This window comes from Leguminivora glycinivorella, chromosome 11 (genome assembly GCF_023078275.1).
Source record: "Leguminivora glycinivorella isolate SPB_JAAS2020 chromosome 11, LegGlyc_1.1, whole genome shotgun sequence".
Classification (NCBI taxonomy): Eukaryota; Metazoa; Arthropoda; class Insecta; order Lepidoptera; family Tortricidae; genus Leguminivora; species Leguminivora glycinivorella.
This window is the reverse complement of record NC_062981.1, coordinates 5,735,721-5,807,809: the sequence shown is the minus strand read 5'-3', so window position 1 is coordinate 5,807,809 and position 72,089 is coordinate 5,735,721. Positions and strand designations below refer to the sequence as shown.

General features: G+C 38.0%; 3 protein-coding genes across 3 annotated transcripts; all 3 read right to left on the bottom strand.

Moving 5' to 3' along the window:
* Positions 1-21,695: 21,695 nt before the first annotated feature.
* LOC125231316 (beta-1,4-galactosyltransferase 4-like) lies at positions 21,696-38,324 on the bottom strand. The gene is made up of 13 exons (XM_048136757.1): positions 38,199-38,324; positions 37,051-37,254; positions 36,247-36,282; positions 35,963-36,013; positions 34,209-34,253; positions 33,509-33,547; positions 32,643-32,702; positions 32,132-32,267; positions 31,588-31,685; positions 29,532-29,706; positions 24,962-25,087; positions 22,134-22,229; positions 21,696-21,849 (listed from the first exon to the last, which is right to left on the bottom strand). Exons 1-13 carry the CDS (start codon positions 38,281-38,283, stop codon positions 21,696-21,698), a joined length of 1,305 nt encoding a protein of 434 aa, XP_047992714.1. The 5' UTR covers positions 38,284-38,324.
* A 1,081-nt stretch (positions 38,325-39,405) lies between these two features.
* On the bottom strand, positions 39,406-45,394 carry LOC125231194 (sperm flagellar protein 2-like). The gene is made up of 2 exons (XM_048136566.1): positions 42,084-45,394; positions 39,406-41,629 (listed from the first exon to the last, which is right to left on the bottom strand). The coding sequence occupies exons 1-2, from the start codon at positions 45,392-45,394 to the stop codon at positions 39,568-39,570; spliced, it is 5,373 nt and encodes a 1,790-aa protein (XP_047992523.1). The 3' UTR covers positions 39,406-39,567.
* A 10,096-nt stretch (positions 45,395-55,490) lies between these two features.
* Positions 55,491-71,861, bottom strand: LOC125231218 (PAT complex subunit CCDC47). Its single transcript, XM_048136596.1, has 11 exons — positions 71,747-71,861; positions 70,757-70,914; positions 70,086-70,189; positions 68,066-68,170; positions 66,534-66,708; positions 64,089-64,222; positions 62,529-62,687; positions 61,354-61,544; positions 60,745-60,898; positions 59,126-59,260; positions 55,491-57,316 (listed from the first exon to the last, which is right to left on the bottom strand). Exons 2-11 carry the CDS (start codon positions 70,905-70,907, stop codon positions 57,212-57,214), a joined length of 1,413 nt encoding a protein of 470 aa, XP_047992553.1. The 5' UTR covers positions 70,908-70,914; positions 71,747-71,861; the 3' UTR covers positions 55,491-57,211.
* Positions 71,862-72,089: the final 228 nt, after the last annotated feature.

Below are 72,089 nucleotides of genomic sequence, written 5' to 3'. Positions count from 1 at the left end.
CAAAAAAAAAAACTTGTTTTTTTGTTGTTTTTCGTTGCAGACCTCGCTACGCTCGGATTCCTAAGGGATTAAATTTTTATATCCTCAGCGAAAATCATTTATTATGATGTCTTCTATCAATGCATATTCTTAGCTGTAAGAAAAATATATTATTTCTGACTTTTTGGCTGAATAATTTAAAAGCGACCATATAAACAAACTAAGCCAACTTTGGCAACTTGTCTCTTAAAAACTACTGATCCGATTTCGATTCGGTTTTCAGTTTATAATTATGAATTTATTTGTCTTTGATTTTAAAAACTCATGTATCGACATTGTATATCTTATCTGTCGTTCTTAGCAGTTATTCAGCGTGATACGAAAATTTAAGTTTTTTTTAATTTTTTCTTACACGTTTTTAGCAATTTTTTTTTAATTTTTTTTTCGATTACATTAAACAATACCTTTCAATTGACACATTTTTTGTCAAAATCGGACAAAGCACAAAAAAAATTAAAAAAATTTTTTTAACAGTTTTTTAGTCCTCACTACGCTCGTCCTTCTAAGGGCTTAAATTATGATATCCTCGAGAAAAAAACTTTTATTTTGATGTGTACTGTCACTGTGTACTTTTATGTCTAAGAAAAATAGATTATTTCTGACTTTCTGGCAAAGGAATTGCAAAGTGATCATATAAACTAAACTTTTCCAACTTTGGCAACATGTACCTTAAAAACTACTGATCCGATTTCGATGCAGTTTTTAGTTTTCAATTATGAATTTATCTGTCTTTGATATAAAAAAACTCGTATATCGATATTCTACATTTTGTCATTCATTCATTGAAGTTGTTTAATGCGATACGTAAATTTACATTTTTCAATTTTTTTGTTACTTTTTCTGAACAATATTTTTTTTTTTTTAATTTTTTTTAAGTTGCACTAATCAATATCTTTCATTTGAGATACGATTTGTCAAAATCGGACCATATGATAAAAAGATAGAATTTTTTTCATTTTCATAAAACACCTCGCTGCGCTCGGCTTCCTAAGGGATGAAATTTCGATATCCTCGGAAAAAATCGTTTACTATGATGTCTACTATCACCATGCAAAGCGGCTTGCTTCCATCTAAAAGTGCAGCTTTTTTTTCATAACTAGTATGACTACTGGAGATGCTGGGATTAACTAAATATGCCGAATACTGAATATTTACCGAATATTCGGCCCATCTCTAATGTGGACGAAGGACGAAAGGACAGCCTTATAGACAGCAGGCAGGCAATTATGGTCGCGCGATAAATGATAAAAATATCAGGCCGTCCCTATCGCACTATTTGTAAGTGCGATAGGGACGGCCCGATGTTTTATCATTTATCACGCGATCATGATTGCCCTGCAGCTTCTTATTGCTATCGGTGTCGAGTACTTATCTAAGTTAGGTATCTATTTTAAATATGATGGTGTAATTGTGTGCAGTATAGTACCTACAAAAAAAATGGTACAGAAATTAATAGTATTTTATGCAACTGGTGGTTAAAAGAGGTCAAAAAAGGTGAGTGGCGTGGGTAACAATTTGAGGCGAAGCCGAAAATTGTTAATAAAGACGCCACGAGCATTTTTTGACTCAGTTAAACACCGTTGCATACAATACTTTTTCTACGACCAAGCACTTATTTTGAAAGAAAATTATAAATCAACAAATACCTACTTTCAGTCATCTTAGTTATCTAGTGGACCGCCTACCATTTTGAATATGCAGTTTGAGTGCAAACATGAAAATAAAACTGTCTATGGTATGGTTCTTTGAAGCCTGGCCACTAAGACGAATCGAGCAGAGTTGAATCGAGTTCTCATACATTTGAATGCGATTCGACGCGTCGCCAATGAACGCAGCAGAAAACGAAGGAGTCTCGACTCTGCGAATTGGTTTGTTAAGTTGGTAGCAATGTATTTACTGAACTGTAACAGCTATATCGTGCTACTGCTACTAAATGTTTTCAGGGTATAGACTAGATAGACTTGTCCTGACATCTTTTATGTAGGGTTTTAAAGTTCTATGCACGACCTTGTAACTCACGAATAACAGTACGGGAGTAGAAAAAAATAATTACAGTACGCTGAACCAAAATAATATATTACTTACAATACTATATATCTTATCATTTTCCTCAGAGCATTTTTCCTGTCTTTGTGTATACTACCTACGGTTGGCAACCCTACACCGCTCAATGTGGCATTTGCACGATACGGCAACGTGCCGCGACGGCCGGCCGTGTCGCAGTTGTTAGCTAAGCTACCCTTGTGTGCGTGCGTGATGACACGATGCGCTGGTTGTTCTTTTAGGTATTTAAGTACTTTTAGGTGTTTAAGTACTTTTAGGTATTTAAGACGCTACAGGAGCGAAAATGGAAAGGAAAGGGAGCCCTTTCAATTTGGGAATTTTAGTTAAATATATACTAGTGTTATTAACTAGATTTATCGAAAAAAATTGTCCATTCAGAACAACTCAGTTAAAAGATATTGCGAAAAAATCTTTAAAATCGAGGTTCCGCTCTCGACTGTTTCCTCCTTCAAAACTTAATGAATCGTAAGTGCGTTTTCACATTATCCGATCCGATATCGGATGTAGGACCGATATCCCATACATTACAGGCGCCATCTTGTATTTTTTCCATTGAAATCCTTACGACATCCGATATCGGATCGGATAATGTGAAAACGGCCTAACGGAATTTAATTACTAACAAAAATAATTGATTAGTCTATAATTTGGATGTTTAGATTATTGCAATACATTAAGACGCTACGGGAGCGAAAATGCTAAAATGGAAAGGAGTCCCCTTTTCAATTTGGGAATTTTAGTTAAATATACTAGTTTTATTAACTAGATTTATCGAAAAAAAAATTTCCATTAAAAGATATTGCGATTGCGAAAAATAAAAATATCAAAACGTTCCAACACAGATAAGATTAATAATTAATAACAATCTGACTGGGAACAAATCAAATTATTTTATTGAATATTTTTTTGATTTGTTATTTAATAACCTAACAACAAAATTAAAATTTTGAAAAAACTCCCGACCGCGACATATTGGACCGATTTTCATGAAACATGGCTAAGAACACTCCCGACTAACTCAGCTTTCAGACAAAAAAACTAAATTTAAATCGGTTCATCCGTTCGGGAACTACGATGTCACAGACACACACACACACACAGACAGACAAACAGACAAATAGACAGACAGACACGTCAAACTTATAACACCCCTTCGTTTTTGCATCGTGGGTTAAAAATAGTCTTTCGCTATATCGTAATGCTGCAAAGGAGATAGGAGGTGCAAGCACTAATTGTTGCCTTGGGCCTTGTCGTTTTTTCTTTCGTGTAAGTATGATGTATATTTCAATTTATAGAATAATCTGTGTTGAAAAAATCAGTCTACCTTCAAAAACCAGGGGGGAAATAGTCGAGAGCGTTGGTATGGAAATTGAACCGTCCTGTGTCGTCTTAAAAATATAATCGATTGTCGATTTAGCCCCGCTCCCCAGCTGCCAGCTTGCAGACCTGAGGTTGACTATGATAAGAGAAGCATCTTAGCAGGTTGCCTCAAGGGCCTACTCCAAAATCCTGCCAGATTTCCGTCCATAGTCCATAATAGTGCGTAATTTTATTTTCACGAATTTATCGGATTCGGATCAGACGTAGTTCGAAAGCGCTCTATTTTTAACGTAGGTACCTATCGTCATATTCAGATAGAACGAATATTTTCTTTTCCTATGTATTTACAAATTGTCAAATCTTTTGGGAATTACATAAAAGTCATAAAGTTATTTATTTATTAAATTTTGAAAAAACCCCCGACCCCGACATGGTGGACCGATTTTCATGAAACATGGCTAAGAACACTCCCGACTAACTCAGCTTTCAGACAAAAAAAAATCAATCTAAATCGGTTCATCCGTTTGGGAACTACGATGCCACAGACAGACACACACACAGACAGACAGACAGACAAACAGACAGACAGACAGACAGACAGACAGACAGACGGACAGACACGTCAAACTTATAACACCTCTTCGTTTTTTGCGTCGGGGGTTAAAAATGTTATTATTTAAATCTACCCATCGATGTACCCATTGCGGAAATATAAATTAGAGAGGCACTCCATAAATCTGATAAATGTCAATAAACCCTTAATTGCATGATTTTACTTTTTTTAACAATTTACAGATATATGACACCATGGTGGTATATATGCTGAGCACTGGAAAAATAATGAAAAAAATCTATCACCATTTTTTTTAATATGAAACAACGTAACTAAAAAAAGATGATTTTTAATAGCATATTGAAAAATTCGAATATTGCTTAGTATTTTATCGTGAAAAACTGTACTAAATCTACCATTGATTCAATGTTTGTGATGCTTGGAAAAAAATCCATCACCAAGTAAAGAAGGGTTAAATATAAACGACACGAAGTTTAATTAGAACACAACAGTTCACAATTGCGAGCAGCGGTGACGCACCGCCAGTTTTGGCGGCGCGGCGACGCGCCGCAAAAATTCTGCGTTGCGGTGCCGCGCCGCGAGTTTTTGCGGTGCGTCGACGCACCGCGAGTTCTTGCGTCGCGGTGCCGCGCCGCAGATTTCCTGCCGCAAAAACTGGCGGCGCGGCAACGCAACGCAGAATTTTTGCGGTGCGTCGCCGCAACGCGCCCATGTGGCCAGGCCCTTACGGTGCGTAAATTTGATAGGCGTTATGTTATCGCATGTTTTAGCGTAATAATGTATAATATAATTAAAACAAATGAATCAGCAACGCCAAATGCCACAGATAATTAGATAACGTCCAAGGTCACACACAAATAGAGAAAAAAATACGCTTAGTTTCGCCGGCCTTTGTTTTTTAACAGTTCTTATTCAGCACGTGACAATGATGGCGTTTCCATTCAACCAGTGTCGTCATCAAGTCGTTAGTCTGTGGTTTGAAGAGGCACTTGGTTAGGATATGCTTGTTCTAGAAGGGCCTAAGTGACGTGCCTTTCTCTATGGTCACGTTATATTTTTAAAGTGATGTTGGCTGCGTCAGTTGTTTCTAGAAATGTAGACGTTGACAAAGTGAGGTGGACATCACAAGTCATAATTAGGTATACAGTCATACTTAGTACCTATACTACCTATTGTACCTACTTTGATCGTACATTTTCATCAATCAAAAACATGAGTGATGGTGATGTGACTGATTGCCTGACAGTACTCGACAGCGAAAAAAAGAATACTAGAAATATAAATTAAGCACAGGATAACGACAATCACCATAGCCTATGATACATTTCATTGATGCGATGAAGTCATGCGAAATGCCTAGAATAAATCTATCAACGTAATCATTTCTTCCTGTCAGAACCCAGTTGGCTCCGTAAAAAATGTTCCACGATAGACATTCATTTATTGCAGAAGTCCCGAATGAAATAAGGGCAATAAGACAACGTTCCCATATATCGCGAAAACTAGTTCAGGGAAGTATTATTGGCTTCAATTTATTTGTGTGGCCTAGCGCGTAGTGACCCTGCCTGCTACGCCGCGGTAGCGGGTTCGAATCCCGGTAAGGGAATTTATTTGTGTGATGAGCACAGATATTTGGTCCTGAGTCATGGATATTTTCTATATAAGTATTTGTAGATTATATATTATATCGTTGTCTGAGTTCTCACAACACAAGCCTTCTTGAGCTTATCGTGGGACTCAGGCAGTCTGTGTAAGAATGTCCTTATAATATTTATTTATGTTGGTTTTAATTTGGGTTATGTATATTTATGCCTAATAACTACAAAATGGGTACAACAGCAGTTAAAGCAATTACATACCAATAACATTTTGTGTCATTATGTTCATGTGTTCGTACAATGGCCATCAGATATGTTGTACTCATACGTATCACCACGGTGCTCATAAGTATCTGAACACCTATTGCCAAAATAACGCCAAGGCATGACATTTAAAAAAAACATACAATTTAATTGTTGCGACTGTAATCTGTATTAGATACTATTTTTTTATAATCTTGTGTAATAGTAAATTGTACAGCAGTTGTGCAATACATGAAAGAACTGGCACTGGAACTGGCAGAATGTACGTTTAATAAGTAACATGTATGTATAACATTAGATAATTACCAATTTACTTTATGTCGCACGCAGTGTAGAAGGCGGAACATCAGGTGCCGTAGCCGAATGGCATTTCTACGACGCAAAACGAAAACGAAACACCGCGAAAGGTAGTCTGGCTCTGTCGCGCCAATACGCAAGAGCGATAGTGATAGATATCTACGAGCGTTTCGTTTCGTGAGCGTTTTGTGCCATTCGTCTACGTACCCTGATGACAATAGAGTTGTGCAACGCTTTCAAGACTGCAATTATAATGGCTCGTCCTGTACATGTGTCTAATAGAGTTGTGCCTGCTCGTTCACTAAAAAGATCGCTCCCAACTAGTACGATCTCCGATGAGTACTAGTTCGTTCTTTTAGGACAGTAGTACACCGAGAAAGCGAGAGACAAATTGTGCATAAAAATCAAACGGATCGCTTTGCTGTCATTGTCACTTCTCGGCTCTTCGCTCCTTTCGCTCCCATTCTGTTGCGCGTGTGTGTGTGCTAAATGTACTAGAGAGCAGAATCATTTGGGAGTAGTTCGGTCTAGTACAGTGCAGGGAATCGAGTCTTTTGTACTATTAGTACATGTACTACACAAGCCTAGTGTCTAATTTGCAACCATTTATGTAGCATTTCCACACTTTTCATGTCAAAGTCCATACAGTCAGTTGAGACGTTTTAGTCACATCTGAAATCCACAAGAACACCTCGTGCCAGTAACATCGCGTGCCAAGGTAAGTGAATTAAGTAGGTGAGTAAAACAAGGTTCAGTTCTTCAGTTAGGGTTACCACTGTTACTAGACGTTAGAATTCGTGTAACAGTCGTAATTCAACAATCAATGCAGTAGTATTTACTAGTAGTATTTCCTATGGTATGCCTACACGCGTATTTGTTTTGTAAACATAAATGTTTATACCTACCTACTCACGTATTTATTTTCTAAACAAAATGCGGCTAATACTTTTGGTGCAACTTTTAATTCCATAGGTATTATCAAAGTATTATTAATAAAAAATCGAAAATAAGATGTCATATATTAAAGAAAAAATCAAAATATGTGTTAAAAATAATTTGATTTGTTCCCATAGTTGCGTATTATTAATAAATTAAAAAAGTCTAGTAGGGCCATTTTTTCAAAGTTGTCCACCCAACTCTTTTTGGAACATGGGTATTTTTTACGCGATTCATATTAAGAATGGCGAGGTCTTTCGATCCTGATAGGAGAAACAAAATGTCCCAAGATTTCCATACATTTTTCAAACCTTCCATTCCGTTACCGGCATACAAAATGTATGAAACCTTGGAACACTTTTTTTTTCCTATTAGTATTGAAAGATCTCGCGATTCTGAGTGAAAACCACATAAAAATTTCCAAATCCAAAAAAAAAGTGGGGTGGAAAACTTTAAAAAAAATGGCCCAGTAATGACAAAAAAATCGCTATAGTAAATTATGATCACACAAATTTTACTTAATTTATTATCAGCACATCTAGAAATAGAGAGGACTATTTTTCGCAATCTCATGATTCTCATTCATTTCAAGAAAAGTGTCAGAAAATCTTGTCTGCAATATCTGACAACCCTACTGGTATATTAAGCCCAAGGATGGCAGCCCCAATATTGACGAAACGTGCAAACTGCCCTTAATTAGTCTGTACGTGATTCCGGCTAACGCACCGATTAGTTCTGCGTTTATTTGAGTCCAATTGAAGTATCATAATAGGTTATTTATAATAAAGGATACAAACGAGCTGCATGACACATCGCCTGACAATATTAGGTACCGGCCACATCAGAGCGTCGCGTGTCTCGGGGCGCGCAACGGACGTCCGCGCCACGCCACCTGAGTGTAATTCAAAAAGCGTCTCCTCAGTACATTTTGTATAGGAAGGACGTAAGGCGCGCCGCCAAGCGCTCGCCGCGACGCTCTGATGTGGCCGGTCACCTATAGGTATGGAAGTAGAAACGTATGCTTGTGTTTTCTGCACCATTCAAGAATCTCAAGCTATTAAAAGCTAGGATTTCTGGGAATTAATGGACAACCCTGCATTAACGAAATGTGCAAACCGCTGTCAATTAGTCTGTACGTGGTTCTGGCTAACGTACCGATTATTTCAGGGCTATCAAACGCAGCTTCAAAGGAAACGTTTGCAGCGTTTGCCACACACACATTTGAAATCAGATAATCTAATGGCCGGACCGTAAGCAGTAGATCGTTCCCAGGTCGTCACAGGGACATTAGGTACGTGAAAAATGTATTCATCTTCAATACTTCTTTCTAGTATTATATAGTTTTGTATAGTAACAAAACGGGCTAGGCCCATATTTTGGCTAAGATGCAGAGTTTGTGAGGCTTGTAGAGTTTGAAGTTAAGCAAGATATTGCTCGAGTTCACTCACCGTGTTAATAGGCCCTTAAACTACGTACGATGCCACAAAGTCACCTGAGTTTCACTATAGAATTCGTTAAAATGAGATTGAGAATTGAAAGACCAGGTACGGAGTTACGAACTCGTCAAAGGACAAGTCGATCGAGCGATCCAGCCGCCAGGATTTATGCGAAAACTTCGAGAAGCTGACGGAAGCTTTGCAAACTAGCAAGTTCTTAGTTCGTGTCCAACATTCGCTAGCAGTTTCACTTGCATAATAAAGTTTAGCTTGCATATCGACACCGGGGCTAGTTGCCGTCATGATAGAAGATATTCCAAGTTTTAAATGTGCTATTGATAATGTAATATTCTGATGTGTCATTTAGTTCATGCAACCGCGATCTGACCGCAAGATTCAGGGGAAAACCAATGATGTCTATAATATTGTCTTCGGTTACCGCGATAGTTACTCAGGAAATAAAACTATGGAAACGGATTAAATCGCGTATAATGAATTTAAAATACATCCCGACGTTTCGAACTCTTTACAGCGTTCGTGGTCAACGGGTGACTGAGGAAAAAAATTAAAATGTGCAAAAGCTACCCACTTACAAGAAATATTAACGAACCATGACCACAAATAATATAGATTTCTAAGGCAGGTTCACACACTATTAATAAAGCTAGTTATACAATATTCAAAAAATTTACCATTACTCTGTTAAAAAATAATTAACCAATTAATCTACACAAAATTGACAAAGAAACAAACTGCAAATGTCCAACACCATACAACACAAATGCCTCACAGCCTTCGTCGTGCTTGTTCCATTATCAGATGTACTACTGGATCCCAAGCCGGTGGTAAAGTAAAGCCATCCTCTCTATTAAAGTTTGGATATTTCTTGATCTCAATGGCCTCTCGCAACATTCTGGGTATATATCGCTTCTCCTTAGCGAGAACCAGAGGCTTGTCAAACTTTATAGCATGATTGACTTTATCCATGACATGTTCAGAGACTGCAGACCTTTGCCGACGGTGCTTGACATCCGCTATGTGTTCCTTCACCCGTGTGGAAATGCTTCGTTTCGTCTGTCCCACATATAGGGGTCACAGATAGGATCAGCCACATCTTGAAACGGGCTTCTATTAAAACTTATTTCAAGCCTATGAAGAAGATGTCCCAATTCCTGAGGCCTGTGAAATGTCAAACTCCTCTACAAAGCGCGGGAGTGTACAGGCTAGACTGTGAGTGCGGCCTGTCATATGTGGGACAGACGAAACGAAGCATTTCCACACGGGTGAAGGAACACATAGCGGATGTCAAGCACCGTCGGCAAAGGTCTGCAGTCTCTGAACATGTCATGGATAAAGTCAATCATGCTATAAAGTTTGACAAGCCTCTAGTTCTCGCTAAGGAGAAGCGATATATACCCAGAATGTTGCGAGAGGCCATTGAGATCAAGAAATATCCAAACTTTAATAGAGAGGATGGCTTTACTTTACCACCGGCTTGGGATCCAGTAGTACATCTGATAATGGAACAAGCACGACGAAGGCTGTGAGGCATTTGTGTTGTATGGTGTTGGACATTTGCAGTTTGTTTCTTTGTCAATTTTGTGTAGATTAATTGGTTAATTATTTTTTAACAGAGTAATGGTAAATTTTTTGAATATTGTATAACTAGCTTTATTAATAGTGTGTGAACCTGCCTTAGAAATCTATATTATTTGTGGTCATGGTTCGTTAATATTTCTTGTAAGTGGGTAGCTTTTGCACATTTTAATTTTTTTCCTCAGTCACCCGTTGACCACGAACGCTGTAAAGAGTTCGAAACGTCGGGATGTATTTTAAATTCATTATACGCGATTTAATCCGTTTCCATAGTTTTATTTCATCAATGATGTCTAAATTAGATCAAAATGATATTGAGTTTAATGCGACCCTTTAGTTTTATATAAGTAATACTAACAAAGTTGCTTGGTTTATATTGTTATTTTAAAATAAAAATATTAATAGGTACCACATTGTTTAAAATAATATGAAATAAACAATGTTTAAACAGTCTCATAACTTTTATTTTCTAAAACAGACACGTACCTAATTTTTGGCTACTAATACAAAGAAGTTAAACATTTTTCATTGTCCAAGATAACAAAACAAACACTAAATCGGTAGGCTAATGCAAGGTAAACAAACCTAACTTGAAAACCTTGTATTTTTTATCTAATCTCTCAAACACATAGATGTAGGTGTAGGACATTATAAAGGCTAGTATGAAAAGCAGGAAAAAGGACAGGACTTTCCATTTGACGGCCATAGCTGGAGAGAAGGGAGCAGAATCAGGATGTTTTCATGAAAAGCTGGAAAAAGGATAAAAAGGTTAGTATAAAGGTATTCAAAAGATACATTCAAGCTAGAGTCGCCATACGTACCGATAGGGATGTATTCGGTGTCCAAACCATAGCTTTCCGCCAAGTCCTTAAGACAGGAGCGAAAATGCTAAAATGGAAAGGAGCCCCCCTTCCAATTTAGGAATTTTTACTAACCAGATTTATCGAAAAAAAATTGTCAATTCAGAACAACTCAGTTAAAAGATATTGCGAAAAAATCTTCAAAATCGAAGTTCCGCTCTCGACTGTTTCCTCCTTCAAAATTTAATCAATCTTAACCAAGTTAGAGAATCTGAGTAAAAATGAAATTATCTGTGTCGGACTATTTAGTTTTTTTGGCTAATTGTTACCAATTTTGCACCATAATCAATAAGGCCGTTTAGGACACTTTTGATGGGACTTTAAAAATATGAATATCGAAAAAAACAAAACGGTCCGACATAGATAAAAATAATAATAATCTGTGTTGAAAAAATCATAGCTCTATCTTCAAAAACCAGGGAGGAAATAGTCGAGAGCGTTTGTATGGAGAATTGACCCCTCCTGTATCGTCTTAAGAGCCCCACAGACTTACCAGTTCGCCAAAAGTTATCGGACTTTCAACTTTTCTAAACTGTCACTTTTTGCGAATACGAGTAACCGACAAAACCAATTCTCTCCAGCAAACAAGTAATTTGTGGGCCCCTTTACATAGTAGGTCGCAGTCGATTAAAATTCATAGCTATTGACATGTTTCTTTGAACTTCGGTCGACGTCCCCATTGGCATTTATGGCGACCCCAATTTAAAATATGTTGTTTTCCATTAAGGTACAGCGGAGCAAATCTCGACTGGTGGGCATATGTAACTGGTCCATTTTTTCCATGTTTTACAGTGTCCACCGGTTATACAGGTGTATATGGCAGGCGTGTTCAGTGGATGCATGTAGAACTCAACATCATAGTGTAATTAATAATGGCAAAAATGGATTAGTTACAATTGCCCCCCAGTCGAGATTTGCGCCACTGTACCTTAGATAAAGTTCCATATGCTTTATGAGGAATAAGGAAACCAAAAACTAGATGGAAGGACGTAGGGCTACAAGATATGATTGAGTGCAAAGTATCCAATAACGACGTCAAGGATAGGGCGAAGTGGAAACGAAAGATACGGAAAACAGACCTTGGTAAAGAGAGAGGGAAAAAGGAACTTCATAATTATTAGAATTTATGTTGAAATCTCGGATGGAAAGGACCTTATTGCACGGAAAGTATAAGAAATCTGCTGAACCTATGAACTCTGATGGAAAATCACACACAATGGAAAATAGTTGTTCATTCAGCGTCAAAAGTAGCGCAGGTCTGACTATTTATGCGTCAAATGATTACGAATTAGGTACCTATCATTTTAGTAGCGGTAAATAAATATGTCTCCAACAATAATTATGTTTCCTGCGTATCCTGTGTTTTTTGCAATAAAACAGGTTGTTGTTAGACAAGAATTCGATGGTAGCAGATTCCTACTTTCAGCTCGCTATTTAATTTTCATGAAACAGCAGATAAACAGCATATCAGAGTTTAATTTACACCTAAAGTACAACAAAAGTTGATTAATTTTGAATTACGAGTATCACCGTAATTAAAAATTCCATTATTCCATGACATAATTAGCTTTCGCTTGAGGCAATAAAATGAATAGTACTTTGCTTCATACAAACAAGTTCTGAAATGTTCTACGATTGTCGCGAGCGTGACGCTCTGTCTACCTCTTTTGGGAATATAGGAGGGAGTTTACGTATATTCTATGTAAAAAAATATATATGGAATTAGGAGTCCTTCACTTAAAACAAAATGTTAATTTCGGTTCGTCCATTAACGTGTTAGCAAAGTCTTAAAAATCTAACCCCCTTATTAATAGACGTACTCTAAAGTTATCAAGCCGATAAAGTTCGTTTGTCCTTTTCCTTCACACCAATACGTCGGAAAAACGAACTATATCGACTTGATAACTTTAGAGTACGTTTATGAATAAGGGGGTTAAATTATGTATTTCCAAAACCGTACTGAAATAGAAATCCGACCAAAACTGAATTTAATAAAAGTTTACGCAAAAGGTACCCATTAATCACTTTGTAGACATTACAATTTACATACATTATTGGATAAACAGCCCATTGACTTCAACTGTATGTATGGAAATCACTGCAACTCTGTTTTTGTTTAAAGATTCCTTTACCTTCCATTCCATCCATTCGAAGTTACGACTCAAACAATGACCAATGCAAGTGTCACTCAAGACAACAGCTGGTTTGTGAACAATGGATATCTTTTGCCAATGTAATAAAGTATAAATTGCTTTGAGATTAGAGGTCAGCTGATTTTGAGTCAATTAAAACAAACTTAGTTCCAAAATATGGTAGGTACAGTACCCTATGTTTTTTGCAACTCCACATTCGCTATAGTCAAATTTAAATCTCGGGGCACACAGAAGATGCTGTTTTAAAAGTTTGTTGATCACATTATTAATTTATTAGAAGCCTGGTTCATTCTGAAGGTTCTGTTTTCACAGAGAAACTCTGAACTATATTTCATTTTAATTCAAATTACAATATTTCAGTCACAATGTCACAATATGTGATAAGGATGTGTAAATTGTGTCATTCAGTTACTGTGTATCTGCTAACAGTGCTAAATACATGAATACATAGTTTCATTAGCTATGCAGGTTCACAATCCTTTTCAATAGATTATGCTATGAATCATGGGTTAGCACAATTGTCAAAGAAACATAAAGAGCTGAATAGATAGTATATCTTCTTAACAAACGCCATTGATGCCTCTAGCAATCTTGCAGTGAGAATAATAAATATGACCGTGTATTTGTAAGGTCTTTTTTGTGTGATTTACTTCAAAACTCAAAATGTTCTGTCAATGTTCTAAACTTTTGCAGATTTATCTAAATACATCTCACTTAGATTCCTCTTCTCATGTAACAAAAATAAATAAGATTTTAACCATGTGAGTTTACTCAGCAAACAGTACAAAAATGAGGCAAAAGAAAACTTATAATGATCTGTAAAAATAAAACTTCTAGATTGTTGCATTAAAAACCATTATCCCAATGCAAAATGTTCAATATAACAAAAAATGTATACATAACTACATAGATTGTAATATGCATAAATATTTGAAAAAACAAGAAATTGGTCGACTATAACATTATAAAAGACTTAGTTATAAATAAAAAAGTTGCTGTAGGTGACCTGATTTTTTTGTAAGGGTAGGATAGGTTTTGCATACTTATAAATATTTGCAGAAAGGTTTAGAAAAAAACAATTTATAAAATAATTATAAATAATTCACAATTAGATTCTCTTTACAATCTCAGGCAGGTTATCCCAAACAAATAACAATCAACAAATATCAGCATAATGATCAAAGAAACCAGTGTAACTATGTGTAGATAAGATAAACAGTATTGACACTACATGGTTTGTTTACACAGATAAGACTATTGACATATCGGCAGTGATTGTGTAGTGTGGAAGGTTAGTGCACCTATTGATAGACTGTCCGCTACATACCATACAAATGTGTATGCAAGGGGGTCTACTTTTCTCTGCAGCTGTCTGTACTATCACTTTAAGTTGCAATTAACCCTTCAATGCATACTGTAGGCACATGGCATATCAGTCAATGTCAATTAATTCAATTATAGACTGTGACACATCAACTCAAAGTCTCTAATGCAATGTTTATTTTATGCACAGTTGACATTTCAGAACTCAAATAAAGGGTACCATATGCATTTTAGGGTCAAATTGCAACAGTTATAAAATAAATATCTTAAAAAATATTCCTGATTTAGGACTTATTTGTGATGTTAATATTATTTCTTTCCATTTAAGAAACTCTTACTGATGATGAAATTAATAGTATAAATTTTTCCACAAATCTTCTACTAGCCTAAATGAATGTACTTAAAAAGACCAATAATAATAATAAAAGCTGCAAAATAACATATTAGAAATAACCGAACAAATTAGAAAATTGACAACTAGGCACTCTGCTTAGTTTTGCTTGTTGCATAACTTATAGCAAGAAAGAGATCTGTATTGTAATAATGTATTCTATTTTTTTTTAATATGTATTGACTGTGGTCAGTTTCACTATGATGTAATAGGAAAACTGGCCAGATATTGTTAAGTGCATAATTGGGTTTCAGCGGAGACCATCTAATGGTATGCATCCTTATAGTGTCTATTGGATGGAGAGGTCATTTCAATACAAACACTGGCTGACTGTAATCAGTTCTAGACTGAAAAGTTCCATTAAGAAACTGGGCAAACTATCAGGTCCAGCAAGACTCAAGAAATATTTAAAAAAATGATTAGTTTACTGACTGCCTGTTTAATTATTTGCATAATCATGAAGCAAAATTTAATTTAATTGTAAAATACAACTTGTTATCTTACAACAATGTCTTTGAACTCGATTGGAATTTGCGAGATTGTAAATAATACTAAACACATAATGTTTTTACACACTTCTTAACATGTATGACATAACAGATAAACAAACAGGTTCATTCAAGAATACCCTTTCATTGATTTTTATAAAACGACCTTGGATTCAACATCCCGAATCTAAGAAGACATGTAAACAAAATGCCATTCGCACATGGTAATTGTAAATGTACTTATTCTAAAATTAGCACGAACCTTTTCTTATTAGACTTTCAGCTTGCTGACAAAGAACTAATCGAGTTATCCAATATTGTTACTCACCTTATTATTGCGATGTAATTTTCCTCTCAACTTGCGCCAAAATGGGAATAAATTTGCACACAAAAACTTGTCTTGTCTAAAAAACAGCACTAGCGCATTTTAGAGACTTTCCCTCGCGCTATTTCTAAATTTTCGCATTAATTTTCACACTCCACGAGTAGTAATTACACAATCGGAACACAAGAAACTGGGGAAACGTAAGAATTACGAACTGCAGTGGAATTACAAATCCGTAAAAGCCACTACACTGCGATCATTTGCCGCAAACCGCAGTGTCCATTCAACTGACGTGACGTATATGTCAGATGGCGAAAATCAAAAACCAAATAATGTTGCCAGGTTGTTTTCGTATATCCCGCTATTTTTTTATTAACAAAAAGAATCGTTTACGTATGTAAAATATGTGAGTGTGTTTAGTAAAACCTCCCACTGTCGATTACCACTAAGGCGAGATTTACTTGTATCTTTATAAATATAAATATATAAATATAAATGTATGTATCATAACTAAAATCATACAACAAATTAAATATTTTAAGTCAATCGTGACGTTGCATTCATTACTTGCACTTTTTTGCCTTGCGTACAATATGTGCAGTTATTAGTTTATTACAAAATCTCTCCGAACCGGAGAAGTTCCGTAGAAATTATGTATACCTACGTGCCCTGCTTGTCATATCACCAATATACATGTATACGTAGTAAAATAAACTGAGAAATATTTTATACGTCCATAGATGCCTTAACCATAATGCCTTATTGCATAATTTTATAGTGCCAGTAAAGTAAATAAAAGTACCTGGTCTACAAGTGCTCGGCAGTGTCCTAGTAGATACTAGGGTATGCAAAAACCGGTTAATAACCGAGACTTTTCCTTCAAAACCGGTTAACCGGTTATTAACCGGTTTTGAGGATTTTCAGTAAATGGCGATGGCGGTACTACGCAATAATTACCATTACCTTTAAGAATTCTGATGTAGATGATATTGTAGCAGGTATTACTTGCACGATGAAGATCATTTTTATCCAGTTTTTGGAAATTTGGTAAATGCGGAAATTGCTAAAAAAGGCTTGTGTGGTTTGAATGTGATTCGTCAGTTTTGCGTTTTCTAGGCATGTCGCGATTGTCGCGAAGGTCTACAGCTCCCAGAGCCCCTAGTAATACAAGCAATTGATGTAAGAAAACCAAGATATCCATTTTACCTTTCTTTAAAAAAAATATAGTTTGAAATATACGGTAGACTCCGGTTACAACGACGCTCCAGGGACCGCTGATATTACGTCGTACTAACCGGATGTCGTACAAAACGAATTTCATTTCTTTTAATTAAAAGTAATATCTACATCTCTATTACTAAAACATTTCAATCAATAGGTTTATTTACAGGGTATTATTATCATAGTATTAATACCTTATTTTATTGTGACTTGTTTAGTTAGAAAAGTCCTTTTTAGTATGCGTGCTTGCTCATCATTTGTAAGTAAAGCTAGTTTATACGCAATCGAAAAATACAAATTGGGTTCTATTTAGCTTATAAGATTAGACCCGAGGCGAACAAATTGTTAAAATTTTAAAAGCAATACTCCAAAAAGTTACATGGCCACAATGTAATCTTGCTACTTGTTGTAGGCAAGACAGGGGGCCGTGCTCGGGTGGAAATAGCTTTGTTTCCTCAATTTACCTACTAGTAAAACTAAAAACGTTGTCGCTCGTCGTTGCAACGGGACTTGACGGACGGATTCTGTGTAAAATGTGTCGTAAAAAGCGGCTGGTCGTTAAAATCGGAGTCGTAATAAACGGATGTACTTTCATACTATCACATACGTAAACCAAATAAATACCTGTGCTTATGTCGTTGTAAGAGGTTGGACGTTAGGTCTATGCGGAGTCGTAATATACTAACCGGACTCTACTGTATTGTATAAAATGTATAATTGAGTAGACTCGGGACTAATTTTTAAAATAAAATAATTACAGATAATAATGTTGTCAATGAAAAGTAATGAATAAATCTTTATTATTACAAAACATTAAATAATTACGTATTTTTGAACCTTTTAATGCCTAATTTTCCAAATTTTGAGAAATAAATACAGTTTCGGTTATTAACCGGTTAGAGACTATAAAAACCGGTTTTTAACAGAGGCTAAAAAGTCTCGGTTAACCGGTTTTTCGGTTAACCGGTTAACCGGTTTGCACACCCTAGTAGATACCGCTTGAAATCTTAAGTCATTGTAAAAATTGATAGAGAAGGATGTTATCTATTCTATTGGGCATTAGCGTGTCGAGCACTGGTACTTTTACCTTACCTACTTCCAATTTTTTGAGTGATACAGACAGAGCCAAGCATCCAAGCAATAACAATCGCAATGTATATTTTCATAAATTCCAGGAAAAATATCAGTGTGGCAACATTGAATCATTGCGTTCCGTTTCAAGCACGGTTTAAATGTGACAAAAGCTCCGAAGCAACAAAAAAACTTTTTGATAATCTTTTAATGTCAGTGAGGATCGGAATGGTGGAGCTTGAATTGAGGTACGATTCTTAATACTTCCGCTTGTACTTATTAATTATTATATTCTGCAATGAGAAAATATATTATAGGTCTGTGATATTCTGTGATCTTGCGTCCGAGAAATATAGGATGCTTCTTATAATTTCAAACTTTTACCCGGGTATTCTATCTGACATCTCACTGAAAGGATTAAAGTTAAAACACGTATAGTTTTTTTGTTATAAAATGTAATTAAAACTGAACCCACTGTCAGCACCGTCACCGTTGCACCGTAAAGGGAATAAGGAACAAACAGTTGAGGCACTTGAGGCTTACGCCGTGGCTTGCGTGGGCGACGGCGATGCGACGCATACGAAATCAAACCTTATCGATATGGAAGTATGAGACGCGACGGCGACGGTCGCGCGACCGTCGCCCACGCAAGACACGGCGTTACAGGAAGGTCACGAAGTCGCCAGTTGAATGGAAGCACACTGGCTTTTAGGTATATGCTCTATCATGAGATTCATGACTCATGAGTTTTTGACATTTTTAAAAACACGTTACTTGATAAGGTATGTAATTTAATTCTAAATAGTTCTAATACGTATCTAACCATAGTAACCATTTCGGGGAGTTGATCATTTCTCCATACAATGAATAAGCACAAAAAATATGTGAACATGCCGTAAGGACACATTAGTTATTTGTTTTACAAGGGGGCAAAGCTGTTGTTTAATCGCACGTGCCAATATTGATATTGATACCCGAGCAAGCGAAAGATTCCGATATTGAACCGCGAGCGTAGCGAGTGGTTCAAAAAGTGGAATCTTGAGCGTTGCGAGGGTATCAAGGACGAAGGTTAAACAAATTTTGCCACCGAGTGAAACACAAAATTTTTCACCACACCAACACTATGAAAATATGACGTGTAAATTACTTTGCACTCTTGTGGAAAAAATGCAATTTTGCTATCTGTTTTCGAATATCAAAGAACGCCTTTATCAGTTGGTGTGGTGAAAAAGCATAAACTAATCAGGCTCAGGTATAGTCAACCAATTAGAATTCTAGGCTGCTGTAGAACCTTTTCATACTTAGTAAACGTCAAAATTATATGGCAAACAAAGCACGGTGTCAATAAGACAGGGTTTTAGATTGGCCTAGGATTCAAATGAGGAGGCACACTCAAAGGTTACGAGAGATGGCACCACCTTATTAGTCCATTACACAGATAAAAAAAAATGTATTATTTGCTACAATTATGTTTCATTTTCAGTTACTTATTTTTTTCAGCCTGCACCCACTACTCTTTCTGTTTAGCCTGTTGGTTGACTGGTAGAGAATGTCTTTAGGCATTAATTCCGCCATTTGTACTTTATTTGTTATATTGTGCAATAAAGTTTAAATAAATAAAGAAGTTACGTGAGAGCGAGAAGAAGATATTTGTTTTCTCTCTCTCTCACATTTGGATGACAGTGGCATGCCTAGACACTTGCACAGGCGCCGCCTGGCGGGATAAAATGTCAGTGTGCCTCCATATTGTTCAAGTCGACCAATTCGACCATACGCTTATTTGCCACCATAATTGAAAATAGCAACTTCAACAGAAATTAATTAAATCGACATTGGTAACAGCAGATAACGTTATTACTAAAATCGAAATGTAAATTGTTCAGTCAATAATAGGATTCCCGGCACATCGTATTGAATTAACCGGCATGTGGTATGGATTAAAATACCTATGTATTCGTATAATAATATCATATTAGTCGTATTAGGGCCCGCGCACACGGGCAACTGTTGCCGGCGACTTTTTTGTCGCGACCATGGCCTAATATAAAAGTGCGCACACGAGGCGACGCAACTTTTCATACAAATACGAAAGTCGCCGAGCAACTGTTGCCTCCGTGTGCGCGGGCCCTTATAGTATGCCGTGTGGTGACGGGTTAAGAATTTCATCACCCCCTTTCTTCCCGTGGGTGTCGTAGAAGGCGACTGTGGGATATGGGTTAAATTGTGGCGTAGGCGAGAGGCTGGCAACAGTGGCAACCTGTCAATGTCACAATTTCGTTTTCATTCAACCCCTTATTTGCCAAAAGTGGCACTGGAACTTGAGTAGTTTCATGTGCTTTGCCTACCCCTTCATGGGATACAGGCATGATTGTATTGTATGTAATGTATGTATGTACTCGTATGTATTACTGTTGATACAGTGTCAAGCTGTAATCATTTTATTTGCGTAACATTACATTTGCCGACAACAGGGTCGAGTGGAGAAAACGTTTTCACATTATCCGATCCGATATCGGATGTCGGAAGGATTTCAATAGAAAAAATCCAAGATGGCGCCTGTAATGTGTGGGATATCGGTCCGATATTGGATGTCGAACCGATTTCGTCGAAATTAAAATTTTGAAAAACCCCCGACTGCGACATAGTAGACCGATTTTCATGAAACATGGCTAAGAACACTCCCGGCTAACTCAGCTTTCAGACAAAAAATCGAAATCTAAATCGGTTCATCCGTTCGGGAGCTACGATGCCACAGACAGACACACACACACACACACAGACAGACAGACAGACAGACAAACAGACAGACAGACACGTCAAACTTATAACAACGTCGTTTTTGCGTCGGGGGTTAATAAAAACAAATTTAACTTTTTCCTTAATATTTTTGTACAAACTTTTTGAGAACTGCTGAGTTATTAAATGTTATCCATACTAATATTATAAGAGCTCACAAGAGGGAAAACTCTTGACTGCTGAGGTCGCCGTCATCGAAATCGATGTGGAGGACTATATATATATCCATACTAATATTATAAATGGGAAAGTGTGTGTGTCTGTTTGTTTGTCCGTCTTTCACGGCAAAACGGAGCGACGAATCGTCGTGATTTTTTAAATGGAGATAGTTGAAGGGATGGAGAGTGACATAGGCAACTTTTTGTCCCTTTCTTTCCCCCCACTTTTTTGAAATGAGGTATGGAGCATTCCGCGATTTTCGAATTTAACGCGAGCGAAGCCGCGGGCAGAAGCTAGTAATATTATAAATGGGAAAGTGTGTGATATGTGTGTCTGTTTGTTTGTCCGTCTTTCACGGCAAAACGGAGCGACGAATCAACGTGATTTTTAGGTGGAGATAGTTGAAGGGATGAAGAGTGTCATCAGGCTACTTTTGTCTCTTCCTAACGCGAGCGAAGCCGAGGGCAAAACCTAGTTAGTAAATATATAGGTACTTAGATACTTACCTACAGATACATGCAAACTGTGTGGTGACGGGTTAAGAATTTCACCACCCCCTTTCTTCTCGTGGGTGTCGTAGAAGGCGACTGTGGGATATGGGTTAAATTGTGGCGTAGGCGAGAGGCTGGCAACCTGTCACTGCAATGTCACAGTTTCGTTTTCTTTCAACCCCTTTGCCAAGAGTGGCACTGAAGCTTTATGGGATACAGGCGTGATTGTATGTATGTATGTATGTACATACAAACGGGACAAGTAAAACTAAATAAAATCTAATAAAAACGTTTTAATCAACAGGATCTTTATACGGATTGACGTCAACCACAATGTGTGAGAATAGAGGATATGACTTCTTAAACACTACTGTGTACTTGAGACTGGATAGCCCATTTTCTATATGTCGCGCTCGCGACATTCCATACTTGTTTAGTATGTCGTATCTGGAAATAAGAGGAATAATTACTATATTAATATTATAAACGGGAAAGTGTGTATATCTGTTTATTTATGTCAGTCTATCCCCCACATCCCGGTAAAGCGGAGCGCCGAATTGACGTGATTTTTTAAGTGGAGTTAGTTGAAGGGATGGAGAGTGATATAGGCTACTTTTTGTCTCTTTTAATACCCTAAAATGGGGGGGTGGAAGGTTGTATCATTATCATCATCGTCCTTGCGTTATCCCGGCATTTGCCACGGTTGAATGTTATATGAATTTATGATTTACCTGTGCTCATTTCTTTCTGCTAAGTAGTGTGGCAACATTAAATAGCGCGCTATGTTCTTATTATATCTCATTATAGGCAATTTCGCTAGACGTATCCTGAAAATATAATGAATATTGTATAAGCGGCAACCCACACACAGGTGACGCATGTTTAAAAACGCGGAACGGACGGACGGTATAGGAAGGACGTAAGACGCGCTCCGCGTCGCCTGGGGGCGCGTCTTACGTCCTTCCTATACAAAATGTACTGAGGAGACGTTTTTTAAATAACATTCGGGCGGCGTGGCACCGACGTCCGTTCCACGTCTCAGGACATGCGTCACCTGTGTCTGGATGGTCCCTAAGGTAACGTGAATTAAAATGGTCCGGCAATGATGATTGAACCGAATTCATAACAATATTTTCAAATTTTTAACACCATCATCCATCATCCTTCTTGCATTATCTTGGCATTTGCCACAACTCATGGCAGCCTGCGGTCCGCTTTAACAACTAACCCCAGGAACTAGTTTTACGAAAGCGTCGTTCCATCCTGAAGGATAACTAGGCCTTAGTGCGTTATCACATTAATAAAATAAATAAATAAAAAAAAAAAAAAGCCTTTTATTTTTTGCAGACTTAAATAATAACATGCTACAATTTATCTGGTCAATATAATTAATTAACTATTTAAAATATTATTATTTTAATTTGACACATTCAAATAATTTAGTAATTCAGATAATTCTATCATTCAATAATTTACGTTAATACAATGCGTTATCACATTATCCGAACCGAAATCGGATGTCGGAAGGATTTCAAAGGAAAAATCAAAGATGGCGGGTTCAATGTAATGGGGTGACGGACCTACATCCAATATCGGATCGGATAATGTGAAAACGCAATTATGGGGATTAGTCCGGTTTCCTCACGATGTTTTTCGGAAAAGCTTTTTCCTTCACCGAAAACCAACAGGCAAATATAAAATGGCATTTCTCACATATGTTCCGAAAAACTCATTGGTAAGAGCCGTGGTTCAAACAAACAAATGTGAATACACATTTTGAAAAAATAAATTTGTAGGCATCATCAATGTAGTTACCATAGCTGGGCACCGTTAATCAAATAGTTAACTTCGTTAATCGCTAATCCGTTACTAAAAAAGTTAACTTCGTTAATCGTTAAAGCGATACATTTCGACAAATTTAACGTAAGTTAAAGTTAATCGTTAATCCGTTAACACGTGAAAAAAAAAGGAGTTTTCTTTAAAAATTTAGTTGCATCAGTATCCACTATAACGTATTATATTTCTGTAAAAGGCCGAAGTACAGCTAGCCTATTGAACTCTAGGCTGCACGTGGAAGGCAGTGATCGGCTGAGCTACTGCCAAGAGCTGTGTCAGGAGAGATGCTGGCGGTGACCGGACTGTTGTGGCACTTTGGGCGGTAGAGGCTAGGGAAGCGAATGTGGTCGTAAATAGGGCTCGAATTTGCTACCCTATCACTACAACAGTCGCCATGGTAAAGCTTAGGATTCACCGAATCAAAGTTAGTAAAAGCAAATCCACGTGAAGAATACTTTTTTAGGTAATATTTCGGACTTTTAGCAATCGACATCGGTAAAACCTAGGATTTACCGGCAACTCATAGGATTTGCCGTACTTCGGGCTTTTATAGTAGCGTTCAGAACGTGTTTTTCGCAGCGCAGATGGCGCCTGAGCTCTACTAGATTAACGATTAACGGACTCGGAGAAATTTAACGGAAGTTAACGAGTCCGTTAACATTTTTTCAAGTTAACTTAAAAGTTAATCCGTTAATCGAAATATTAACTTCGTTAATTAACGATTAACGGATTAACGAGTTAATGCCCACCTATGGTAGTTACGATAGTACTTAATAGGTGGCGCTAAAAATTGAGGTACGATTCTTTGTATTGAAGATTGTCAATCGGGTCAATCCTATGTAAATCATCCTTGGTATTGCAAAAGGATTCATACAGCACGGGAAGCATGGTCGCGCGATAGACGATAAAATATCAGGCCGTCCCTATCGCACTTATAAATAGTGCGATAGGGACGGCCTGCTATTTTATCGTCTATCGCGCGACCATGCTTCCCGTGCTGGAGGTGCAAGCACAAATTGCTCGTCCTTAGAGTTGATCAAAGGCACCTAGCCTCCAGATACACTAGAAAAATTTCGACGGAAATCTCGGCGGTCGTGGTGGTGTAGCGATTTATCACGTCAGCCGCGTTAGCTGGAGACCCGGGTTCGATTCCCGGCTTCGCCACCGCTTGATCGCTTTTTCTTTAGTGTATGGTATCTATTTCAGTTTATCATCCTTGGTATCATTTATTTTTCCCCTCACTAGCTCGGAAACACGTGTTTTGTCCTTTAATACCGGGTCATCAGCGGGTAAAAACGGATTTTATCCACTAGTGGATAAAGTAATTTGACCTTGAATATAGTCATTTTTACTGCTTTAAAATTGATAAAAATGAGTGAATCTAGTGATGACGATGTTTTGTCACCTGTGAAACTACTGAAAGCAGTGATAAACGCGTTTTTTTTTTTGCGTTTCACTTTCCTCGCTATAGTGAGGGGAAAAGTTTTGTGTTACACTCGGGTGCAAATGTATTTTACTTCTCGTGTGTTAAAAACTCGCAAGTTCAGGATTCTAATCTCGAACCACTCGCTTCGCTCGTGGTTCAATTATAGAATCCTTTCACCTGCTCGTTTTTCAATTCCACACTCGGCGTTAAAATACAACTTTGCACCCTTGTATAACAAATAACTATTAATTCCTCCTGCATGAAGGTAAACGTTTTCGTAACAAGTGTTATCGGTACCTCCAATACATGTCGTTGTCCTCCCCTCCCCACCCCCAGTATCTGTTGGAGTAACCGTTCACGAGCAGAAAATGATCATCCTTCATCGCTGTTACACCGCCGAAGAAGTCGGTAAACTTCACGATTCTGCAAAAAAATAAGGTAATGGCGCCTATTAACGTGGTACTTAAGGCAGATTTCAAAAGATACCAAAAAATTAAGGGTATCAAAGCTCATTAACGACCACAAATATTTTTTTTATGGAAGAGTATTTATTGAACTATTAGTTTTGAAGAGTTTTAGGATCATTTTAGTTTATTATATGTCATAAAATGATTACTGAAGCCAACATACCTAAATTTTCTATTACCGTGGTAATGAACAGGTTGCAGTTCTATTAACGCGAATTGAGATTTCATTACCGAGGGTATGAATGACAGTGTTTTTCTGCCATCGGTAAATAGAAACCCATCTCAAAATTCGGAGCTTAATACCGACGGTTGAATATACAAATTATGACAAATACATATACCTATACTATCCTCCTTTATGAATACCCACAGAAGACTCAGTTTCACCTAAGAAATCTGTACTTACGGTACACTAAATGTCATATTTTGATACAAGACTAATATGTCGCTCGGTAATAGATACTTCTATAGGAACCCATTACCGACCCAAACAAATATTGCATGGATCGGTAATAGATTCTTATATATTCTATTACCGAGGGTTATCTGATCGTACCATCGGTAATAGGCATAAATTGGAGTATTATAAAATCTAATTCCGACCCATAAAAACAAAGTCATACAGATGTATTTTCATTACAAATCAAAATAAAATATTGCAACCTTATATTAAAACCAAGTTTACATAACTGGCAAGTAAGCATCAGACTTTATGTCAATGTTTAAAAAAATTGACAAATTAACGGTTTTCATAGAAACTACGAAATCAGTCATGAAGTTTTTGCTAAAAATTAAGGTTTTGTTGAATAATTTTCATACCGCGTAAATAGTTCTTTGATAGCGTGAATAGATCAAGATTGAAACAACTGTAAGACATTATATAACTGATCACATATACTTAAAATAAAGCAAAAAGAACTAATATCACTACTTTAACTATTACCGTGGTATACCACAGTAATAGAATCTACTCACGAAATGGCGCCTTTCACCGCTGTCTTTTAATTTCCACTTTAAACACATTTCCAGGCTAAACAATACGTAAAAAGTACTCAGAAGTCATGTAGAAAACTATAAACAATAATTTGAAATGCATAACTTTCACCTGTTTGCCATAATTATTACGTAAACTACTAAATGAGATTGGAGTTCACTTAGGTTTAGCGTCACACGTCAGTATGACACAACCTCTTCTCGCAGCCCCGTGGCAAAAACTGTCAAATAGCGAGCGTCTTCTTTCATTCACACTCTTTATCGCCTATATGTGCGTTAGTCAACTAAACAGGCTTCCTTTGTGTGAGTAACTTCTTTTAAGAAATTGGTCGGTTTGCCTATAAAATGCGTATTTGCAAATGCGGCGGTAATGGACGTCGATTTCGATACCCGCGTTGATAGCCGCCGTTACCTTATGTCAAGCTACATAGTGCGGGGCGTTAACGGATAATTAGTATGAATGTATAGTCCCGTCTGGCAGAAAGCATGAAATTTATTGGCATGTATATAGCTTATGTATATGAATATATATGTATATGAAATAGCACGTGACTACTCCCCACAAAGAGAAGGGGAAGGGGCCGGTTCCCTCGATGTAATCTATGCAATACTTCTTCTTGCTCTTAGCGACTAGGGCAAATCGTATATCACTTCCGTGTAATGTTATAAAATCGTTATTTTTCTATGAAAAGGTGCAACGATTTTTTCAGAAACGATTAACACGTCCCTACATTTACACGGAAATGATATCGAGGGTTTCCTGGTGAAACCCGATAATTTGTCCTTGAAATAACAACATTGTGGAAATTGCACATAGTTCGAATATCAAAAACCAGTTTGCTCAACTTATCGGGTTTCACCAGTAAACCCTCGATATACGATTTGCCCTAGTCGCTAAGAGCAAGAAGAAGTATCATATGTCGGCGGCCGATCGTAAAATCCGCCAGATCACGAGATTCCTAGGCATATCGTGAAACGGCGCCAAATCATGAAATGCCTAAAATTTGCCCAGGCATATCACGATGTGCCTGATAAACAACACGGCAGATCGATTAGAGCAACGCATTCGTCGATATTCCTAGCTCTATAGCGGGCACTTTGTAGAATAGTTTCTTTCTTGGCCATTGGTGGAGCTGCGTATGCGATGGCGCGGATGGCGGCCGTGTTTGTTTATCAAGTGAAAAATCCAAATATTCGGCATGCTCCATACAAAATTCCACCCCCCATTTTAGTGAAGTGGGGTAGCCTACGCTACGTCACTCTCCATCCCTTCAACAATCTCCACTTAAAAAAACACCTCAATCCGTCGCTCCGTTTTGTCGACGCACAAACAAACAGACACACACTTTCCCATTGCATTAGTATGGATTTAATATGTCTCACGATAGTTTTAACAAAATTATTGAAAAGGTTAATTTAATATTTGTTCCAATTAGGTAATAATAACAAGTCTCCTTTCATTTTATTTGTAAAATACAAAGTATTTAGTTAAATATTGTACTTATTATGGTTTTTTGCATTTTTTAATTCAATTTTGGAACCCTACTTAAGTATTGAACGATATGGCGGCGTATCATGATATGCCTAGGAATCACATGATCTGCCTAAATGCCACTGGCGGGTTTTACTTGGTTAAATCACGAAATGGCGGCGTTTCATGAAATGCCTAGGAATTTAATGATCTGCTTAAACGTCACTGGGATAGTCGTTAAACGGTGAGTTTTGAACGATATGGCGAATGTTACTAAGCCAAATCATGATTTGGCGCCGTTTCACGATATGCCTAGGAATCTCGTGATCTGGCGGATTCTTCGTTCGGCCGCCGACACATAGATTTCATCGAGGGAACCGGCCCCTTCCCCTTCTCTTTGTGGGGAGTAGTCACGTGCGATTTCATGACTATTGGGCTAAATCGGATCAGTTTGACCCAAGAAACAATTTTGCCAAGCAGCATCGCCACAGCCAAACGTGCAAAGTCGCTGGCCTTACTTATCCTACTGGTCACCAAACACAAATATGGCAAAGGGAAAATGAGCATACTTTGAAAATTATAAGTTGTAAATATATACTCCCAAAGACAATATTGTAGAGAATTTTATACAGAATATACTTCTCTTAGACGTTATTATTGTAGCTTTTACGGTTTTCATGGAAATATAAAAAAACTGAAAACAGGGATACAAAAGTGGGGGGAAGGAGGGGAAACATTGACAGCTCGGCGTGTTTCTACTTCTATTTTTTCTTATAACCCTATAAGCTGTATACATGCCAAGTTTCATGCTTTCTGCCAGACGGGACTATAGATCTGGTTAAGAACAGAATAGGCAGTCCAGTATCTTACAGTAGATATATGTCCTAGATTGTCCGAGGTGTGCTAGTACTCTATCTGGCAATCAAATATATGAAAGAGCCGCGTTCCTTTCCTACGCTCACAGTCTAAGCTCGTATAGATAAACGCGTACCATGCTTGTATGAGTGAGATATGACAGATCAACTGGTCGCGTTTTGGATAGGCGGTAACTGTGAGATAACCGAGAGTGGGTGAGCGGCACTTTCAGAGGGGAGCGAGAGTGGCCATACTGTACAGTCAGCAGCAGAAGTTCCGTCATAAGATCGTGTCAAGTTCATTTTGAACACCTTGCCCGCTACGCAACTTCTGCTGCTGACTGTACGATAGTACTCTTTACTGTGGCCTAGGTAAGAACTTCAGGAACAGACGACCTCAGAGATGGCGGGGGGCGCCATAAGCCTTCGGTGATTGTGTCATATACTTGAAAATTTCGACCCTTGTCACCGTGTCCGAAGGCCGAGTGGTTCAGGCACCCGTCGCGATAACGGAGGACGCTGGTACGAATCCAGCTTTGAACACTTGGAGGCCTTGGTCACTTTTTCTTTGTAAAGGAGTAGGCAGAGCACATGAAACTAATAAAGCTTCAGTGCCACTCTTGGCAAATAAGGGGTTGAAAGAAAACGAAACTGTGGCATTGCAGTGACAGGTTGCCAGCCTCTCGCCCACGCCACAATTTGACCCATATCCCATAGTCGCCTTCTAGGACACCCACGGGAAGAAAGGGAGTGGTGAAATTCTTAACCCGTCACCACACAGTTTTCTTTGTATATGACTTTTTTTTTTAGTACGGATAGGTAGACGTTTGACCACGATCACACCAGGGTGGCTAGCCGAATGGCACAAACGCTCACGAAACGCTCACGAAACGAAGCGCTAGTAGATATCTATCTCTATCGCGCTTGCGTATTGGCGCGACAGAACCAGCGGCGTATCGCTTTCGTTTGGCGTCGGAGAAATGCCATTCGGCTACGGGGCCTGATGGTAAGTGATGATGCGGTCTACGGTGGAGCACGCTTATTTATTTCAGTTTATAACTTCAGGAAGCTTAGAAACCTACTCATTGTCCTCATACACCGTGGTGCTCATGTGCCTCGGATACTTGGGGCAGGTGTACAGGATCCCGGGGTCCAGCGGTAGCAGGTCTACGTCGTGGAATATGAAGCACTCCCAATAATCCTTGATCTGGTCGAAACCGGCGTTGAGTACGCGGCCTTTGTTGAATTTCTCTGTTCCTGTAGGTAAAACAGATTTTCAATGTGTTATTTCATAATAAGAGATCAAAGACAGTGTATTAAAAAAAAAAGCTAGTAAACTTACTGATTGAAAATAGTTATTTGTTATACAAGGGGGCAAAGTTGTATTTTAACGCCGAGTGTGGAATTGAAAATCGAGCAAGTGAAAGGATTCTATAGTTGAATGTTCGAGAATAGAATCCTGAACTTGCGAGTTTTTTAACACACGAGAAGTAAAATACATTTGCACCCGAGTGTAACACAAAACTTTTCCCCTCACTATAGCGAGGAAACTACAACGCAAAAAATGCGTTTATCACTGCTTCCAGTAGTTCCACAGGTAAATCATCTTTATTACTAGATTCACCTACTTTGATCAATTTTAAAGCAGTTAATTTGACTTTATTCAAGGTCAAATTTACTTTACCCACTAGTGAATAAAATGCGTTTTTACCCGCTGGTATAAAGGACAAAACACGTGTTTCCGAGCTAGTGAGGGGAAAATGCTATTATAGCATAGATGAATTCCTATATGATCAAGATTTAAATTGAATGAATAAAAATTGACTATATAATAACAATCGCATGTGACTAGCAATAATATTTGTAATTAATAAAGAACCATTTACCTTAATTAATTGATATGTAATACCATAGTTCATAAGTATAGATGTATAAGACATTGTAATGCCCTCACAGGGTAATATGTACTATCTCTAGATATTATTCCCAACACCATGTAACTTGATGCATCACTGTACTGTACATGTAGACAATAAATACAATAGGTACAATGCCATACCATAAAAGTAGTACCTACATCGACAAAATTAAACAATTACACAAGTGCGGAAATGAGGAAATTAAAACGAGTGGCGAAAAATTAAAACACGACCGAAGGGAGTATTTCAAAATCAACACGAGTTGCGAATTAAGTAGAACGTTTTACAGTACATATATTATACTTATGTCCATTTCAGTTAATGACATATTTGCGTAATCAGCTCATTACCTAACTAGTGCAGGAATATAGCGCCGTGTGTACTGTAAATACATACAATAGAAGCCCTACCATAACTTTCTTTCAACGTCAGAACTTTAAAAAAAATATTTACGTATACTCAGGTAGGGGCTTTGTTACCCGTAAAAATATCGATCATTAATTTGAATATCGAACAATTTCTAGAATTTTAATCAAATACCATTTGCCTGAATAGCATTGTACTCTAGCATCGATATCTTAATTCGCTTTCCTTCCACGTAGCAGCCAGCTGCGTAGCATAAATATATTGAAACGAACCGTAGCAGCTACGACGTGCTACGAACAGTACGAACTGTATTTCGAAATTGCTACGAATTTACATAAACTTACGGGCCGGTACGAATTTTAAATATATGAAAAAAAAACCTCCATCGATATCGTATGAGATAGTTTTTGATGTACTTATATTAAAGTTGGAATTAGGTCGATAAACTACGCATTCGTCTTATTCAGACAAACTCCATAAATAATAATAAAGTATGATTAAAAAAATCGGCATGAGTGAAGTTCTTGACTTTCCAACGAATATTTTTCTGTTTCTACCATGAATTTACACACTTATCTACTTTCATTGAAACTAATTTGCTACACCCTCTCAAGGCTCATGTTTAATATTGTACATGTACCTACCAGAGGAATGTAAGAATAAAATTATTAAATAGTAGCTTTTGCCAGCGGCTTCGCTCGCGTTAGAAAGAGACAAAAAGTAGCCTATGTCACTTTCCATCCCTTCAAATATCTCCACTTAAAAAATCACGTCAATTCGTCGCTTCATTTTGACGTGAAGGACGGACAAACATACACTTTCCCATTTATAATATTAGTATGGATAAACGTACCACTCTGTTCGATGACGTATATCCGGTATTCTATCTGCTGATTCATCAGGAACTGGTGCATGTGTGTAAGAAATATTGCCAAATTCTTTTCACGTTGCCTGAAAATATTAAACAGAAACGAATGGTGGGTGGATGAAGTGTAATATAGACTACCTATACAGGGTGAAATAAAAAGGAAATAGACTGTAGAATATAGAAATATTTTCGGTGTGATGAATGAATTTATTGTTAATTATAACCCCTTAATGGAATAGGCTACTTGCCTTCTAGTCAAATCAGTTTCTTTTTACGAACTGTCAAAACGAATTTAAATGACTTGCTAACATGGAATTAATATGAAATGGAATTGAGTGACGTCACGGTCAATTCAGTTACTTTATGTATTTCTACCTGACTCATTAAATAGAAATTCGATGTAAAAATAACTTCTGTCCATGTTTTTCTTATAATTATCTGATGCTTTATTTCGTACATGATATAAAATATTTTATTTTAAGAACAGTCAAGTTCCCTATACAAGCGTGAGTGTAAGTATGTAATTTACCTATACGGGACGATGATGGCAATCCTATGCCTTGTCAGGCATTTAGAAGGCTTGTAATAACCCCCCATTTCTATTAGCGGGTTTTGGAGGAACGCCGGTTCTTTGGTCACGTTGTAGTTTATCGTCAGGTTCCGTACTAAAAAGTAAATTAAATAATAATACTAAAATTAGGACATTCATTCTAAGTATTACACAAATCGACCGAGTCCCGCGGTAAACTCAAGAAAGCAGAAAAATATCAATCGAGTGGCGATACATTACACACGAACGAAAAGTGTGTTTTAATTTTTAATGCGATTTGCGAATTATCTATTCGCACATGTGTACAACGATTTACAGTACATAATTATTAGCCGTTTGCATTGACATAGTTGCATAAAGTGCAAATTATCGCACTAAATATAGCGCTACATGTACCTATATGTACAGTTAACTAAATTTTTTATTAGATTGCAAAGTAGACTAAGACAGTCTATAGTCACATTTTAAAGCAAAAATGCTCTTCCCTTACCTTTTGTATTATTTGAAGTTTGTATCTCACAAACTGGTAGACCAGAATGCGGCAAAATTTCTGAAATATTTAATATCATTAATTAAATAATTTCATAAGAAATATTTAATATCATTAATTAAATAAATTCCTACATTGACATCCTACATTCCTTTAATAAATTGTGGGTAAACAAATGAGCGACCACGTCAATCAAAACCGGGTCTTCAGCTTACGCGTTGACGTCATCGTCATTACCACTAGACCACCCGGCCACTGCGGTACCCTACACAAACTTTATAATAAAAAGGTTCATTAATTTCTTTATTCAAAATCACCGTTTTAAAATATAGTAAATCCGTTTCTTCTCTGTAAGTCACTGGCGGCGGTTTGACTCCAATTTTTATATAAACGCAGCTCTGATCCATATCGTATACAGATCTAATTTACGACATTCATTATATCGTCATTACTTTGAAAAAATCTCGTATCTCACGCTGTTCCTCAAAGTTAAAACGCAGTAAGTCTATATGCATTCCATACATACTTACTACAATCTTCTTTTCATTGACAGACGAAGATACAAGTTTTTTTAAAAGTAGTGACGATATGTAATAGGAATGAGCTCAATAGAACCAAATTAAATATATATAGATAGCAGCAGCGGCTGGTCCATACAAGCCGATTCCCACCGGCTTGCCTAAAATTGATTAGGTACTAGAGTAAAGTATCTAATGTTTAGGTAGGTTTCTTTTTGCTCAGTGTTGCCTAGCAGAAATTTTCACCAGCCGCCACTGATAGATAGGCACCTACTCAAATTTGAGTAGGTGCCTATCTGTTTGTGACACATGCAGTGAGCGATAAAAGTGAAATAGTTTGGTAATTACCAGTTATATTTGCGATTTTAGTGTTTTCCGTTGGCGTATCTGTAAAAAACAAATAGATTACGACGGTTGGCAGTCAAGGTTGGTCCTAAAGAAAGAATTTCGTAGCACTTAGACCCTGTGATGTGGATTCATAAACAAATATCTGGTTTGTACTTATGTGGTAGGTTTGCAAGAAGGTCGGGATTTGAGGGGATTCTCTCGATTTTTCTCGACAAAATGAAAAACATTCCGAAGAACTAATTAGGTATAATCGGAACATTGCTGATCCAACGCTCGGATAAGTCAAAAAGTTGTTAATGACATACATACAATCACGCCTGTATCCCATGAAGGGGTAGGCAGATCACATGAAACTACTCAAGTTTCAGTGCCACTCTTGGCAAATAAGGGGTTGAAAGAAAACGAAACTGTGACATTGGAGTCCGAGTTAATGACACCGTGCTTTATATGCCTTAGAAGACACTTTAACGGTTACTGTAATCATAATCATAATCATAAATATTTTATTTGTAAACATAGGTACATATAGATCTTACATGGAGTTGTGTCAGCGTCGCTATGCTTTGCCTGTAGGCATACAAATATTTTTTTTTATGGCGATTGAGCATGCAGTACTGTGAAAAGGTTATAGGTGTACAGTGGTCTAGGATTTTTTGATTGTACCTACATTTATGGTTATCTCAAGGAGGATGACACCTACCTTCAGTTGCGTCATCAAACACTTCGCTACTGTCAATAGACTCAGCTGAAAAATAAACTGATTAATTTAAATCATTATCTGAACACGACTTTAACACTATGACATGACCATGACAAATATAAGCATAAAAGCCTCTCGAGATATTTTCGGTAACTTAACTGCTATGTAGTTACTAAAGATCGTTATCAGCGTGCTGTATTGGTGGCAGAGTATGGTTGGCAAAAAAACAAATACACAAGTATTTAAAACATTATATACTTAACAAATTATGAAATATACACATATTTATAATTATTTATCTAAATTACATTGAATAAATAACTAAAATTTGTTCAACAGATTTGGCTTCGTGCACTACTTTTGACTTGAACTGGGTACTTGAATAACAATTCTAGATAGTTTTATCTAGAGTGCATTTGATTATTTGGATTAAAATAATATGTCTACACTTCGCGTAATGTATTTTTATGACATAATTAATGTCATTTACGTACCTATTTTTTTTTTTTTAATATATAGTTCATCAGAAAAGGATTTGTACCGTAGAGGTGTAATCCTAAGAAGGTAAGTATTTATTTTGTAGTTAAGAACAAAGAAAACAAGAGCGTGTCGGGCCACGCTCAGTGTAGGGTTCCGTAGTTTTTCGTATTTTTCTCAAAAACTACTGAACCTATCAAGTTCAAAACAATTTTCCTAGAAAGTCTTTACAAAGTTCTACTTTGGTGATTTTTTTCGTATTTTTTAAACATATGGTTCAAAAGTTAGAGGGGGGGGGACGCACTTTTTTTTCCTTTAAGAGCGATTATTTCCGAAACTATTAATATTATCAAAAAATGATTTTAGTAAACCCTTATTCATTTTTAAATACCTATCCAACAATATATCACACGTTGGGGTTGGAATGAAAAAAATATCAGCCCCCACTTTGCATGTAGGGGGGGTACCCTAATAAAACATTTTTTCCCATTTTTTATTTTTGCACTTTGTTGGCGTGATTGATATACATATTGGTACCAAATTTTAGCTTTCTAGTGCTTACGGTTACTAAGATTATCCGCGGACGGACGGACGGACGGACGGACAGACAGACATGGCGAAACTATAAGGGTTCCTAGTTGACTACGGAACCCTAAAAAAGAATTATTTATTCAATTAATTAAAAGTTAATACAATAAATCCTTAATTACTAACAATTACACATAATTCCACCAACTAAATAAATTAAAAATTACAAATAATACTAGGAATAACCTAACCTACTTACTAACTAAATCCACTCCGAGTCCCTCCCGACCCGAGAACAAAGTGAATATTTAAATGTAAGTATTTGTTTTTTTTGCCAACCGTACCGTTTGCCACGAAAAGTGCACCTTGATAACGATCTCTAGTAGTTACTGTGTAAAACCACAAATTAAATATAACAAGATCATACCATCCCATACATTAAAATGCGACCGCATACGAACGCGCTTACACTCCACCACACATAGATGGCGCCACAAAAAATGCCTTGTTGCCATCGATTATTTGTAGATTGGCATTAAGTGTCAATTCCGAGCCGTAAATCTATGTCAAAAGTGACACTTAACGCCATCTACAAGTACTTATAATCGAAAGCTACAAGACATTTTTTTTTGTTATATTTAATTTATGGTAAAACTGAACGCGACTGTACTTAGATACCACAAATTTGCATATAAAATAGTTGGTAAAATCATGATAATTGATAATCATGTTATATTCGTAATAATCACCTGTTTTATTTCCGGCCGGCATCGTTTTATTCAGTCTAGCACCTCTGACACCTATAAAATAATATTAAATGTGTATAACGGTGCTGTTACACGGGCAACAATTCACACACCATTGCCGCGTTTGTTCAATTTCAATACGATACGCACCAACTAAGTATGGAGCAAACGCGGCAATGGTATGTGAATTGCTGGCAATTGTGTTGCCCGTGTAACAACACCTTAAAAATGCCGAGATTTACATAATAAAGTTACAAATATGTTATTTATCAACACAAGCTTATAACCTTTATCAAATATTTCCATAGTTGTATCGCGAAGGCCTGTAAACATCAGAAACTATTTTAGAGCACTGTTTGAATAAGAATAGTAAGTATATACATTGTGCAACATGAGGCAGCAGTTACATATTGCAAACGAGAGTAATTTAACGACCCGAGTTTGCAATGTTCTTACGCCAAGAGTTAATTTTTTTATCGCACTTGCAACAAAAAAAAGTGTGAAATGTAAAAAAAGTTAATTATGGTACCTGAAATTGCATAACTCCCTTAGGAAAACGATTTACCTATAACTCCTGCTCCACCTGCGTGCATTCGTGCAATGACACAATTTACTGGGCGAGTGTGAATTATCTACCGCTACCAAATAATGAAACGCTCTTGCGGTAGATGTCGCTAGGGTCCTTTAAACTAATAAGGTGGTGGAAAATTTGCTGGCTATAGCTGCAGTCTTGATAGCTCAATTTGCAGAGTTCAAATTTATTCTACATTAGCTTAGGTATAACCACACACAATCTCGCACCTGAGGATGCCGAAAACTGGGCAAAGTGGAGACTGAGCAGGGAAGCGGGACCCTGGCGCTAGGCCGGGAAAACGCTAGGATGAAGAACTCGCTTAGGTAAGAGTAAGCGGCAAGCGCGGATTCAGCTTCGTGCCCAGGGGGGGGGTCACGTGGTAAAGGGCCAGGCCCCCCGGGGGGTCACGTGGTCTATTTGTATGGCCAGCCTAGGCTCCAGGGGGGGTCATGACCCCCATGACCCCCCCCCCCCTCCCTGGATCCGCGCATGAAGCGGTAAGCCAAATATAACTTACTTTTCGTCCGTTTCACCACATACGTATTATTCAACAAGAACCCCCTTCTAGTAGCTTTGATCTGATTGATTTCCATCCCATTTATTCTGTAGAAGTAAAACACCAGGGGCAGAAGGAGGATCAGCACGACGAATGGACGGTAGACTACGGTCGGCGATGGTCGGTCAATGCACTCGTGTAGATTGCTGGGTAGCTGGGTGTATCCTGAAAGTATATTTGGTTCAAGTCGAGCTCCATTAAAAATGTTCACTTTCGTAATACTAATCGATGCTCATCTTCTCACTACTACTAGCTGAAACTTTCTACTTATTCAATGTAAAAGTATTTTTTCCCCTCACTAGCTCGGAAACACGTGTTTTGTCCTTTAATACCAGCTGGTAAAAACGCATTTTATCCACTAGTGGGTAAAGTAATTTGACCTTGAATAAAGTCAAATTAACTGCTTTCAAATTGATAAGAGTAGGTGAATCTAGTAATAAAGATGATTTACCACCTGTGGAACTACTGGAAGCAGCGATAAACGCATTTTTTTGCGTTGTACTTTCCTCGCTATAGTGAGGGGAAAAGTTTTGTGTTACACTCGGGTGCAAATGTATTTTACTTCTCGTGTATTAAAAAACTCGCAAGTTCAGGATTCTATTCTCGAACCACTCGCTTCGCTCGTGGTTCAACTATAGAGTCCTTTCACTTGCTCGTTTTTCAATTCCACACTCGGCGTTAAAATACAACTTTGCCCCCTTGTATAACAAATAACTATTAATACTACGTCGGTGGCAAACAAACATACGGTCCGCCTGATGGAAACCGGTCACCGGAACCTATGGACGCCTGCAACTCAAGGAGTGTCACATGCACGTTGCCAACCCATTAGAAACTTGTACAACTCATTTTTCAGTATGAAAGTGGCTCTAAAATATGTCTAAAGAGCTATGAAACATGTTTTTGGACAATTTTTATACATTTAGTGTAGAACGCCGTCTATATCAGCGGTTGACGCCCAACTGTGTCACAAAACCACAAAATATCATCACCTGTCTGCTCGTTTACATTACATAAAATTAATCCAAATGTCAGACGGGCATCTATAAATCTAGGAATTTTTAGATATTACTAACATTAGTGTAAAATATACAATAATAAACACTTACGTCTCTGAGGCCTCAATAACAACAAACTCGGCGACACTTTCCTCACAGGGAAAAAAGACCCCAAAGAATAATTAAGAGTGCCCATGGCGGCTCTCAGCTTTGAACTGAGAGAGCACAATGAGATGGACTTATAGGAAACATCTTGTTGTTGAATTCTTTTACATCCTCCGAGATATTGAGGAATGTTCGAAGATCAACATTGAAAACGGATTGGGTAGGTATTCGTAAACGTTCGTAAACGACTCTTTTTAATTTTACTATCTTTTATGAGCGTTTTTGCTCGCATATGTAATTATAGAGGTATTATGTAAGTATATGATTTATTACACGAGCGAGCCCAGTTAATCATTCCGAGCGACGTCAGCTGCCGATTCGTTGGTGGTTTGAGGAATGGCAGCCACCGCAAGGCGTAAAAAAGTGGCTGAAGAAATTTTCGTCCCGCCCGCAGTCTATATAATAGTCGCAAAATCACGAAATATGTACCGCTACGCAATTCCTCCAACGTCTCATTTTCTGAAATAGCCTATCCTACCTATTGTAAAGCAGTAACAAATAATCAAAGCATTCCCTTACAATTAATAGTATTATTACTGTAAAACAATACTCAGACCCGGGATTAACATTACAGGGGAAATCCAATCTCAAATATCCCAAGTAAGATAATTTAAACATTTCCGTAATTTGTTCCTACAGAGCAAAAGCTTTATAAAGCCCGATAATAAATTACAGTGATTAGCTGAATGCGCAAATCTGAAATTTGGGGGAATTTCACACGGAAATTAAACAATACAATTTGAGACCAGAATCTCTTGGTACCTACATCTTAGTGAAACTAAGGGGGCCTCACGATAAAACCATATTTGGCCGCATTTTAGCCGTTATCAATTCTGACCAGGGGGGTTACCATGACGTGCTAAAGCCGTTCAGTTTAGGTTGAGAGAGAGGGACGGAGCTATGTAACTGCTATAGATGTGTCCCTTTCTCTCAACCTAAACTGAACGTCTTTAGTACGTCATGGTTAACCCCCCCTGTTAACAATACAGTAGAGGTGGCTAGGAATTATTTGCAAATTTTGTCTATTTGTTTCATATTCCAATTTCAAAATTATCAATGGAATATCCCTGCCCTCTTTGAAATACAAATGAAAATTAACTGAAATAATTTAATCTAATGTATTTAGATCTGAGATATAAAGATGTCAGTTACAGTCAGTGGTATTAACATAGTTTATTACGAATATCGTAATAAGACCAATCATAAAAATTAGAACAAGCCGTAAATTGATGAACCCAAAAAACTTCTTTTCAGTTATGTTATAATTTATCTAATTACATACTTACCTCTGAAAATTATGCATGCATCACATAAATCACATTATTATTTTACGTACTTCTTCCAGTAAACTCAGTGCTGTGAATTTTTTCACCTTATGCATTAATTTGCAAATGTCCGGCTCCTTTAAGAAATGGCAGACGTAGATATCACCATTGTCCGTCTCATGTTCGAGCCACTTCAAAATTTCCTGCACCCGATTCTTGTATGGAGTAGCCTTCTCTTCAGGGATTAGAGTGAAGTGCCAAGGCAAACAAATCTCCAGCACATTCCAGATCACTTTCTGACTCACAGCGTAAGCTATTTTAGGATCTTCATCGGGCGACTCTACCTTTTGCTCCTCTTCAACTACTTCCTGTGGTTTCTCGTCCGCGACCTCATCCTCTTGACAAGGTGGACATATGAATGTACTTCGAACCTCTACCGCCGATCGCACTTTGGTTTTACTCGCGACATTCAGGTTATTTTCTTTAGACATGCGAGCGCTTTGTGACACCGTAACTTGGTCACCTTTCTTTAATTTCGAGGCCGAAGCTTTTTCCTTATCTTTTCCTTTTTTGCCCTTCTTACTTTCAACTACAGGTTCAAACTGCAACTCTATTATAGTAGTGCCCACGCATGTATCGATTACATTGGCAATAACTTTATCCAAAAGTTGATTAGTGCATTGCAAAGCACATTCGCGACAAGCATCTCGATATTGTTTGTCTTTAATTAAATGACATACGATTTCGCTGCATTCTTCATATGAGTGGCAAACCTTTTTTCCAACTGCAACCGATAGAGCTGCAGCGAAACCCTCAATGGGATCGGCACTTTTGCATAAAGCTAAAAGAAATGCTGAATAATTCATCTTGCCCTGTGATGTCTCAAAAAGGTTGAAAAGGAACTCTTTTATCAGGTTTTTTCTCAGTTGCTCACATGGATCTTGTGAGTCAAAGTCCCGTTCGAACCATAATTCTGTCGCAATGAACTCATCTCGTCCAATAAGTTCTGTCGAATCTTGGTCAATACATCGTAAGTCGTGACGTAAATCGAGTAGCTCTCCTACAGATGGAAATCTTAAATTTGCACAGTAAATAAGGAAATCTCTCCAGTCAACGTAAACAGTATCTCCGAACATCTGGAATACTAATTTCGGCACTTGTTCGGGATCTAAACGTTTCCACAATTCTGGAACGAGAGAGCCATCACACGTTTCGTGGCCAAAGATTAAAAAGTCTTGTAAAATATATATAAATGACTGCTGTAGTGCGATTCCTGTTGGGGCTACTATCTTGAATTGAGATTTCAAACGTTCTAATTGAGAAACTTTAAATTCCATATCAGAAACGTAGTCACCAATTAGGGGCTCAGCTGGCGGTGCCGGTGGTGGAAACTGTAGAAGGTTAGGATCAATAATGAATGTATCATGCTCCAAGATAAGGGTTTCTGGAATTTTTCTACTATCTTCAACAGCTAGCTGAAGATATTTACAAAGACGATCTACGGATTCAATTTCATTCAAATAATATGTATTGATCTCATTTTGCACCAGTCTGAACGTTTTGTAAATTATATCGTTGAATAATTTCATGTCTTTGTAGCATTTATACTGCAAAGCTAATATTCGTAGGCTAACTCTGTACATTTCACCATTAATACCCATTGTCCATTCATCGATACATTTTAGTGCATTCGCTTTGAATATGTCCTCTGATGTAATCGATGGTTCGGATTCTACATCTTCCTTTTTCTTAGGAGCTGACACAAGCTTGGCAAGTTCAGTATACTCCCTACTAATCAGAGAACGATAAGAATCATTAATATCTTTGATTACTTTTAAAGCAAACTTGGCATTATTATCCAAGATAATATTGAATGGGTTATTACTGTAGTCAATTTGTATGTTTTTTAGCTGTAGATCAAGAAATGCGGTTCGTAACTGTCTGAAAACTTTGTCTTCTCCGCCGGATTTCTTGGTTGTTGAGGAATCTGCGTCATCCGATAGGTCATAACTTATTTTATTTAACTCTTTGCTTGTCAGCCGGTCGTTTGGAGGCAGTTTTTTGAGCTGAGCAAAGTAGAAGTCATGTAGAGCTTGGAAGGTTAATATTGACCTGAAATTGAACAATGGTTATAGGGAGGGCAACAGAGAAGAGAATTTAATATGTATGTATGTATTTATATAACGTCACTACTTTTAAAAAAACTTGTATCTTCGTCTGTCAATGAAAAGAAAATTGTAGTAAGTATGTATGGACTGCATATAGACTTACTTACTGCGTTTTAACTTTGAGGAACCACGTGAGATACGAGATTTATTAAAAGTAGTGACGATAAGTATGTATATCGTCGCCTAAAACGCTACGGGGGTTTGCTACGGAGCTAGGTTGATCTATGTAAGGTGGCCCCATTCCTCCATTTCATTTACTTTTTTACCGTTTTGACTGTTCTTATCTGATTTAACTACTTCCAACGAAAGTGGCCTATTTGTCTACAGGTCCTGCAGCTTACATTTTTTTATCTGATTTATTTTATCGTTGGCACTTAAATCATTGTCTTAGGGCTTACCTATTTACTTCCGCTTGCATGCATGAGATGTATGAATTAGCCATCGCAGTCAGTTCTTCCATCGTCCAATTATCCATAATGAGGGCATGTCTTTTTTGTTCCGCGTGTAATTTCCTTTCATCGCAAATATGATAAAGTTTACTCTGTAAATCTTTCACTCTGCAGTGCCATTCATTTTTAGTAACCCCGACAGTTCTCCAATCATTTTCAAATTCATTATAGTCCTTTTGAAATTGGCTTACCAAATCCTGTTTGTTTGACGGCAATGTAATGATTTGGGTCATCTTATCTTTGATGAATCTGACGTAAAGCGCCAAACTATTCATCTGCAGGCGAATAGCAAAGAACAATTGTTTCATGTCGTTGAGATATATCTTTTCTACTTCTTCCCAACATGTAGCTAACGCTGTACCTATTGATTGTGCAAAAGGTATTTTGCCATAGTCCCAATCTTCCTCTCCAGCCAAAATTATTACTTCTTCCGCCAGATCTCCAATATCGGCTTCTGCATCAGCCTCTTCAGCTTCAATCGCAATCATAGTATCTTCTTGTGAAATGTCTGCAGAGGAAGGATCTTTGACCACATTTAAGGCCGAATGTGATAGTGACTGTCCCGATTGATTAGTTTTGGATTTTCCTGCTAATCGGTCTTTGGATTTGCCACCCGCCGTTTCAGGTTTAAGAATTTTTGATTTTGTTCTTTTATCAGTGGTGGACGGAAAATTAAGGTTGCTTAATACATTTTCACCAAATAATATATCAGAGTATGACGTTACGGATGCAAGACAGTCCCCTATAATGTATTTGCAGATCTGGGCCAAAAAATCTTTTTCGATTAATTCGTAGTACATACTGTAATTTATTCCTAAAACGGAGTAAAATCTTTCTATTAATTCGGAATTTTCTTCAGTTAAGTCCCAAACAACAAGTTCTTGAAGAATATCTTCTGTTTCTTTTAGTTGGATGTAACAAGTAAAGAAACTCTCGAATGGTTGCTCAATATCTCTTTTATGTGGATTATTTACAAGCATCGATTTACGTATCTCTTTATATTCATCTTTTTCAGCTTTGCGATGGTTCGCAATAGCTTCTTCTAAGTAAATTTCATCTTTGCCTTCTAAAGTTTCTTCACCTGGAGGAGCACGCCCGGAAAACACCTCTTCTAGAATTTGAGCTGTTCTATATGAATTTGGGTAGTTTATTATAACAAACCCCTTTATATCAACCTGGGCTTTGATATATTCCACAATCATAGCGGCTAATAAATAATCTGTCATTGCGTCCCCACCACTTAAAACCTGATATGCATATTTACCCAGCTCTGCTGCTGTAGATAATACTATTTCTTCCTCAGGTATTGTCTTTGGCGTTTGAGTTTGCTTCGTGTTAGGAGGTGGAGCACCAATGACAGGAAGAGGTTCTAGACTTTTACTCATTGTTTCATCATCTGATTTCATTAACCTGATCAACTCTTTCTCGGGTTCTTCCTGAGCTGCGAGGAGAAATTTATCGAATGATAGTTCAATATCCGTGCACCCTACCATTTCAGTCCTAAATTGTTTTAGACAGTAATTAATAGCAGCCTCGATTCGAACCACATGTATACGCCTAAAGTCCAGTAATGTTTGCATTGCAGTCGTTATGGCTCTGTCTGGTAAGTTGCGCAAAATGGCCTTAGATGTAAACTGCGGCAGATCGGCGGGAGGCCTGGGTGGCGGGTAGGGATACTTCATTTCCAGCAAAGTATACACAACGTGGCCTAGTACACGAGTGCCGAGGTATTCAAATTTCCTTTCCTCGGACTCTGGATCAAAATTAGAAAGCAAATGGTCCAAATTCCAAGGACCAGTGTAATTATGATATTCCAAGAATTCGCCATCGTTCATTGACTGTTGCCTATCTAGTTCTAGTCTTATAATTTCTTCAACTTCTGGAAGCACCTCCTCTTCAAGGGCAGGTTCAATAAGAAGATCTTCTGTGGGCTCCAATATTTCAAAAATAGGTTGTTGTTTAAAATAAAGCATTTTCCATTCATGAATGTAATGTTCTGGAATATCATCACCGATGAGTTTTTTGTAATAAGCATACCTGGTCGCATAATCCACAATTGATAGCATGGTTTCATAACAAATCTCGTAATAATGTTGTCGTTTTCTTTTCATTTTTTCTGCATATAGGCGTTTATGCAGCATATTTTGTCGAGATTTCTCAAAACCTATTTCATCAAGGGCCGAATTAATCTGTTCTTTAATATTGTCAAGATACTGATCAAATTGTTGTTTTCTCTGATTAGAAAACTCATTTTCAGCTCTGACCCTGTTCTGAAACATATTACGAGCTTGTTGCTTGGTCTCCATTATTTGTGTACACATTTGCTTTTCAAATTGCGACAGTTTCAATACTTTCTTAGCGAGTTCAGTATCAAGGTTAGTTTCTTCTTCGGTGATCGTCTGGTTCCACATTGCGCTGCTGAGCGCGTTTGTCATTTGTTTTTGAAATTCCTCAGAGTCAGCTTTCTTATGCATTCTAGTATAGAGATTTTCCATGTAATTTTGAGCCCACTCAGAACCCATCAGCGCTTTGCTCTCTTCAGAGGCCCTATTTTCCATTTCTACAAGCTCTTCATACGTATAGTTTTTTGTTTTGCACGGATATTTCCTTGAAAATATTTCCATATCTTTTTTGTCTTTTGCAGTAAGCTTCTTCGGTTTTGCTGTAGGATAATAACATGGCGTTTTCTTTTCTTCTATATTTTGCAGTGTCTTTACGTATTTATGACGCAAATAGTCAAAGGTCTCTTTCACTTCTTCGGACTTCTTTCTCTGCCACTCAATAAAATGCTTCTCGTTGAGTAAAGGTTTCGACAAGAAATCAACGGTGGGCTCTTCTTTTTCCTCAATTTTATCAACTTTGAATCTCTTGTCCATTTTTTTTACCAAATTGGAAACCATTTTTCTTTCGCGTTTGATGAAATCAATGCGGTCCAATTGATCCAAATGGAGGAAGAGTTGGTAGAAAAGCCTCAACAAAGTGGTCCCTTTGCCTTCCTTCAAATTCGAAAGTTCAGTTGGGGTCATAGTGATTTCTAATTCACGTAACCATTCTTGTAAATATTTCCAGTTGTTTTCGATGTCTACCGTGGCGTTACTAGACCTGATGAGGTAATGTTTCTCCTCATTTATAACATTGTAGCTGAGCAGAACGCTTGCAATGATGTGTCCATTTTTCATCATGTTGCCAAATTCCTCAGCTCTCCACACAATCTGCCGTTGTAACCTTTCTGTCAGCCATTCTTTAAGTATTTCAGCCATTTCTGTAGTTATGTTTGATAAAATATTATTATTGCATTGTAACAGAACTCAATAAAAAATCAATTGTCAACAACAAATAGCCAGTTTGGCAGCGAAATGTCAAAAAAATACTTTATGGCTTTATTTATATTTTTTCTAGGCCTCCAACCTTTCTTTTTCATATGTATTAAATACTATTTAACTTAATGTTAATAAATTCACGTTAAATATTAATAAATACCTACTTTACCTATTATTTTTCATACTTTATTGTCATTTAACGGGGTGATAAAGCTGACTGACTGGCTCAGGATGCCAACGCCTAATCCCTGACAGCCAACCCAGACATTTTTTAAATAAATAAATTTACAGTTAAGTCACCATTTTGGTCACCATACTGCACCATACTGCAAAATATCGTTTTTTGATAATATTAATATTTTCGGAAATAATCGCTCCTAAAGGAGAAAAAAGTGCGCCCCCCCCTCTATCTTTTGAACCATATGTTTAAAAAATATGAAAAAAATCACAAAAGTAGAACATTATAAAGACTTTCTAGGAAAATTGTTTTGAACTTGATAGGTTTAGTAGTTTTTGAGAAAAATACGGAAACTACGGAACCCTACACTGAGCGTGGCCCGACACGCTCTTGGCCGGTTTTTTTTTTGTCTCTGTCGTTGGACGCAAGGAGTGAAGGAAAAAAAGTCGCCGAGCAACTGTTGCATCCGTGTGCGCGGAGCGTAAGTGCGTTTTCACATTATCCGATCCGATATCGGATGTCGGACCGATATCCCATACATTACAGGCGGCATCTTGGATTTTTTCTATTGAAATCCTTCCGACATCCGATATCGGATCGGATAATGTGAAAACGCACTAAGGAAAAGCGGTATCATGATGACGTCGCATCGACATCTAGGCGTCATCCATATATTACGTCACAGTGTAAGGGGGGGGGGGGGTCATACTAAATGTGACAATCCCTGTTAAAGGGATACAAAAAAGCGTGACATAGGGGACTTTTAAGACCTTTTTTCTGACGGCAATGCAATGGATAGGAAATAGCTTGGAAAACCAAAGAGCATTGAATCACAACTTTTTATGGACAAAAGCATAGGTTCTAAACACTAACAGACGGTTGTATCGGACTGCAAACTTAAATTTGACTTAAATCCAGTAATTTTTCCCGCTCTCACTTAAAGGCTGCGTCCTTAAGTAACGTACAGCGGACTAATATACGCACGATCGAACAGACTTCGAAAAACGAAAGGATGTGATCTCGTATCATATCACAATATTGTTAGTAAATTAAATAAATTTATGAAAATATAATGGCTATATAATAATGGCTAATATATGGCTATAGCTCAGCAAATGTTCATATTAATACTTGCTCTGGACTGGCGTGGCAGCCCTATTATTATTGTTGTTTAGGTTACTGGCAACATCGCGTTTTTATTGTCATTCAGTCGTTATTTATTATGACTTTTTTGTGATGTTTATTTTGTAAAAAATAATTATTAATGCATATGCACACTATTGACTTAAACTGAAAAACAGCATGAAATACAAAGACGTTGAAAAAAGTGTATGTAAAAGTGCATAGTTGGGATAGAAGTTATAACCTTGTCACCAACAGCCTTGGTATTATTGCTGCGTCGTTTGCAGAATCCTCGCTGCCACATGAATCTGGACAACTTGGATAAGGCGCTGCACGATTTGGGCATGCTGAGCGCTATAACGGAGGCCCGGCGTGACTACTTACACGAGTCCAAATCTAATTACGGTATGATGCGACTGAACACGCGCTACGTCTCTAACGTCACCGTGGGGTATTGTATGAAGCGAGTTACCAACAAAAACAGACTGTGTCCTTACGTGCTACCGATGCGGCACAGAACGAAGAGCGAAAACTCTGACGCGATCGCTACCGACATGGCGGACAGCGGGCGCGACTACTTAAACACGCTTCTGGAGCCTTCTACGAGTGGATGCAGCAACACGAGCGACAGTGTCAAGTGTCCTGCGAAGCGTTGTCAGTCCCTCGAAAATCTCAACATCTCTGTGGAACCTCAGCCTAGTCCAGACACCCCTGAGCTGGACGGAGTGTCGACGCGCATTCAGAAGCTCCAAGTCGATGAATGACGAACCTCTCCGCCACATTGTCGTGTGACACCACTTAATAATAACATAAAATAAGGTGGAATGACCGCGGGTAGCAAATAGTATTTACAAGTAGTATGATGTGATGCAAGTAATTAATGTTAAATTGTATTTTCAGTGTATTTGTATGATAGCATGGACGAGTAGTGGGTGTTGTTAATGTTCCTAGTAATTTCTTGGTGTAATTGGTTAATTTTGCATGGTATTGCCTCAGTGAGTTTATTGTCAAAGAATTCTGTTTGAGTCATCTCTCCTAAGCATTTATCTAAATTTGCTCAAAAAATTGGAATGGGTACAAATTATAGGGATATGAAATGTTAATTATTTTGTATCCACTTTTAGGTAATTGTTTGATAAAAAAATATTGAGTTTGTTGACTTTGGGAGTATGTATCCTAACAGTTTATGGTTACCTTTAATACCACCTATGAGAGTTGTTAAGAACAAAATATTTTGTGTTCTTTCTAAGTCACAGATGCACTTCAACTACCATGCACTTGCTGCTTGTTTTATTATAGAGGGGTTTGGTGTAGTGTTAAATCTAGATATCTATTATATTAGAAATATTATTTTTGGCTCGTATAGAAAGTAGAATTATCTAAATAATCTAATTATATACCATAAGTAACCAAGTGTTGATCACAGTTAATCAAAAGTTGTCCATGAAATTCGCATTTTTTGTGAACCTATATTGCATGTTTTGACCAGTGTTATTTCTTCACTGTCCTTATGTCATAATTCAGTCTTTTGTTAATACACAAAAGCATTGTGATAATGACTAATGGACTAAAAAGTACAAATTTAGTACATTTTAAACTTTTCATCACATAAAAAAAAGTCTACTGTCTATTCTTATGTTAAGAAACTTAACCATTAATATAATGTGTGGTAGTGAATGTGTCAAATTATACACCGTGTTTCACTTAACACTAAAAACTGTTTGTTCAGAATCGAGAGTAGAATCGATTGAGCTATATCTTGATGGGGGTAATATTTTTTGTTTTAATTTGTATTATTAGTTATTGTTTACGTGCCCATTCTACAAATTCGTAATACGACATTGTGCATATCATATTGTTAGAGGTTGTATACCTTTTTCAGTATTTAAGGGTATTAATACTGGCTGGTTACTTGGACGATTATTTTTTCCGCTACGAGATAGACGTTGTGCGTCAGTTTAATTTTAAAGTTTATCATAAGTCATAACAAATTGAACTCGTACCTAATTACAACCTTGTCATTTTGAATGTTAGGTTTAAATTTGCTTACTGCGTCACCTGTCCAATTTGAAGTTTACTGTGACACAGGTTAAAGTGCTTTACAGTGACATAGCTGTCTATTGGTAAACCTTATGTCGTTGCAGTAACATACAATTAAACAGTTTGAAGGTTTATGATGGTAGCTAGCAATTATTTTATTGAGTGTAGAGTTAAAAGCCGAGTAGAGCTGCACAGAAAATTAAAAATTCAATTTAAAAAATAATAATCATCAGATTAAAAAATGAACATTGTAGATACGTTTAAAAAAATAAAAATCAGTTGGGGTGTCTGAGGTTTTGAGTGATACCGGAAACACGGTGTAGACTATTCTCTTTATAAACATTTTATGGAGCCTTGTTACTGAGGCAGAGATACGAGGAGACATACAAGAGTAAACAAATTACATTGGTTGCTATCCAGCAGAGAGAGGTTGACAAACAAAGTTACCGCATGTCTCTTTGTCTCCGCCTCTGTAGAAAGACAGCTTAACACATTCACTGTAGTAGGGGATCAAAAACTTCTTTTCGAATTATGTTAATTGAAGTGAAGGTTTTAAAATTAGTATTGTTCTGTTATTCTCAAAAGCTGACAGTCAACACAATAAATAAAGAAACTATGAACCGCGTTAACCATGATCGCTGTGAAGAGTTCGAAACGCCGGGATGTATTATAAATTCATTACACATGATATATAATCCGTTTATTTCACAATTAATAAAGAAGTCAATATCCGAATTATTTTAACAAAGCAGAAGTTTTATTATAAGATTGTGTAGATCTCATTTTGTTACACAATCTTTTAAAAATTATTAGCTAAGACATAAACTTGTGTGATTTACTATACGTAGATGTAACCCACATTGCTTTTGTGACTTAGAAATACTTAACTTTGTTAACAAATTTTGTTATTTTTCTTATTTAATATTTGAATAAATATTGCTTTAAATAAAATATATGCATTTTAATTTAAACCTTTACAAGGTTAAGTTGACAATCTGTTGTCTTTTTAACCATTTGACATACCTTTCTAGTCATTCGATTTTAAACTTTGTGTCGCTTAAGAGCGCTATGACAAAAAAGGCGATATATTGTAAAATGTACAATATTTATCGGCAAAATTGTACACTTTACTCATACTAAAAGACAGTAAAAGTACTTGTTTCAGTTAGAAAATCTAATTAACTGTCGGTTCATTAAAAAACATATGGAAGAAAAAGCTTTTTCAATTAGTAATGATTTTTTTTCTGATGCTCGTTTAGGAAAAACCGCGCGAAGCACAGATTTCGGAGCTCTTATTATGTACAATTTGATAAGCTCACTCTCATAAATGCGGTAAATTTAAATTCCTAATATCTTGTACTTTAGGCCCATTAAACAATATTTATCATTTAATCCTTTGAAATTGAGAAATTGAAAGTAAAACGAACTCAATTTTGTCTTGAAAATACATCGAAACAAGTGATCATTTCTCCGAAAATCTACATGTTATCGAAGTTATTTTAGTATATAAATAATCTGCACAATGTGCTTAAATTGCTGTTATCCATTTGTCGTTATAATATTTTATCATGATTTTTTGCCAATTTTTTGAAAACTAGCCTTCCTGTCGCTATTTTACCGGCGACGGACGCCTACGATTTCAGTGCCGCGCCGGAGCTCGAGGAGGTGAGACGTATGTTGCTTCGCTCTCCAAGTTTTCATCGCAAACGTCGAGAATATTTATCGTTGTGTGGGTCGGACGCCTTGTTTATACACGGGCTATCCTCGCATTGTGTTTGTGTAAACAGCGACCAACGAATTTGATCCTAGATCCGTAAATATTTGCTTTTGTAATATTTTATTATGTTTGAATGTTAAAGTATTACAACGTTATGATGATAAATATGCGAAAATTACAATACGGTCAAGATGATAAGACACATCAAGATGGTACTCGGAATCTGATGATGGAGCCAGAAGGTGGTCACCAGTACCAGTGAACCATGTAAGTAAACGACTTCGTGTTTAGGTTCGTTGGGTTCGTCTCAACAAGACCTTTGACAAGAGGTGGTACTCAGGGTCTGATGATGGAGCCAGATGGTGGTCACCAGTACCAATGAACCATATGACTAAACCACTTCGTATTTAGGCTCAATGGGATCGTCTCAATAAGACCTTTGACAAGAGGTGGTACTCGGGATCTGATGATGGAGCCAGAAGGTGGTCACCAGTACCAGTGAACCATGTAAGTAAACGACTTCGTGTTTAGGCTCGTTGGGTTCGTCTCAACAAGACCTTTGACAAGAGGTGGTACTCAGGGTCTGATGATGGAGCCAGATGGTGGTCACCAGTACCAATGAACCATATGACTAAACCACTTCGTATTTAGGCTCAATGGGATCGTCTCAATAAGACCTTTGACAAGAGGTGGTACTCGGGATCTGATGATGGAGCCAGAAGGTGGTCACCAGTACCAGTGAACCATGTAAGTAAACGACTTCGTGTTTAGGCTCGTTGGGTTCGTCTCAACAAGACCTTTGACAAGAGGTGGTACTCAGGGTCTGATGATGGAGCCAGATGGTGGTCACCAGTACCAATGAACCATATGACTAAACCACTTCGTATTTAGGCTCAATGGGATCGTCTCAATAAGACCTTTGACAAGAGGTGGTACTCGGGATCTGATGATGGAGCCAGAAGGTGGTCACCAGTACCAGTGAACCATGTAAGTAAACGACTTCGTGTTTAGGCTCGTTGGGTTCGTCTCAACAAGACCTTTGACAAGAGGTGGTACTCAGGGTCTGATGATGGAGACAGATGGTTGTCACCAGTACCAATGAACCATATGACTAAACCACTTTGTGTTTAGCCTTATTGGGTTCATCTCAATAAGACCTTTAACAAGAGGTGGTACTCAGGGTCTGATGATGGGACCAGATGGTGGTCACCAGTACCAATGAACCATGGAACTAAACCACTTCGTATGTAGGCTCATTGAAATCGTCTCAACAAGACCGTCGACAAGAGGTGGTACTCAGGGTCTGATGATGGAGACAGATGGTGGTTACCAGTACCAATGAACCATATGACTAAACCACATCGTCTTTAGGCTCATTGGGATCGTCTCAATAAGACCTTTGACAAGAGGTGGTACTCATGGTCTGATGATGGAGCCAGATGATGGTCACCAGTACCAGTGATCCATGTAACTAAACCATTTAGTAATCAGGCTCATTGGGTTCTTACTTCTTCTTAATAAGACCTTTGACAAGAGGTGGTACTGAGGGTCTGATGTTGGAGGTAACTGAACCACTTCGTTTTTTTATGTTATTCAAATATGCGAGTTGATTTTTGGTGACCACAATCTCTCTCCATCATCAGACCTTGAGTAACACCTTGAAGTAATTAGAATTATATTTGACTTATTTTATATTCATATTAATATATATTAATATATCATATTAATATATACTTTACTCTAATACTTATCATATAACAAAAGCAAACATTTGGGATGGGATCTACTTAAATATGATCACAGTTTATAATTATTACTTTAAATTTTTAAATAAATTTTAACGTAATTAATATTATTTTGCGCTATATTCTAGTCTTTTCGTACAAAATAATGTTTATTAGAAATCAAAAGTTTATATCGAGATAGTAGATTGTGGTTGTTATCAAAATTCCATAGGAAGGATCAAGATTGTTTTGTCCATTATTGTAGTGCGAGCGAGTGATAAGACGTGCTAGAAAGGGTCGGCATATTGGGCTCGCGCGGCGGGTAAAATACCTAATTTCGCCCGACGCCGAAATGTTATAACGCTCTTAACTTCAAACCTGGGGCACAGTATAATAAAGAGTACTATCGTACAGTATGGACATTCCCGCTCCCCACTGAAAGTGCCGCCCACCCCTGGTTACCTCAGTTACTGCCTGTCAAAAACACGAATAGTCGACCTGTCTTATCTCACTCATACAAGCATGGAATGTGTGCTAGGAACGTGCCTCTTTCATATATGTGATCGCCAGTGTCCTACATGTGCCTGGGGGTAGGTAAACCCATTCTGCTTTAAGGTTGAATATATAAAAAAATATAATATGTTCTGAAAGATAATAGAATAGAATAGAAAAACGTTTATTGCAGAAACCATCATACAGCATCACATACATTTAAAAAAAAAGAGAGATCTTATGAACTAAATACTTAAAACTATATTGCTTATTACAATACAACAAAAGATGCTGATGCTGCAGATAGAGGCCACAAAAGGACTCCACTCAGCATATGCTCCAGCATATAATGCTACAGCGCTGGTCTTCCGTGAAGCCCAGGAACTAAGAAGATAGCTCAGAAAACTAAAGGCAGTGTCAATATAAGGAACAAAAAAAAAAGTTATCTTATCTTATACTTTTAAACGAGCAATTCTTGTATATTTATTTATTTATATATTTATTTATTTACACTGACGATCTCGGAAACCGCTCTAACGATTTCGCAGAAATTTGTTATGTGGGGGTTTTTGGGGGTGAAAAATCGGTCTAACTTATCCTTAGGTCCCGGAAAACGCGAATTTTCGAGTTTTCATGCGTTTTTCTTCGCGCGCCATCTCGTGTGCAGTAGTTGTACTGTTAAGACAGAATTCTTTCGGTCGATGTAAGTACTATTCATTGCAAACACTAGATGGCGACACAGGTCAAGGCTAAAACGAATAGAAAATACACTATTTGAGTTTTTGTGGCGAAATGCGCGCCATCTCGTGTGGAGTAGTTGTGTTGTTAAGGCTGAGAATTCTTTCGCTCGATGTAGGTACTATTCATTTTTGAACTAGATGGCGACACATGTCAAGGATACGAAACAGAACCGAGCGAAGCTCGGTTGCCCAGATATTTTGATTAAAATAAGGAAGTGGATAGCAATTATTTGAATAATATATAAACAGGTCTGTGAATGTATTAAATATAATATAAAGTGAAATATATAAATATTACGTAGTTGATAAATAGACATCATATTTTAAACTAAATACTCATAATTATCGTTGTAACGCCATTCTGACATATAGAAAATCATTTAAGTAGGCATTAGGTAGGTACGCACAGTGTTACGGCTAAAGGCTAATATACTTGCATTAAATTACCTAAATGTGATGTACGGAACGCGAAGAACACGGCAGTTGCAAGGTAAAAAGATATTACTTGAATTTAAGTTTGAAGGAGAATAATGTTTTGCAGTTGCGTATGGGAGGGGGTATATTGTTCCAGCACTTCGTGGCAGAGTAGCGAAAACTGTCACGAAATGCTGCGGAACTGCCGTGTCTTGAACAGAGGAGCCGAATCGCTTCTCTCATTGGACGGGAGGAAAACGATAACTTTTCAAATAGGTAATGAGGTAATCAACCTTGTAGCAGCAGAATGGATTTACCCAATTTTGAAGTTAAGCGACACATTTCTCATTGTATAGAGTTGCATTTTTGTTCAAATGGTGACAAGTCACAAATATTTTGGCAGCTATGGACTTTAGTCCCCCTTGAGGTTAACCCTAAGCACAGTATAAGGATATATCAGTAGTTAATCTCCGGCAGCGGCGGCGCGGTCGTTACTACTGCGCAAGGTCACGCAGGGTTGTACATGTACAACGTTACTATAATCGACTTCGTACAATGTAAGTTGTTGTAAATCTAATAGGTACTATTAACTGTAAGTAGGTTTTAGTATAACAATACCACGTCATGACACCACATTAGTCAGTATTGAAGACACAAAAAATCATTATAAATATATTACTCTCATACGCGCAATAGTAGATTGTGTAACAATAATTGCAAAAGCGTTAATTTAAGTGTTCATTTTATATGTTTTCTCTAGAATACACCCAATCCATCACAATAAAAAAAAGATTCGTTTGAACTAGAAACGTAGGTACCTACTGTCCTACTCGTATTAGTAACTGTGTATGGCGCTATGCTAGTACCAACGCTCTTTCTACCTTTTTATCTAATAAAGATTCAAGTACGTATTTGTTTCTTAAATACTGACGAAATCATATTTACATAAAATGTTTGAATAGATGTTTGCACAATATTTAAGTAGGTACCAAACTTTCGAGCTAGATAGATCGCAGCATCTACCTAAATGTCGTTACAGATAAATCCTTATTGATTTTAATGTGTCATTCTAGCTTTAAATCTCACTTTTACGCCATTTACGTAAGCAATAATGTACCTAACACTGCAAATATATAACAACCACTTACTTTTCTGGGTGTCTAGGAATTCTAAAGAATGACATTTCCGCATTTTGAGAACTTTCCATACACCCATAAACACTACAGTAACGAAAATATGTCTTCGGTGCTGACGTCATTTTCTCCCGAACTCAACACGTCAACACAGCGCGCAAACGCGGCCCCGACTGTCCAGCCCAATAATCACCAGTTTCGCATGTTTTCGCCGCATGCGAGGGGAGGGAGGGGGACACACCGCGCGGCGTGAAGTTTGTAAGAAGAGTTATTACTGGTTTTATACTGTGCCCTAAGCCTTTAGGGTTAAATAGAAAACAACTCAATACTCGTTCCGTTTAATGGCTTGGGTACATTTGCACTCGTATATATTCAGTCTCATTACTGCAAGGTGTTCAAGCGATTTTCCGTAGATTGTTCTCGTTGATTTAATCTTAAAAATAAAAGTAAAAAGGGAATGATAAACAACAAGAAAATTGCAACTTAAATTCATTTAATCGAGCTCACTGAGTAGGTACGTAACACTTAAGAGGTAAATAAATAACAAAAACGTACAGTCGATCACAAATAGGTACTTTTACATTAAACATATAGATTGTCGGTACATCCACCTGCAATAAAGTGCACGATATGATTCAATTTGCAGTCATTAGAGCGTATTACATTATTTACCGCCTTCGAGAGTGACTGTACTTGAAACCATGAGGCATCAAACACTTCAAGGTAAAGTACCTAAGTGACTTCTGCAGCTGACTGTACTTAAATATTGCATTTGACACATCACATCAGTAATACTCTTGTTTCGAAAGAAACACTACAATACTTCCATACTAACCGATTTGCCATTTCAATTTTATGAAAAGGAAAACACTTATAAGAATTATTTCTATGACTTGATTTTTATGCTGAATATAAATTTAATAGTATAACTAGAATTAACATAATTCAAATTCGTACTTCACTTATAAAATAACAGTCCCAAATGTTTAATACGCTATATAAATAACTTTGTCCATGCAATTTTTGTCACAAGACAGTGATCTACATACACTTGTCGTAATGGTTGCAAAGTGACAGTAAAATATATTTTTTTTAATTAATAGTCCACGATGCTTATTCGAGATATAATACATATTTTTTATTGACAACATTTTAGACGTTATTACATTTTAAATGCCGAAAATGTGTAGATATGTAGATACCTATGTTCCTTGAACAATAAAAAAAATCATAATCAGTTACATATCGTCACTACTTTTAAAAAAACTTGTATCTTCGTCTGTAAATGAAAAGAAAATTGTAGTAAGTATGTATGGAATGCATATAGACTTACTGCGTTTTAACTTTGAGGAACAGCGTGAGATACGAGATTTTTTAAAAGTAGTGACGATATATTACAGATTGTATCATATTGAATTGATTTCATTTTTAGATAAAGACATGTTATAATAGACACAGGAATCAAATAATAGTTTATTTATGCAATTTAGCACCTCACTATTTATTATCGAAATGGCAAAGCGGGAGCAGTCATCACGTTTGAAAAGGTTGCAGTTTTCACTCGTAATAGGATACACTCAAGACCAAACTCAAAGACACCTATTTTTAACCCCCGACGCAAAAACGACGGGGTGTTATGTTATGACTTAGTATTGTATCTACGCTTACTAGTAAAGATATGATTGCCATTTGACATGAATATACAAATCGTGTTAAGACTTCATTTTTATAGTAGAAGCGAGAATTTGACTGACTGACCTGATGAACAAAGAGCTCTTCATTAGGTAGGGCACTGGTCCCACCAAAAGCGGGTAAGGCCGATAGTCCACTATCATAATGTTTATCATAGGCAACATGCCGTCCTTTTTCTTCACGTTGAAGAAAAAGGGAGGCATACAGACCTATGATCATATTTCTATGATAAACATGTGACAGTGGACTACCGGCCTAAGCGACGAGCTATCGATGATAGAAACGAACAAAATATAGTCGCTGCCGTGTAAATAAAAGAGACGCGATGAAAGCGCGCTAGAGTTACAGTTGTCGTCATAAATCGCGCTCTCTCTTTTATTCACACGGGAGTGACTATCTTTTGTTCGTTTCTACGATATCTCATGGGATTATCTATATGGGACCAAAGCAGCCTTATTAGGAAACTTTTAGTTGAGTATTGTATCTTGAGTGTAAGAGTACAGGCTTAGAGCGCCTTGACCTTGAGCTGTTTCATCTTGGGGGTCTTGCGCTTCTGTTGGCGTTTCTGCTCCTTCAGCTCCCAACGCCGCTGCTTTTCTGGGTCGTCTTCCTGTAAATATATAATAAAGATTTGTTAAATTCTTTAAAGAAATTATTCGGGATGACAGATACTTTTGGTGGGGTTTTTCATCCGATATTATTGATGCTGTCTGTACCTGATACGGCACGATACTTACATAAAATCAATAATCGAAGGGCGAATAGAAAAGAGGAGAGGCAGGGAAAGACCGAGGCGTGCGTTTTTAGACCAACTTAAAGAGAAGACCTAGTGACGTATCAGGACCTCAAAAAAGCGGCAGAGAAAAGAACGGAATGGCGCTTACTCCACAGACAAGAGCCTGGCTCTTAAATAATATGATGATGATGATGTACCTCCACCCTACAGAAACCGCAGCTAAATACGAGTCACACTAGATCCGACTCATAGTGTTGCCTTGCTGGCTGTAAGTGCGTTTTCACATTATCCGACCCAATATCGGATGTAGGACCGATATCCCATACATTTAAGCCGCCATCTTTGATTTTTGCCTTTGAAATCCTTCCGACATCCGATATCGGATCGGATAATGTGAAAACGCACTTAGGCGGTCCGTATGCTGATGGTGATGGTTTACCACGGCACGTTGTATTAAAAAATGCCCGCATACCCTGGACTTATCTCTTATTGTAGTAGTAGTAGTAGTAATCACTTTATTGTGTACAACAGATTCATATACAGTTTACAGGAACAGAGGTACAAAGGCGAACTTATCCCTATAAGGGATCTCTTCCAGCTAACCTTAGATTAACCTTATTGTTAAGGTACTACTGCATTAGTCACTTCTGCTCGCGTTTCTCTTCTCGACGCTGAGTGTCCTACTCCTGGCGAGAGGCGTGGGCACCTCGTAGCCACTTTCTGACGACGCTTCTCACATTTGGCTACAGCCTGTCATAATCAGAGACCGGACGGATTTGCGACATTCTTAGTGACTTACGTCATTTTAATGACTTTTAGTATGAGATGACGCACAAGAATCCGATCTCTGGTCATAATACATGGTAAATATACTCTCAGCGAGTATTCTCTCCTTCTCCTGCTTGCGTTTCTCTTCTCGACGCTGAGTGACTCCTGGCGAGAGGCGTGGGCACCTCGTAGCCACTTTCTGACGACGCTTCTCACATTTGGCTACAGCCTGTCATAATACATGGTAAATATACTCACAGCGAGTGTTCTCTCCTTCTCCTGCTTGCGTTTCTCTTCCCGACGCTGAGTGACCTACTCCTGGCGAGAGGCGTGGGCACCTCGTAGCCACTTTCTGACGACGCTTATTCTCACATTTGGCTACAGCCCGTTAGAAGACACGGTACTATTACTTACACTTTGGCTACATCATCATCCTCCTTGCGTTATGCCGTCATTTGCCACGGCTCATGGGAGCCTGGGGTCCGCTTTAACAACTAATCCCAAGATCTGGCGTAGGCACTAGTTTTTACGAAAGCGACTGCCATCCGACCTTCCAACCCGAAGGGTAAACTGGACCTTATTGGAATTAGTCCGGTTTCCTCACGATGTTTTCCTTCACCGAAAAGCGACTGGCGAACATCAAATGACATTTCGCACATCAATTCCGAAAAACTCGTTGGTGCGAGCCGGGGTTCGAACCCGCGACCTTTTTTTTTATTGTAGACTGATCAGCGATTGACCCTAGGCACACCTGATGGAAAGTGAAGACAGAGTCTAAGATGGGACTCGCCGATTCAGTAATAGCTAATTCACTCTTGCTTTTAGAGACCGAGGTCGCCGGGCCTCCGAAACGAAAGTCACGTACTTACCGCTAGGCTGCCAGAACCTGTTATAATACATGGTAAATATACTCACAGCGAGTATTCTCTCCTTCTCCTGCTTGCGTTTCTCTTCCCGACGCTGCGCGGCTTGCTCCTGGCGAGCAGCATGGGCACCTCGCAGCCAGGCTTCTGCCACTTTCTGACGACGCTTCTCGCATTTGGCTAGGGCCTGCAAGAAAGTTATCGAAGTTTTCAATGATAGACCAACTAGCATGTAGTTTAAGTAATTGTGTACCCGAAAAGGGTTGCCGTTGAGAAATATGTTTGTGTAAAAACTGTAATCCACTGTACACGGTAAATAATAAATCATTTCTATTCTTTTCTACACAACATACTGAATATTTTTTGGGTATCTAACTTCTTTGGTTAGGTTATTCTCTTCTAGATCTCCCAAGTGTAATTGTATTTACGCTCACACTGAAGAGCACCCTTAAAATTATGTTTCGTCTAGCAGAATCGTCTGTAATTGGTGCCTGTGGGATAATTCGGTGCTCTTCAATGATGGATAGACAGTTTGTACTACAGTATAGTTGTTTAATCAGCTTCCACAAAATGCATATATATATATATATGTACAGAATTCAGACTAGCTTTTGCCCGCGTCTTCGCTCGCGTTAGAAAGAGACAAAAAGTAGCCTATGTCACTCTCCGTCCCTTCAAGTATCTCCACTTAAAAAATCAAGACAATTCGTCGCTCCGTTTTGCCGTGAAAGACGGACAAACAAACAGACACACACACTTTCCCATGTATAATATTAGTATGGATAAGTAAATGCGCTTGATCGGAGCGTCGGCAGATTGGTAATGAATGTGAGGTAATTAGATGTAAAAGGTCCTATGTGCTCCTCCCGCGCGCCTGACCCCTCGTTCGTCCATTAGCAGTAGGCCTAGCACATTAAGGGTGAGTGCAGACAGTGCCACTAGGCTTAGAATAAATTTTAAAGTGGCAGACCGTTGGAGTTCGTGAGTTCCAGTCACCAAAGGCAGTAATTTTGCCATTTTAAATTTATTCTAAACCTAACGTTCACCAAGTCGATCGGCCTTTGGGTGGACAGATTGACCAATGGATGAATTGATGAATGGCTGGATAAATAGGCTAGTTTCCTATTATTCAAATCAGCTTCTTAAGAAATGTCAAAACGATTTGCTAATACGGAATTACTATGAAATACTGAGGAGTGACGTCACGGTCAATTCATTTACTTTATATCTTTCTCTTTGACTTGTTAAATAGAAATTAAATAAATAAATATTATAGGACATTCTTACACAGATTGACTGAGGCCCACGGTAAGCTCAAGAAGGCTTGTGTTGTGGGTACTCAGACAACGATATATATAATATATAAATACTTATATACATAGAAAACATCCATGACTCAGGAACAAATATCTGTGCTCATCACACAAATAAATGCCCTTACCGGGATTCGAACCCGGGACCGCGGCATAGCAGGCAGGGTCACTACAGACTGCGCCAGACCGGTCGTCAATTATGTTTAAACATAACTACTGTCCATGTGTTTCTTCTAATTACGTGGTGCTTTATTTCGTGCACTGCATAAAATATTTTATTTTAAGTATAGGAAACTAGCCTATTGAAGGATGGATCGATGCGTAGTTGGAAAGCGGTTGGTTAAGTAAGAACACGTACCTCCTTGCTAAGCCGAGTGCGCTTGACCTTCTCCAGTAGATGGAAGATGAGCAGCAGTAGAGGTCGGACCTCAGCGCCGCCGCCGTCGGGTCCCAACGCCAGCGAAACGATCAGCACGCGTTCAGTGTCCGGAGGCTTCGTGGCTGCAGTCTCCCTGAAAATAAATAGAGCTTATTAAAAAAACATACACACTTTTTAAATAAACGATTTTAGCACTAAGGGTCACTTGCACCACCGAAAAGGTTAACCCACCACTTTTATATGGAATTTGACAGTTGACAGCCCACTAACCTTGAGTTAAGCGGTGGTGCACGTGCCCTTAAGAGTTTTGAATGATTCACGGTTATTTTCATTAGACTTATATTGATTTTGGGAGCTCGATAAAAATCAAGAAGGTAATCACGGTCTACAGGTCAATATAAGTCTAATGACTTTAACACTGTTTGTTTTAAAGGTCCTTTGAGAGTGTGGTAGCAGGTTTTCCTGTGAGAAACGGTCAAGTAAAGACAAAAGAAAATGACGCCTACCCCAAACACCTATGTTTGGCCAATTCTCTTTCATTTTCACCACGTGATTTCCACTACAATATTCATATAAGCTTAAACTCACTCCATCTGCTTGACGCCGGCGTACTTGTCGGAGATGTGTATGTACTGTATGTGCTCGTGGTACTGGGCGAGCGCGGCGGATACTCTAGTATCCAGGATGGCGGCCGTGGCCTCGCCGCATTCTGACATGACGGAGAGCGAGGAAGGCAGGCCGTGCTTGTCGCCCGGCCGCCGCTCGGGGCAGAACACACTCTAGAAAAGAAAGAAGTAATTGTAGACACAAACACTACAAATTTGAAACTTACAAGGCTGTCTAAAAGGGTGTGGTATTTCGGCGGTTCCGAGGCAACCTGCCGAATCCTACGCCGAGTCAGACAACGCAACGGAACGACGTTGTTACGTCGTCGCCCAAATGTAATGTTTAATTCGTTTATTTTTCGTATTATTTATCGTTTGTGTCTTGTTTTGTATCTTGTAGTTTCACAGTGCCTTAGTGTAAACTGTAATGCTGTGTTACTTTTTGATTAAATAAATAAATATAAAATAAAATATCTTTGCGAGACAGTTTTTGGGAATCGGTAATGGGAAAGTCCCAATTCAAATTGGGGCTTTTGGCTTCAAAGCCAGTTACGAAATTTTTGTCCCGTTTCGAAGCTGGTTACCACTTTTTAGTTACGTAACGGTACTAAAGGGTCAAGACAGTGCCCACAGTTATTTTGACGTATGCGGTGACAGTTCAGTATAGATAGTTTAAAGACTAACCTAACCACAAAATTAAGATTTTGAAAAAACCCCCGACCGCGACATAGTAGACAGATTTTCATGAAACATGGCTAAGAACACTCCCGACTAACTCCGCTTTCAGACAAAAGAAAATTAAATCTAAATTGGTTCATCCGTTCGGGAGCTACGATGCCACAGACAGACACACACACATACAAACACACAAACAAACAAACAGACAGACAGACAAGACAGCCAGACAGACAAACACGTCAAACTTATAACACCCCGTCGTTTTTGCGTCGGGGGTTAAAAATGGTTGTAATGAAATCAAGGCGCGTAGTCATATACATCTGACCCTTTAGCACAACTTGCCTAGTCGCGCGCGAGTCCATACATCAAGCGCGACTTCATGTATGGACTCGCGCGCGACAAGACAAGTTGTGCTAGAGGGGCTGGTCAAGCTTTAGTTTCCTTGTTAAGTAGGGATAAGCTAGGAACAGGGTGACCTACCAAGTCCTGCATTTCCTTGGCGAGGCGCGTGGCGATTTTCTTCTGAGCGATGCACAGAACGAATGGATCGCTGTCGTCTTTGCCGAGTTCGATCCTGGCCTGCAGCGTGTCTGGCGTTTTCCTAAAGTTACCCAGGATCACGTGGACTAGATCTTGCCGCTGGAATAAACAATTATTAATTCAATTAAGAATCTTTATATCAACGAAGGTGTCTAACTGTTATGGTCTGAAATATTAACGAAATATCAGTTTCAGAGAGAAAATTTAGAAATTATAAAAAAATATCCTAAATATAAAATAGAAAGAGCTATTAGATTTCCCTGTTCCATTATCAGCTGCGCATTTTCATATAGACATACAAAACGAAACCTAGTTATGTAGAGATTCTTTGGGAAAAGAGAGAAGGTTGTGTTACCTGTCTAAGCGAGGATCTTGCATCAATGCACTGCCGTCTCCCGTCCCGCTCTAGTGTACCTTGATTAACTTGAGTGTGAGCAGCATGCTCTCGGGGCACCATGCTGGAACAATATGCCGCCTCCTCTGTCTCCTATCTCGCTCTAACATACCTTGATGAGCTTGAGAGTAAGCAGCATGCCCTCACAGCAGACGCAGCCGCGGCACCACATGGTAAAGCAATGTTCCTTCTCCTACCGTCTTCCATCTCGCTCTAACACACCTTGATGACCGTGAGTGAGCAGCACTTCCTCGCAGCACCATGCTGGAACAGTGTCCCGCCTCCCCGGTCTCCCGTCCCGCTCTAACATACCTTGATGAGCTTTAGAGTAAGCAGCATGCCCTCACAGCAGACGCGGCCGCTGCACCACATGGTGAAGCAGTGTTCCTTCTCCTACCGTCTCCCGTCTCGCTCTAACATACCTTAATGACTGTGAGTGAGCAGCACGTCCTCACAACACCATGCTGGAACAGTGTCCCGCCTCCCCGGTCTCCCGTCCCGCTCTAACATACCTTGATGAGCTTGAGAGTAAGCAGCATGCCCTCACAGCAGACGCGGCCGCTGCACCACATGGTGAAGCAGTGTTCCTTCTCCTACCGTCTCCCGTCTCGCTCTAACATACCTTAATGACTGTGAGTGAGCAGCACGTCCTCACAGCACCATGCTGGAACAGTGTACCGCCTCCCCTGTCTCCCGTCCCGCTCTAACATACCTTGATGAGCTTGAGAGACAGCAGCATGCCCTCACAGCAGACGCGGCCGCTGCACCACATGGTGAAGCAGTGTTCCTTCTCCTACCGTCTCCCGTCTCGCTCTAACATACCATAATGACTGAGTGAGCAGCACGTCCTCGCAGCACCATGCTGGAACAGTATGCCGCCTCCTCTGTCTCCCTTCCCGCTCTAACATACCTTGATTAGCTTAAGAGTGAGCAGCATGCCCTCACAGCAGACGCGGCCGCTGCACCACATGGCAAAGCAATGTTCCTTCTCCTACCGTCTCCCGTCTCGCTCTAACCTTAATGACCGTGAGTAATCAGCACGTCCTCGCAGCACCATGCTGGAACAGTGTACCGCCTCCCCTGTCTCCCGTCCCACTCTAACATACCTTGATGAGCTTTAGAGTGAGCAGCATGCCTTCACAGCAGACGCGGCCGCTGCACCACATAGTGAAACAGTGTTCCGCCTCGCGACGCCAGCCGCGGTCCTCGCCTACGCAAACTACGTCGCTACCCGTTTCACCTGCGAATTTGGAAATACATGAGTTAGTGTAGAGCCTGAGAGCACGCTCATATTTGGCGTGCAGCGGGGCGGGGCATACGGCGTGCATGTCAAACAATAGGCTACTTGACCCTTTTTAGGGTTCCGTAGTCACTAGGAACCCTTATAGTTTCGCCATGTCTGTCTGTCCATCCGTCCGTCCGTCCGTCCGTCCGTCCGCGGATAATCTCAGTAACCGTTAGCACTAGAAAGTTGAAATTTGGTACCAATATGTATATCAATCACGCCAACAAAGTGCAAAAATAAGAAATGGAAAAAAAAATGTTTTATTGGGGTACCCCCCCCCTACATATAAAGTGGGGGCTGATATTTTTTTTCATTCCAACCCCATCATGTGATATATTGTTGGATAGGTATTAAAAAATGAATAAGGGTTTACTAAGACCGATTTTTGATAATATTAATATTTTCGGAAATAATCGCTCCTAAAGGAAAAGTGCGTCCCCCCCCCTCTAACTTTTGAACCATATGTTTAAAAAATATGAAAAAAATCACAAAAGTAGAACTTTATAAAGAATTTCTAGGAAAATTGTTTTGAACTTGATAGGTTCAGTAGTTTTTGAGAAAAATACGGAAAACTACGGAACCCTACACTGAGCGTGGCCCGACACGCTCTTGGCCGGTTTTTTAAAGTCTGTCTTAAGTGATTAAGTACTGTCCAATTAACCGAAATAAAATATTACCATATTTTATTAGGACTTAAAAAGAGCAAATAAATATTTTTAAAATATATTGTTACGTAACCAGGCGAAAACAACACAGTCATGTTAATCTATAGATTATCTGTACATCAGGTCATTCTACTCGAAAACAACATTTTCTGACTTTTTAAGTATAAAGGCATAAAGTTCAATATGTCAGTGATTGTTTTGACATGCAGTAAGGTTTGAATTCGATGACGTCACTTCATCGCTGACAGCTTTTCGGTGGCCAAAAAAAAATAGGTACACATATTTTTAATCGAAAATACGTAGTCATCATAAACTTTTAATATCCAAAATCTATAAATATTGTGCCTGTGTGGTGACGGGTTAAGAATTTCACCACCCCCTTTCTTCCCGTGGGTGTCGTAGAAGGCGACTATGGGATATGGGTTAATTTGTGGCGTAGGCGAGAGGCTGGCAACCTGTCACTGCGATGTCACAGTTTCGTTTATTTTTTCAATCTCTTATTTGCCAAGAGTGGCACTGAAGCTTTAGTAGTTTCATGTGTTCTGCCTACCCCTTTATGGGATACAGGCGTGATTGTATGATGTATGATGATGTATAAATATTGTTTTTTGTCAAATATTACAGAAGACAATTATTTATTGAGCCAAATTCGATATGAGTCTAGTAGCCTATTGAAGCTCATACAAGTGTCCTGAGTCGACGCTGCATAGATTGCATGCACGCTAGCCCGCTCCGAGCGTCTACTCAGGCCGTACACTTACGGCCCGGCCACGACATTGGTCTAAGCGCGACAGCGGTGAGCGGCAGCCATACGTGCGAATGAGAAGTCCCATCGCTGTGTCTCGCTTCAATGTATGGCCGCCGCTCACCGCTGTCGCGCTTAGACCACGACATTGGTTAGCGAGCCGTTAGGATGAGTAGACTCAATAGCATAATTTTACCTTATCAATAAATAAAATATTTTACAGTACTGTTTATCTGTCCGTAATTTCTAACTTAGTGTCAGTATATTGAGAATGTGTGACGTGTATGAGCTGTGCACCGCACCCATACAAACTAACATAACTTCAAGTATGGACTGGCCTAAGAGCACGCAACTTTTGCTAAACCACAATTTGGTGCTCACTCTATCTCAAAACAGCACTAGTTTTGTATCTGTCTTTGAGTATATTAGAGTTGTGCCTGCTCGTTCACTGAAAAGATCGCTCCCAACTAGTACCATCTTCGAAGTTCGTTCTTTTAGGACATTTAGTACAGTAGTACACCGAGAGAGCGAGAGACAAATTGAGAACCGAGAGCTGATCGGCCGTTTTCGCGCTCTCGGTCCGAGTCAGTCGGTTCTAGTTCGGTTGCGGTCGGATCACACGGATAGCTTTGCTGTCGTTGTCACTTCACGGGTTTTCGCTCCTTTCGCTCCCATTCTGTTGCGCGTGTGTGAGTGTACTAAATGTACTAGAGAGCAGAATCATTTGCGAGTAGTTCGGTCAGGGAATCGTGTCTTTTGTACTTTTAGTACTGCAAAGTTTTTGATGATGATGATAAGAGCAATGGAAAATGGTCATAATTCGAATTTCGAAATTTATTGGACACACTTGACTTACCGACTAGAGTGAAGTTATCGTCTAACAAAGGTTTATGCAGTTTTAAAAAGTTAGTAGCAATCGCAGTGTTTTTTGCGCGTCCTACGGCGTAAGATAGCGCGTAGCCGGCCAGCAGACAGCACAGCGCGCCTTCTAACCAATACGCGTCCCAGCGGGGCCGGACTGTAATTGGGACCTGAGGACAATGTAAAAAGTAAAAATTAAAATTTTGAAAAACATGGCTAAGAACACTCCCGACTAACTCAGCTTTCAAATAAAAAAAAACTAAATCGAAATCGGTTCATCCGTTCGGGAGCTACGATGCCACAGACAGACACACACACAGACAGACAGACACGTCAAACTTATAACACCCGTCGTTTTTGCGTCGGGGGAAAAAAAATCTTTATTGAATGGAAGGAAACTCACTCGTCACTCGGTTCAAAGTTGAAATTTTATAGGCGGTCTATAACAGTTAGGTAACAAGTTCGTGACGATAAGAGAATGAACAATCAAAGTATCGTTATCTCGCTCTCACAAAACGGAAACGTTATGTGCTGTATCAATTAAAATTATACACGATAAAATAATACGTCACCAATTTCACACTCCATATTTATTATTAGAACTTAGAACAGTTGCCAAAAATGTAATCGTAGGTACGACGTCGATGTCGAAAAATTTAATCGCTTAAAGGCACACAATAATAAGTACATTGTGCAACAAGTGGAGGAAGTTGAATATTACTAAGGAGAGTAAGTTAGATCACGACGGCTTGCCGGAGCGATTTAAAGACTCGAGTTAGAAATATTCATACTCCCCGAGTTACACACAATGTTTTTCATCACACTCGCAATGTAAAAACCGGCCAAGAGCGTGTCGGGCCACGCTCAGTGTAGGGTTCCGTAGTTTTCCATATTTTTCTCAAAAACTACTGAACCTATCAAGTTAAAAACAATTTTCCTAGAAAGTCTTTATAAAGTTCTACTTTTGTGATTTTTTTCATATTTTTTAAACGCACTTTTTTTCCTTTAGGAGCGATTATTTCCGAAACTGTTAATATTATCAAAAAACGATCTTAGTAAACCCTTATTCATTTTTAAATACCTATCCAACAATATATCACACGTTGGGGTTGGAATAAAAAAAATATCAGCCCCCACTTTACATATAGGGGGGGTACCCTAATAAAACATTTTTTCTCATTTTTTATTTTTGCACTTTGTTAGCGTGATTGATATACATATTGGTACCAAATTTCAGCTTTCTAGTGCTAACGGTTGCTGAGATTATCCGCGGACGGACGGACGGACAGACAGACATGGCGAAACTAAAAGGGTTCCTAGTTGACTACGGAACCCTAAAAATATGTAAATAGATGTAAAAAAGTTAAGTACGGTACAAGAAATTTCATTATTCCATTGAGAGAACGATTTTACTATAACTCACGCTCCGCCTGCGTGCAATAGCACATTTAAAGTGCGGGTGTGATGAAAAATATTTGTTTTGTTTGCCTAAATATGGACTGGCCAATTACTATTGCGTAACCTCACCTTAGAAATGGTAATCTTTGGCTGCTCAGTGTTCCTGGGAATGTTGTCCTGGAACCCCTCAAACTCTTCCGGGTCTTGGAAGTGTTCAAACTCATTGTCTTCATCCTGTCAACAAAATAAATAAGTCTTAGAAAACTTATAGAATTTTGGCATCGAGTTTGGGTAATGGGTAATAATGTGAATTAAATTTAAAATTGTGTCGCTTAACTTCAAAACTGCGTAAATCCATTCTAATATAAGGTTGATTATCTTTCAGATCATATTATATTTTTTATATATTCAAACTTAAAGAAGAATGGATTTACCCAGGTTTGAAGTTAAGCGACACAATTGTCCTTATACATTTCATAAGAAAACGAAAACAGGAAATCAAAACGAAATACTTATAAAACGATATACATGATTTTTAGCAGAACAGTAAGATGACCTAGTTGTATAATTTGTCCTGGGACTTATTTCAGTATGAATGTGATTTATGTACATGTACCTATGTAGAAAATATACTAACTAGTTGTCACGCAGTAATACTAATCAGGAGTTTTACAAAACCAATTAGGTAATTGAATCCCTCAAAACAAGGACAAGTTCAATACATAGTATATTTGTAGGTCTTCAGTCTGTACTTGTAAATGTCACAAGCGTGTAGGTATATATATTTAAACAGAATCACACTTGTGATTTTAATACAATTGCTATTCAAATGTATGCTACTCCAAATTATGCATTTTGTATAATAGTTGATGGTCACCTAAGTTTAACCTTACAAATTTCACCATATAATGTTTGTCAGTGAAATCAGTTGCATACACATACATTGGTCTGAATGTTTCTCTTACAAAGCAAACAAGGAGAATTTTGTTCATCATTAGTTTTCATTAAAAATCATTATTAAGTATTTCGTTCCGATTTCCTGTTTTCATAAGGATTAAATTTGCTTGAAAGTGTACACTGAAATACTGATTTATTATTGACATATTTGTTGCAGCAATAGGCTTAACTGATCAATTAAATTTATATGAATCCTAGGCCACTCTAGATCTAGAACCTTATCTTATTTACACTGTGTTCTATTTGCCATAGTAATCGCATTGACATTGACTGTGCAAAGGTTCTACAGAGGCTCAGGATGCAAATTGGTTGACTGTACAACGGGCTGCATCCCACATTGACCATGTCAATCCTTGAGTTATTGTGTGAGCATCATTGAAAATCTTGGATCTTTGTCAGGGTTCGAGGATATATATCAATGGATATATATCAAGATATATATCAGATATATATCGGATATATATCCAGCTGGGTTCGACGATATATATCAATGGATATAAATATCCGATATATGGTATCATTCTTTTATAAATATTGCAATACAACAATGTTTTTAAAAAATGTAACATTGTTAAAAATATAGTTTTTTTTGTGTTTGTTACTGTTTTTCTACTAAATGTTATGTTTTATAGTAGAGTTTTCCTTATCTAAAGTAGTATTCATAAATAATGAAACAAAATAATAATCTGCCTTCCATACAAAATGGGTATATATCAAAGTTGATATATATCCAATATATATCATAAATATCCAATATTTTGATATTTATTGTAAATACCTTTCGAACCCTGATCTTTGTACATAAAGGTTGATTTTGGTCTGCAGTTGCATGTATCAGTAGCTCGGTAGTGGTACCGACCTACTGATCTGATCTGATTTGATCGCCAGTGTCTGAGGTGTGGACCTCGGACACTGGCGATGAAATATATGAAAGAGGCGCGTTCTTAGCAATCAGTCTAAGCTTGTGTAGGTGAACGCGTACTATGCTTGTGTGAGTGAGATATGACAGGTCGACTGGCCGCGTTTTTGACATGCGGTAACTGTGAGGTAACCGAGAGCGGGTGGGCGGCACTTTCAGCGGGGAGCGGGAGTGGCCATACTGTACGATAGTACTCTTTATTAAGCTGTGTCAGTACTCAGAAGTCATTGTTAGCAGTCAATGGGTTAAGCGTTTAGATAGTTTAATATTCACCTCAATAACAAGTTCATCCTCAGTCTCCACTTCAGCCTCAAATTCTTCATTTGCACTTGGTTTAGGTTTTTGAGCTGGAGCCTCTTTTTCTAAATCATTGAAATCTGAAACAAAACCGTTACATCATACATGAATGTTGATTAAAAATACATGTATTTTAATAAGTAGTCATGAATAATATGTATTTTACACACATTTTTACATGGAAGTACATGGTATTTTAAAATTTCTTAGAACATTGTTTTTGAATTTAGACTTTTTTTTTGAAGTTTCATGTGCTCTGCTTGCCCCTTCATGGGATACAGGCGTGATAGTATGTATGTATTGTTTTTGAATTTAGACTTGAATTTAGACTCAAGTCATTATTAACTTAAATCTAAAGTGAATGGCAAAAAATCCAATTTTAATATGAGCGGTTGTCACTTGCACTTCCTTTAGCTATCCTTGTTCAGCATTGTAATGGGCAATCATTGTAGTGGTTGTTAATAACCATCCTAATATATGTTATTTGCTATGCATGACCGCAAATCTCTGGTAGAAACATTTTGCTAAATGCCTTCAAAGCATTTATTTCTTTTGACATATACACCTTCTAAGAAGGCAGGAATAAAAAATATGGTATACTTAATTTAATTACAAGCATTGGCATTAAGAAGAAGTAAACTGGCCACCTTGAAAACCCTGGTCTCCTCCCGGAAGTTCATCCTCAGCATCAAACTGCTCAAATTCCGCAAAATCATCATCTTCAAGGTTGGAGTCCTCGTATGCGCGAGCAACTAGCACCCCGCAGCACAGGAGTGCCACAAACAGCACTGGACGCATTATGGCCCTGTGAATTGGAGTATTTTTTAATCTATCTCATTTTTTTATAAATGGGTTTACTCTTGGCCACAGACTAGCCAAAAGCAAAGACGTGGCCTACGATGGAGTGAGTTTGCAAAGGTGATGCCTTTTCACCCTAGATTTGAAGGGTGCTGGGTTATATGAGCTCAAAAATATGGCCGCCGGCAAGGAATTACACTCCTTGGCAGTGCGCATAAGAAAAGAAGAAGCAAAGCTTCGCACGAACCGAATTTGCAGAATATCTACCAAATAAGGATGGAAACCAGCCGTGCATATTCTGGGCTAATCACTAACATCTTAAATACACTGAAAAGCTAACTAATATTTAAAGAGCTCCTTTAGAAATTCATTTAAAAGGTACAAAACCATACATTTTCTAATTGTTCAAATCTGTATAGATTTCTTGAATTTTTTTACACCAATAATAACCTTATTCTGTGAACCACGAAATATACATAGCATAGAAGTACTTCAGCAAATAGAACACTTTAAGGGGATTACGTGGTATTCAATGAGAAGATAACGGTGTTTATATTCTTGAGGTAGACGTAAAAGATCTAGGCCCCACTCTGATAAGAGATGTCTATTATAACTTAGAACATTATGCACAAAATACAGGTTATAGCCTTATTTACACTATAGGTCCATTATATGAACTACAAATTACGATCGCTGTTCACAAATACCTACCCTTGGGACTTGAAATTAAATATATTTTCATAGATCAGGGCCAAGTAACCTGACAACACATTTATTAGTATTTATAGTGTATGATTGATGAAATTAAGAAGACATAAAATAGCATCTTAAGACATTACCCGTAGTTTTTACTCCTAAATTCAAATAAGATCACTTCATTTATCTAATTAGGTTAAGCTTAATATAAAAAAATCTATACGAATTCTTCACGGTTTCATTCAATACTGATGTCACTGAATCTGATTGAAGTGAAGTGCAATGTACAAAATGAAATGTCACACTGCGATGAAGTTGCAGTTACGTTCATATACCTTGATAAGTTTTCCAGGTGTTAATATTTATTGCAATAAATGTTTCATACAACAGCTGTTTACATAATAATGTATTGAAATAGTAAAATAATTATGCAGTTAAAGCTGTTTTAATAGCCAGGAAACTTTGATTTTGTAGAAAATATCTGAC

Excerpts from the sequence above, each read along its gene's own strand:
- LOC125231316 (XM_048136757.1), bottom strand. The coding sequence starts at position 38,283 with ATGGGCACTCTTAATTATTCTTTGGGGTCTTTTTTCCCTGTGAGGAAA. Across the intron at positions 31,686-32,131 it reads GCCATCATCGTCCCGTATAG|GCAACGTGAAAAGAATTTGG; the intron begins GTAAATTACATA and ends TAATATTTTCAG. Across the intron at positions 21,850-22,133 it reads GCAGAAAGAAATGAGCACAG|ATACGACATACTAAACAAGT; the intron begins GTAAATCATAAA and ends TCTTATTTCCAG.
- LOC125231194 (XM_048136566.1), bottom strand. The coding sequence starts at position 45,394 with ATGGCTGAAATACTTAAAGAATGGCTGACAGAAAGGTTACAACGGCAG. Across the intron at positions 41,630-42,083 it reads ATGCAAGCGGAAGTAAATAG|GTCAATATTAACCTTCCAAG; the intron begins GTAAGCCCTAAG and ends GTTCAATTTCAG.
- LOC125231218 (XM_048136596.1), bottom strand. The coding sequence starts at position 70,907 with ATGCGTCCAGTGCTGTTTGTGGCACTCCTGTGCTGCGGGGTGCTAGTT. Across the intron at positions 68,171-70,085 it reads AGGATGAACTTGTTATTGAG|GATGAAGACAATGAGTTTGA; the intron begins GTGAATATTAAA and ends TTTTGTTGACAG. Across the intron at positions 60,899-61,353 it reads GCCGGCGTCAAGCAGATGGA|GGAGACTGCAGCCACGAAGC; the intron begins GTGAGTTTAAGC and ends ATTTATTTTCAG.